The 72,089-nt window shown below is 34.7% G+C and overlaps 4 protein-coding genes and 1 pseudogene across 6 annotated transcripts; 1 reads left to right on the top strand and 4 right to left on the bottom strand.

The window, feature by feature from the left end:
• Positions 1 to 23,407: 23,407 nt before the first annotated feature.
• On the top strand, positions 23,408 to 29,048 carry LOC145637851 (signal peptidase complex subunit 3B-like). 2 transcript variants are annotated; one of them, XM_081688870.1, is made up of 7 exons: positions 23,408 to 23,542; positions 24,446 to 24,622; positions 24,714 to 24,761; positions 25,615 to 25,677; positions 26,002 to 26,055; positions 28,469 to 28,555; positions 28,783 to 29,048. In XM_081688870.1, exons 2-7 carry the CDS (start codon positions 24,497 to 24,499, stop codon positions 28,909 to 28,911), a joined length of 507 nt encoding a protein of 168 aa, XP_081544996.1. In that variant the 5' UTR covers positions 23,408 to 23,542; positions 24,446 to 24,496; the 3' UTR covers positions 28,912 to 29,048. The 2 variants fall into 2 exon arrangements, with proteins under 2 accessions (XP_081544996.1, XP_081544995.1); XM_081688869.1 differs by having other exon boundaries at positions 23,417 to 23,542; positions 24,461 to 24,622.
• A 410-nt stretch (positions 29,049 to 29,458) lies between these two features.
• LOC145637850 (pterocarpan synthase 1-like) lies at positions 29,459 to 30,313 on the bottom strand. The gene has a single exon (XM_081688868.1). The coding sequence runs from the start codon at positions 30,265 to 30,267 to the stop codon at positions 29,713 to 29,715; it is 555 nt and encodes a 184-aa protein (XP_081544994.1). The 5' UTR covers positions 30,268 to 30,313; the 3' UTR covers positions 29,459 to 29,712.
• Positions 30,314 to 31,774: 1,461 nt separating this feature from the next.
• Positions 31,775 to 38,991, bottom strand: LOC145639026 (putative hexosyltransferase MUCI70; annotated as a pseudogene). The gene is made up of 6 exons (XR_014114805.1): positions 38,426 to 38,991; positions 36,942 to 37,162; positions 36,120 to 36,296; positions 35,876 to 36,031; positions 32,888 to 33,164; positions 31,775 to 32,663 (listed from the first exon to the last, which is right to left on the bottom strand). The product of XR_014114805.1 is annotated as a putative hexosyltransferase MUCI70 (transcript).
• A 3,297-nt stretch (positions 38,992 to 42,288) lies between these two features.
• On the bottom strand, positions 42,289 to 44,836 carry LOC145640239 (uncharacterized). Its single transcript, XM_081691542.1, has 5 exons — positions 44,832 to 44,836; positions 44,555 to 44,671; positions 44,369 to 44,450; positions 44,186 to 44,287; positions 42,289 to 42,390 (listed from the first exon to the last, which is right to left on the bottom strand). The coding sequence occupies exons 1-5, from the start codon at positions 44,834 to 44,836 to the stop codon at positions 42,289 to 42,291; spliced, it is 408 nt and encodes a 135-aa protein (XP_081547668.1).
• Positions 44,837 to 49,371: 4,535 nt separating this feature from the next.
• Positions 49,372 to 52,140, bottom strand: LOC145640238 (uncharacterized). Its single transcript, XM_081691541.1, has one exon. It carries the CDS (start codon positions 52,138 to 52,140, stop codon positions 49,372 to 49,374), a length of 2,769 nt encoding a protein of 922 aa, XP_081547667.1.
• Between the last annotated feature and the right edge of the window lie 19,949 nt (positions 52,141 to 72,089).

Below are 72,089 nucleotides of genomic sequence, written 5' to 3'. Positions count from 1 at the left end.
TAATCGTATACTCCTTTTTCAATCTTGGACTTGAAGTTCCAATTTTTTTTTTTCTTTTAATATATACTTGCTCTGTTCTTTTTTACTTGACTTGTTTCTTTTATCACGCTTGCCAATACACAAGTTTAACTATCCATAATTTTATTACTCTATAAGTAAAAATTATAAAAGTTATATATTGTGATAGTACTTATTTAGACGATTCTAACAAGATCCTACATGAATATGTTTTTCTTTACCTATAATTCACAAAAGACGGTCAAAGGTGGGTTGGTGAATAGTATAAAAGTCAAAGCGGGTCAAGTAAAAAAGAACGGAGGAAGTACTTTGTACTTTATACTATCTCATGTACATACATTATATTATAATTGATATTAATTTTGTACCATGGACATATTGTTAATAACCTTATAAGAGGGTACTATTATGAAACATACTAACTCGATGATATATATAAGTATTGACTGATGTGTATATTAAATTTAATTTGGTGGTTATTATAGATATTACACTTTGGGTGAGTATTAAAGATTCATAAATTACTAGATTTTTTTTATTCCCAAAAATGAGTGAGAAATAATTATATGATCGAGATAATACACAAATGCATGTTTTCGTGATGAATTCAATTCATGCAAAAGTTATATGATTTGCAAGTTAAACTTGATTGCACAGTATCTATTTGAACAAGAGATAGATGACATTGTGGGAAACTTACTTGCAAAAATATATTTATTATGCCCATACTTATAAGAAATTAATATAATTGGGCAAGAATTATGAGTAAGAGTTTATAAGAATAATTTTATTATGCTTGATACATGCATTGCTAAAAGAATTTATGCCTTAAAAGGTGAAAGAGATTTAAAGGTTGTTGGATTCATTTCATACCCCATATGCAAGGATTAAGGGGAGATTTTATTAATTCCATTATTTTATGTAATCCTTAATAAAATATATTGATGGTCAATTTAGTACATACATTAACTTAAATATCAACGATTTATTTAATAGAAGTGGCCACAGGTTAATTAAATATTTTGAAATGATACCATCCTGCAGATGGATATGAAGAAATGTCATCGATCATATATTAGTTGTAAATGCTTTAAGAAAAATTGATATCCCAGAAGGACAACATCAATTACTGATAAACCTATAGCACGCCTGAAGCGTGATCTATTAATAAGTTTTAATGATAATTAAGTATCTTCGAAAAGGAAAGAAGACACTATTGAAAATGACAAATTTGAGGAAGTGATCGATCCCATTATATTTCTATAAGAAATCACTTTTAGTAAATTTCATATGTTTCATGATTATATAAATTACTTCAGAAGACTATTAAATGTCCAACAAGATTAGCATGTATCAAGACTATATTCAAAGTGTTTCAATAAAGCATGAGTTACTATTATTGGATCAAGTATTAGTTGATAGTCTTGCCAATTGTATAAAGAAACACATGGTTGTGTTTTAACATCACATCACTTTCATGGCCATGCATAAAATATGTTTAATAAAGCAATCACTAGTAAAACTGACCATAATTTGAATTCAGAAAAGTGATTAGATGTGATAATTAAATTAGGTCATCCGGGTTTAATAATTACCCATTTTGAAAACTCGAAGTTTCATTTGACATGAAATATAAAGTGTTGACGCTCTCTTATGTTAATGATATGAAATGAATTGAATGGCAAGACTAAACATTGAGATATAGGTATATTTGGATTGTGATTTTAGTAGTTTATTTTGAAGATATTTCAAGAGATTATACAGTAGTTTTAAACAATTTTGAATGTGAACAAGTGATAAGTGACCAGAAGCTCACTAAAATAACTTGTGTGTAGAGATCTTGACTAACTGGAAACTCATTATTAAAGTATTTGGAGAATTAGTGACTTTAAATACAAGTGATTAATCTCTTGATTGGGGCTAGTTTAGGTCAACACATAAGAAAATAAACAACTGCACAATTCATGACCCCCTATTAATATTGATTTCCAGAAGAGAATGAAAATTCATTACTCTCCGGAAGAGATAAATTTATTGAATATGATTGTCCTACGAGATGAAATTTTGCACATAAAATTATATTCTAAGTTGGTGAACAATTGCCCCAATATTCGAAATATTTTACCAACTTAGGGGGAGAAGAAGAGTAAGTTGGCAAAATTATATAATTATTATTAGTTGATCCCTATAATGATACTTTGTAAAGTTACATGCCAACTTTTGTATTGAGATCGATATGTTGCAAATCTATAATTTAATTTCTATAATGTTATGACCCATCTAGAGGCATAGAGAGATACATTTTTTTTTATTATAGTGATAATGATATTATGTGCATATATTAAGTTAAAACTTGCCAATTTTTCTTTAAATAACTACACCTGAAGTATAGATTGTATGATCGATTTCAATATAAATATGTGATATATAGCAAGATAGTGCAATTGATGCTTTTTAAATGTAATAATGATAGTATATTAATACCATAGTGTGAGAAATATCCTAGATAGAAGTGGTATAGATATCTGAACTAAAATAGATGGCTTATGATATGAGAAAGTCATAATGGTACCAATTGAAAATGTATTCAGATATCATTGCAAAATAGCATGCAAAATATACATTAAATAAATTTTATGATACCGGTACACAATGGAACCGACAAATAATATGCATATGCATGATAGAATGGACTAGTGAATAAGGGATTCAAAATATAGGTCCATTTTGATGTCGACACAATGATAATGATCAAAAGTTTATCATGGACCAGAAGTCCAATGAAATTTCGTTTAGTATCCTATCATGATTCTATCTCACATTGCATGCACTAGCTAGTTTCTATATAAAAATTGTGGTTTGTGTAAATGTAAGTCCAATGTATAGTAAGCGTATATACAACATTGATGAGAACTTACAAAGAAATATTTATATTCCAATGGGCTTACACTAGTGATGAAATAATTAATGATCGTTTTAATAATAGCTTGTTATGATTCATGTAAGAAGAGTTCTTGAAAAACTTATGTACTGACGTATTTAAATATCCAGCCCTACATATTTTATGTTTTGAATATTGCAATTATTATCAAACTCATGAAAAGTCAATATGACTACATCATTGATACCTCAAGCTAAAGTTTGATTTTGTGAGATTCAACAAGTCTATGTATTCATTGGCGAACTCTCATATAAAACATGAAATGTCTAATTAAAAAATAGGGTTGAGATACCATTGAGTGAGAATAATATTCTCATGGTTTAGAAGAGACATGAGCAAAATATGTAATTAGTTCAATTTCTTAATTCATATGATATTGGAAAATGGAATATATATATATATATATATATATATATATATATATATATATATATATATATATATATATATATATATATATATATATATATATATATATATAATGATATGAAGTTTTGCCATGAAATTATGTTTGGATGATGTGATCGATAATTGATCATCATTTTATAGTATATATGACCTCTAGAAGAAGGCATACTTGTTAAGAAAATTCGAAACAAATGAAATAGTGGTAAACACTTATATTATTTCCACAAGTAGGAAGAAATGAAGACGCCTCCATAAATCCATATGAAGATTTTAAAGATTCAAGTTCAATTTGAAAGGATCAATTATCAAGAAATGGTATTCTTCTACATGGGAGAAGTTATCCAACAAACCATATCACGTCGGATTTATTGTACTAGAAGATTTCACGTTATGTATTCATCAGGGGGAGAAAATACACGTTGCACTCTTTTTCCCTTGACCATGGTTTTGTCCCACATTGGGTTTTCCTAGTAAGGTTTTTAATGAGGCAGCATCCGGAGCGTATTACGAAGAATGTTGTACTCTTTTTCCTTAATTAGGTTTTTATCCCACAGGGTTTTTCCTGTTAAGGTTTTAACGAAGCATAATCTCCGATAATGGACATCCAAGGGGGAGTGTTATGAAATATAATGTGGATGTCCGTTATATTACTTGTATAATTCTAGAATATTCTAGATAGGTCTAGGGTTTATATTCTTATCTATGCAAACCCTATCTATATTGTATTTATATACCCACATCATATGGAATAGAAATACACCAATTGATTCTTTCTCAATTTCTCTCACCACTTCAAAGAACAACAACAACCAAAAAACTTCATCACCATCCTTGAAATCTACAAACACAACAAACAAGGACACAAAACACATGGAAGAATACTTCGATCAGGAGTTTTTGATATAAAACAACTACTAAATGAGGGACCAGTTTAGTACAACAGTGCTAATGAGAGCATGGAGGAGAATGCAGGGGGGATAGCAGTGAAGAGAAATAACAGGAAGAGGCACATATGACAAGTAGGAAGCAATTGACTGTGCAGCAAAAAAGACAAATGGTGGTTTATTTTCTTTTAAATATGCATGGTGGGGAACTACCTAGGGGGTTTTGTCACAAATGGCAAGGAAATATGGCATTCACAAAAGCACATCACTGAGGGTGTGTCAGCTTATTAAGAAAATTATAGCACAAAGGAATGTCATAGATGTTAGGAGAAAAAAAAACTAGGGAAAACTGGTCTTAAACCCAGAGAAATTTCTAATGAGTTCTTGCAGTCAGTGCCTTTGTACAAAAGAATAACAAAAAAAAAGTTATGCAGCTAAACTGAAAGTGTCACATGGTTTTACTTGAAGAAAAAGGGTAGATTAAGAACACATATAAGCACCAACCATCTAGCACTCACATCAAATCACAAAGTGGCTAGATTGATGTGGGCATTATGGCATATTCATTCTATTCCAACACTTGGGGATCCAACTTCCATGGATATGCAACAAGTTATACACATAGATGAAAAATGGTTCTACATGAACCTTGAAACAAGGAGGTTCTACCTCTTAATAAAGGAAGAAAACCCCTACAGATGCCAATAGTCCAAGAGATACAAAATTAAAGCCATGTTCATGGGGATGATTTGTAAGCCCCTTTATGACATCAATGGAAACATGATGCATCATGGGAAGTCTGAAACTTTTTCTATTACTTGCCAACAAAGGGCTAAGAAGAAAAGAAAGAATAGAGATGCTGGGGTTATATATGGAGACAAAGGCAGTGTAGTGTGTGAGTGTAGACACCTAAAAATGTCTCCCCAAAACCAAATCCGATGATGAACAACCTTTTACCGTCGTTATTGGTCGGGTTGAGTATTTATCTTGGAGTTCTTAAATCCATATTTTCATTTCATAAACCAACCCAAATAATATCCCATTTTCCCAAACCATAACTTATTTTCCTCTTTTCGTGCCTTTAAACCCAAAATAATTCATTTCGTGTCCTTTAAAATCATTCATTTCATGTCCTTTTTATAAAAACGTTTAATCCAGTTTATTTTGGTCCATAATATGGGTCAAATGATTAAATATTTGGATGAAGCTTTAAAAGAGCTTTTCAACGATATATTATAAGCCCAAATCCGAGTTATAACGAATAAGTTATGGCCAAAATATTAAGCCGAGCCCAAACTGAACCTAAGCCCACCTTACCTATGACCCAATGATCATGTGGAGGGTCCAAATTATTTAATCCCATTCCTAAACCAATTAGGATTAATTAGAAGCTTCTATAAGTTTCTACAAGATCTTAATTATCCGTTTTGAAAAGATAAGATTAAAGAGTTTGAAATTGAATAAAACTTCTTTTTTGAAAATCCTATTTCTATCCGAATTGAAAGACATGCAAAGATAGACATATATTATTTTTGTGCCTCATAGTTTTTATTTAAATTTTATATGGTTGGATAGCCCTTGAAATTTATCTTTCCAATGATATATTATAATATCAATTTCGAGCTATAACGAAAAAAATATGAATTAAATGTAAAACTCTATCCAAAACTCACACCGTCTCACTATTTCGGCCATATCTTTTTTTCTACAAAATATTTTAATCTGATTCTAATTGTCTTAGAAATTAGACTTCAAGATCTTTCCAACTATATATTATTTATCTTATTCCAATTTCTGGATCAAAAGATATGATAAAAAAAAAATCGCAAAAACTGTTGTCTATCGCAAGAATTTTATCCGATTCGAATTCTTATCTTTTCTTGATTCTTCGACCTTCTTTTTTCTCTATAAATAGAGGTCATATCTCCCCTTTTCTATTCATTAACAAGTTTGATCATCAAATCATTCTCTCTTCCTCTCTTTTACACCAAAAATTATTCTATTCTCTCTCCCATATTCTAAGCTTTAAACCTATATTCCTAATTACACCATTCTTCCCTTAAGCACTCCAAGGAGTCTATACTAAACCCGAGGTTCCGTCCTTAAACCAAGGCATGAATGGTATAAATAACTGAGGGTTTGGACCAAATCAAATCTACATTTATTTAATTTAATTTCTATTTGATTTATATTTTTATTGAAGTTACTAACAGTTTATTCATGATGTAGCAATTTAAAGGAACGCGTGGAATGTGAGTAATTAATTAATTTAATTACTCTTATTTTATTTTCTTATTGCTAGTATCATGATTAGGTTATTTTATATTTGATTTCACTTACACTATTATTGTTAAATTGCTTCCAATATTAATGTTTATTCTATTATTATTTATGATCACCATATTGCATGTTTAAAGGGAATATGTAATTGAAAATCACGCCTAATAAGATTATTTGGACAACCGGTTTAGGTCTTTTTTAATCTTGTTATTTAATCGAATGATCACAATATTTTAGAACTATGTGTTGCATTAATATTCAACCAACTTAGCTTAATAATAGTTTGGAGCAAATTGAATTTTTGTTTGTATGTCTTTGAGATCGCAGGAATCACTTTTCACTATAAGAATCGAATAGAGGCTAATACGGGCGAATGTGACTCCATGACTCACTTCGTACCATCATCCCCGATCCTCCTTTCGTGGTTCCAAACCATATGGAGTTAGTAATCTCATGGATTATGAATGGGGTGTAACCTTCACGGGTCAATCGTTGTTGCCTATCGTTGTCCCTTATCGTGGTTGCCTTTTATGATCCGTGAACGGTTTACAAGTTCCTTAAAAACTTGTTGGCGGCTCCCTACTTTCCTTGTCCCTAATCGTTTTATGTCAATTCCCACTTCCTATGATTTCCAAGAATATTCACAACATGCTTTTAACGTAGGCGCACTTAGAGCGACGCCTACAATTTGGCGACTCCACTGGGGAGGATTCTTGGTTATTTATCGATTTGAGTGATCGGTATTTAATTGAGATGAGTGGATGAGACTTGAAAGATTCTTGAATTGTATTCCTGCGATTTAATTGGCATTGTCACATATGCATATGCAATTTTAGGTCACCTATTTTGCCACAATAGTACGTGTTCTACGTATGTGGCTAGCCCGGGGGATTTATGCTCTATCAACCCGAAAACGCTCATGACAATAAGGGTTCATCCGAGTTTTTAAATCCACCCAAACCATGGAGTCGAGTTCGATTTCATCACAAACTCGCAGAGCCGCTCGTTGGCATACACCCTCAAGGGAGGCTGCCTTGCTAACGCGTCCAAACTCTTAACCATGGTACCCTTTGACACCCAAAAGCTTGACCATAGTGGAACATAGATCTTGACTTTAGGTTGCGAACTTCATTGCATCATTCGTGACAATGTGATTATATGTGCATTTTTTGACTTTTTATTTATTTATTTTTCATCAAACCCTTTTTTTATTATTAGAGTCGAGCCATAGATTTTTTTTTTTTAATTTTTGAGTCAACCCGGATTTTTATTCCCGTATACTGCACAAGAGTCAACTTGTTTTGGTCATATCTGGAGTTCTAGAAAGAGTTACGTGTTGTGCCACCTATGGATCTGTAGCCCCGAGTTTTATCTTTCATTTGGAATTGGTTTCGTCTCAATCAAAGTCACAGATCAAAAGTTATAATGGATATACTGCGGCCTGTCCAGTTTAGGTGTCTTTTTAGCGTCAACTTTTATTTATTTATTTATTTTTTATTTTTATTTATTTATCGTTTCGTGTCAAGCTAGTCTTAGCCAAGACCTTTAATCCGTGTCAAATTGTATAACATAGGATTATAGATTTTTTTTTATTTTTTTCATTTTTTTTATACCCATGAGTCATAACTCTTCTAGAATTCTAGTCCTCTTCCTAGTTTCTTGTGATCAATATTTATGTTAACCTTAACATGTGTCCTTCGTCTTTGATTGTGGTTGATCTTATTTATGAATAACGATTGCCAATGGACCGTTTTCACCTAGTAAATAGCATAAACATTAAAATTTGACAAAATTAATCAAGTTAGTTTGTCTTTTAGTCTTCCGTGCTATTTGGTCATTGGGTCCTTTGTTTTTCACATCTTTATGTCTAGCCATGCGATCATACCACGAGTCTTAATAAACTCATCTAATCACACATGCTGAGTCATTGCACACACTTTGTATTAAAGTAATGCACTATATTGTTTATGATCGTATATTAGGACCATGCATGCGTCGTTTTCCGTCGTAATAGGAATGAGTGTAGTTTTCCCATCAGATTTCAAAATTGTTTCTTACACTCTTCCTTTCCAATCTGAGTATTGAGTGAATGCATTAAGTGAGTTCATCCTTACAAAGTACTTAGAGGCAAAGGCGCCTTCTCGAGGCTGGAGTACTTCCCTGGTACCTCCGAGAGCTTCAAGAACAAGGACGATTGGAAGGAGCGATATCTGTCTCTTACACCAAAAGTAAGTGACTTATTTCAAAGTCCCGTAACAGCAATGAAGAAAACCGAATTCGCCCCAACCTCGAATTCAGATTTTCAATTGTCAGTTAGCTCTCATTAGCTCGAAAGGGCTTCCTCTTGACCCAAAAGTTTAAGTATGGACTACCCTTTGGGGGAATGCGAGGCCTCGTCTCGGTTATCCCAAACTGCGTTCTGGAAAAAGTGGCCTACTTGAGGGCACTCTTGTGTTTTAAATCACTAGGCAATAGTTGGAAGAATAAGGGGAACGTCACTCCTTCCTTCTTTCCTTCCAATCAAAGCATCAACAACAAGAAACTTTTTTTTTTTTCACCAGGCGGCAAGAAGTTACTCATAAACAACCATGAAGACAATGCACGATGCATGCTTCTCACCAAGATTTCATGTTTTCTTCTTCTTTTGTTTCAAACCCTTCCCCCTAAAAAGTCTAGCAAAGGTTCTCCTTATCCATGTGTCTATATGTCACCTTTCTTACCTTCTTCATAAATGAGCTTCTCTTTCTAAAATTTGATCATGTGATAAAAATAAAAAAAAATAAAAAAAATCATCAATTGTCGAACTAAACACAAGGTACACCTATGACTTGAGGCACCTTTGGAACCCTGTCATTCCCCATTAACCATTCAAGCACACATTCCATTTCTTCATTAACCACTTTGAGCCTCGTCTAACAGTTGACCTTTTTTATTTAACCCACATTCACTTAACCCTAGGATGGGAAGGTGTGTAATTGTATAACATTCAAAAAGCAAGTAAAAAGAAAAGTAGCAAAGCAACAATAAAACAATGTCTAAGGGCAAGTGTTCCAATGTCTATGATATGAACACGTCTCAAATTGCGTCTCTCATCGAGTGCTTGGTACCGTGCCTGAGAAACATGAATGCTAAGTGAGTGATGGACCGCATGATCTGATATTGCCCACATTGATTCAAAAAAAAAATTCAAAAAATAAAATAATAAAATAAACTTGCAAAATTCAAAATTTTCAAATTCACAATTACACATCTTGGGGATTCTCTCGGGTCTTTAGCCTCATACCCTTTTCTTCTTTAAACCATCAACTTAACCACATTATAACACTTGAAAGACCTCTTTGAGGTGTACATACGCTTGTGCAAAGTTCGGTTAGAGATACGTTCGGCCTGATTCCTAACGGATACGTAGGCAACCTCACATTGAGGTGCGGCCACATTCATATTCATATCCATGCATGATCGAGTCAAAGAATATCCAATGCTTACCCCTACCCATCTAGAGCTAGACTTGGGGGCTTGAACCCACATCATTTAGCCTACCTAGCCTAAAGAGTCATCATCTTTGACTCTACTCACATCTCTTTCCATCGCCATAACCCTTGCAGCCAGCCTTAGTATCACATTCACACACTTTACTCACACATCCATATCCATATCAATCATCCTTCTCTTTAAGAGCCCTTTATCATGAAATCTTGTTTCAACACTGTGCATGTTTCATCATATTTAAAGACAACATTCATTAGAAGAAACATTGTATACTTGCTTAGCTTCCTGACCTGAGCAATATTCATTGTTTCATACATCGCATAATATGCTGAGAAACATTTATATATCAATGATTTTTAATCATACAAAGCATATCGTGATTAGCTCCTTGACCTAAGCAACGTTCATTATGCAATAATCACTTCATTTGTATACGTGCTTAGCTTCCAGTGACGTTCAAGATCGTTTCTTTACACCATAAATGATGCTTAGCTCCAAGACCTAAGTTAATTCATCTATCGTGTCACATGATGTAATTTTCCTTAGCCTCCTGGCCTAAGGACATGCATCATGCATACATTACTTTCAAGAAAAGCAATTCAATCCATGCGATTCATTTTGTCTTGCTCAACGAGGAAGTTCAAAACTTCTTTCTTATTTTTCGCGTCTTTTCTTTTGGGGAAGTTTAAAAAAACTTTTTCAAAATTTTCTCATCGAGGGAAGTTCGAAAATAAAAGTTCAGTTTTCACATCTTTCTTTTTCGGGAGAAAGTCGGTACCCTCCACTCATGACAAAAATTGACGGAAAATTTTTGCTTTTGCATTTTTAATTGCTTGTGTCAGTGCACACACTCACTCAAGACACACACAATCACAAGTCATACACATGTCATGTCATGTCAAGTCAAACTTGCTCAAGTCAGTTGGTCAAGTCAATCACAGTATATACGAGTCCCTTGGCAAATTTTATTTTGCTGGTCTTATCTACAGCCCACGTCCGGGGACAAGCGGACCATCTACAGCCCACGTCCGGGGACAAGCGGACCATCTACAGCCCACGTCCGGGGACAAACGGACCATCTACAGCCCACGTCCGGGGATAAACGGACCATCTACAGCCCACGTTCGGGGACAAGCGAACCAACCACAGCCCACGTCCGGGGACAAGCGGACCATCTACAACCCACGTTCGGGGACAATAGAACCACCATCATTTCATGACGCAAGGTTCTCGATACACAGAGACTTACAATCTCATCATCTGTCGACTTTCCTCAAGCATGGAAAGTATTATCCGGTGGATTTCTTCAAGCATAGAAAACCGCCAAATTCCTTTGTCGGCTTTCTTCAAGCATGGAAAGCATTATCGGTGGATTTCTTCAAGCATAGAAAAACGCCCAAAATCATATGTCGACTTTCCTCAAGCATGGAAAGTGTCATCCGATAGGTTTCTTCAGGCTTAGAAAGCTACCAAACTCATCTGTCGGCTTTCCTCAAGCATGGAAAGCATTTCAACAAACGTCATTCAATGGATTCCTTCAAGCATAGGAAAATACCAAACTCATTTGTCACCGATAAACTGGTGTTAGATATGCATTCTATCCCTTTACTCTTTTATCTGTGGATAACATTTTTTTTGCAGGTATCGGCGTATACAGAGTGATTTAGGATTGCAGAACGTCTTAAATCATTCTCCGTCCCTATCGACTACTTTGACTATCGTTTTCAAAACTGACGTTTCTACAAACTCAGTCAAAGTGGGGGCTTCTGTAGACACCTAAAAATGTCTCCCCAAAACCAAACCCGATGATGAACAACCTTTCACCGCCGTTATTGGTCGGGTTGAGTATTTATCTTGGAGTGCTTAAATCCATATTTCCATTTCATAAACCAACCCAACTCCTATCCCATTTTCCCAAACCATAACTTATTTTCCTCTTTTCGTGCCTTTAAACCCAAAATAATTCATTTCGTGTCCTTTAAAATCATTCATTTCATGTCCTTTTTATAAAAACGTTTAATCCTGTTTATTTTGGTCCATAATATGGGTCCAATGATTGAATATTTGGATGGGGATTTAAAAGAGCTTTTCAACGATATATTATAAGCCCAAATCCGAGTTATAACGAATAAGTTATGACCAAAATATTAAGCCGAACCCAAACCGAACCTAAGCCCACCTTACCTACGACCCAATGATCATGTGGAGGGTCCAAATTATTTAATCCCATTCCTAAACCAATTAGGATTAATTAGAAGCTTCTATAAGTTTCTAAAAGATCCTAATTATCCTTTTTGAAAAGATAAGATTAAAGAGTTTGAAATTGAATAAAACTCCTTTTTTGAAAATCCTATTTCTATCCGAATTGAAAGACATGCAAAGATAGACATATATTATTTTCGTGCCTCATATTTTTTATCCAAATTTTAAATGGCTGGATAGCCCTTGAAATTATCTTTCCAATTATATATTATAATATCAATTTCGAGCTATAACAAAAAAGATATGAATTAAATGTCAAACTCTATCCAAAACTGACACCGTCTCACTATTTCGGCCATATCTTTTTTTCTACAAAATATTTTAATCTTATTCTAACTGTGTTAGAAAGTAGACTTCAAGATCTTTCCAACTATATCTTATTTATCTTATTCCGATTTCTGGATCAAAAGATATGATAAAAACAAAAACCGCAAAAACTGTTGTCTATCGCAAGAGTTTTATCCGATTCGAATTCTTATCTTTTCTTGATTCTTTGACCTTTTTTCTCTATAAATAGAGGTCATATCTCCATCAACAAGTTTGATCATCAAATCATTCTCTCTTCCTCTCTTTTACACCAAAAATTATTCTATTCTCTCTCCCATATTCTAAGCTTTAAACCTATATTCCTAATTACACCATTTTTCCCTTAAGCACTCCAAGGAGTCTGTACTAAACCCGAGGTTCCGTCCTTAAACCAAGTGAGTAATTAATTAATTTAATTACTCTTATTTTATTTTCTTATTTCTAGTATCATGATTAGGTTATTTTATATTTGATTTGATTTACACTATTATTGTTAAATTGCTTCCAATATTAATGTTTATTCTATTATTATTTATGATCACCATATTGCATGTTTAAAGGGAATATGTAATTGAAAATCACGCCTAATAAGATAATTTGGGCAACCGGTTTAGGTCCTTTTTAATCTTGTTATTTAATCGAGTGATCACAATATTTTAAAATTATATGTTGCATTAATATTCAACCAACTTAGCTTAATAATAGTTTGGAGCAAATTGAACTTTTGTTTGTATGCCTTTGAGATCGCAGGAATCACTTTTCACTATTAGAATCGAATAGAGGCCAATACGGGCGAATGTGACTCCATGACTCACTTCGTACCATCATCCCCGATCCTCCTTTCGTGGTTCCGAACCATATGGAGTTAGTAATCTCATGGATTATGAATGGGGTGTAACCTTCACGGGTCAATCGTTGTTGCCTATCGTTGTCCCTTATCGTGGTTGCCTTTTATGATCCGTGAACGGTTTACAAGTTCCTTAAAAACTTGTTGGCGGCTCCCTACTTTCCTTGTCCCTAATCGTATTATGTCAATTCCCACTTCCTATGATTGCCAAGCATATTCACAACATGCTTTTAACGTAGGTGCACTTTGAGCGAGGCCTACAGTGAGCAAAGAAGAAATAAAAAAAAAGGTCATAAACAACATCATTCTAGCAATACACAGGCAATGGCATCCAAGTCTGTCTAAAGACATATTTATTCAATGAGACAATGCAAAGCCATAACAAATTCCAAGGGATGAGGAATTCATTATAGCATGTACAAATAATGGTTTCAACATACAAATGGTGTTTCAATCAGCTCAATCTCCAGATCTATATGTTCTAAATCTAGGTCTGTTCAAGGTCATTCAGTCTTTGCAGTACCATTCCTTTCCCACAACAATTGATGAACCCATAGAGAAAGTGTATGTGGCATATGAGTGGTTTGATCCTATACTGAATAAGTACTCATGGATCACTTTGCAAGGAGTAATGAAAAAGATTTAGAAAAAGAAGGGGGCAACAACTTCAATCCACCTCATATGGGAAAGAAAAGGTTGGACCACCTAGGTCTACAACCTGAGTTGTTAGAGGTTGAAAGGGGACTCATTTAACAAGAAGTTGACCACCTCAAGACTTTTTTATTCCAACAAATCAAGAGAATGCAAAGTACATGCAGATGGAGGTGGATGCAGACTAGGTGCAATAGATTACCATCATTCAATGACTACATAACTTCCACACATAACCAAAGAAGCACTCACAACTGGTTTTTATCTATAGTAAGCAATTGTTTTTTGTTCATACTTATAATGCTTTGGTTATGTGTATTTTGGTAGATAAACTTCCTTATTTTTAGGCATTCATGTAATTAATGATTAGACTAGGGGATTCTTAACATGTAAGTTTTTGATTCGGAATGAATGAATATGAATTTGCCATTTCAAAATTATTCCCGTCAAAGAGGTTACTTTTTTTTCAGTGAGATGTTGTAGGGTGTTACCTCAACAACAAGTTTAAAATGCACTTGTTAGAGCAAAGCTAACATACACATCCAACTCAAAGTGAGTCCCTTCATCATTTGGGAAAAGTACAAACACATAACACGTTAAAGGGGACTCAAACACAAAGCTACAAGCACTGACTTGCAAGAACTACTAGGTAACATTCAAATGGGTCTAAAGGGTCCTTGGTATTTCTCATCATTCACCAATCATGCATTCCCTTGGCCATTCCAACACTACAAGATTACACACAAGTCAACATACACAATCTAACAAATTCCAACCAACATAATCCAGCAAGATATACACAAGCATACATGAACAAAATACAACGTTGTACTCCAACAACTTTCCAACACAATCTAGTAATATATACAAAAGCATAAAAAGATACATCCAGCAGGGAACTCCAAATATCACCAAAGATAATCCAACAAGGTACTTTGGTAGGGGACTCACATACACATTAAAACAGCATAATCAAGCAACATATAGCATCGTAGGGACTCACATACACAAAGTGTGCATGCTTTTGAACAATGAATAACACCACAAATCACGTACAAAGAAACCAAGTGAAACCTAAATCAAAACAAGTCAAAACAAATTAGGGTTTAGTAATATTTACGCTGCAAGATTAATTAGTGGGAGGGAAGACACCAGGGTATTTATCCCTTAGGTAGGCCATGTAAGAAAGGTCCCAGTCACTGTAGTCATCTGTGAAAATATATCTTACCCTTTTCCTCCCACTAGAGGAGCCAAAAGTGGCCAGAGCCTTTAAGGACTCTAGGAAGACCACATCCAACACCTCCAGGGAGTCCGGAACCTTAACCACTACTGTAGATCCCTCTTGGACAGCAACCTCCACCACATATGACACCCCATAAGTGTCCTCCACCACAGCAACAACATCAGATGGCCCCTATTTGACAATAAGATCAGTAACCTCCTTCTGACCATCGTCAACCACTAGATTGGGACCCACCGTAGCCTGCAAACCCTCCTTCTTCGATAGATTGGCGCTCGAAGAATTCTCCTCTTCTTCCTCACTGGAATGCACTCAGACAGCTTAGCACCAATTTTTCCATAGTTGAATCTGGAAAAGGAAGTAGAGCACCGACGAACTGGTTTCATTATGTTAGTTCCTCGATGTGCCCTGTACCGAGTAAATGCCTCCTCAGTCTTCTTCTCAGTGTTCCTGCGTTAAAAGGACTCACATTGATCTGGGTTGGTACTCATTTTTTGTTGGTGAGATGCAGAAATTAAAGTTAGGGTTTCACACAAAAAAAGGAAAGGAGAAGAAACTGCGAACAGGAGAGAGATGAGGGAAATTAAATAAAACCTAGGTTTTGTTTTTGAAGTTCTGGAGATTTCTCCGGATTTTATTTAATATGGGCTGCATCTTCGAGGGACATTCAATGTAGTGCATTGAATGAGTTAGTTGGGAAATGAGTGAATGTTGACGAGAGAGGGATGGAGGGGGTTAAATTTTGGTGGCCTGGGAATCGTTAGAGTGAGATAGATTATTAGGATTTAAGTGAGTGTAATTAAAAGAAGTTAATCAAACTTTAAAAAAAAGTAAGGGTAAAGTGGTCTTTTTACTCATTGAAATTTACTAAAAGAGGAAAGAAAAAAAAATCGTTGCACATAATAGAAAGCACCCATTTATGGCAAATGTTGCAGATAATTGTGGGCGGAGAGAGTACAACTTTCACTTCTACTATTTTCTTCTTTCTATTTATACATACTCCGTGTCTACGTATATTCCGTGTGTTAGCACACGAATACACTCTAGTGTTTACATAATTTGAAAGCAAATTGATGAATTTCCAAATACACCCCTATTTTTTACTGCCAAATGACGGATGTATCCCTGTGATAAACTTCTAAAGTTTCTCATCGAGAGAAACTTGGATTTACCCGTTTATAGTCCCAGGGATATATTATATGGAAAAAGATAAGGGATGCATATAAGAAGCTAAAAATGGAAATAATTGACAATAAATAAACATTTATTACACTGATTTAGGCCCTGTTCACGTCACCTTAAAAAATAATATCCAGTAAAAATGATTTAAGTTCAGTAAAATTAATTTCAGTCCAGCAAAAATAAGTTCAGTCCAGTAAAAATAATTTTAGTTCAGTAAAAATCAGTAAACTTAAAGAAGAAATATAACTTTTGTGAAAAGTTAACATTATTAACTTTTGTGAAAAGCTAGGTAGATGTTGAATTTTCTTCTGTTTTTTTAGAATTTTGCAGCTAAAAGCTAGTTTACCAAATACTCATAGTGAATTATTTATTTTCACAGCTAGTTGACAGCTAACAGCTACACATACAGCTAACAACCACCATCACAGCTAACAGCTACCTCTACAGCTACATTTTGCCGAACACGCCCTATATACTTCCTCCATTTCTATTTAGTTGACACATTCAATTTAGGCACACATATTAAGGATAAGAGATAGAATGTGAGAGAATGACAAAGCAAGTGGGGGACACTTAAAAACCAAAGTATAAAACTTACTCAAAAATGAAACGTGTCAACTAAAAAAAACTTCCTCAAAAGGAATACTCCGCAAGTGTCAACTAAAAAAATAAAGGCAAGTATATACTAATATACTGATAAAATAGAGGCAAATATCTATTAACTATTATTAAAACAGAAGTTGCTAACGTCACTATTGCCCACGTGTCGCTTTCTCAATAAAAATTTCCCGCCTAAATGCAATGATGATGTCATTTTTTTATTTTTATTTTTATTTTTTTGGTAGAGCTATCATATTTAACATTTTTGAAATTTAAATATTGGAAGCTTCTACATTACAACTAAAACCTATCAATTTATCGTAGAAAATTGAAACAATTTTAAATAGCACACTAATAAATGACCTCCTACATTGAACTATGAATTAGACAACGTTGAACAGATACTATATCATAATTTTGATTAAAATAAAAATTTTAAAATTACAAAAATATACGTAATTTTGTATTTATATTCATGTATAATAGCGATTTATTTTAAAATGTACAAATTAAAAATAGGTTTTATATAAATTGTGCATCGCACGGGTTCTAACCTAGTATACTAATATACTGAATTAGTTTTGTGCCCCGTGCGATGCCCGGGTTGTTTATGGACTTTTAAGATAAAATTATTTTATAATTCAATTTGATTGAAAATAGAATTCTAAATTAACTTATTTTGCTACAAAGTTTATCTATATTTATCTAACATGGTACGATACTTGGCGAAAAGTTAAAACCCTAAATGATGTTGTCTTGTGGCCTAATTATAAGTTTATTATTTGGTATTTTATCGAAAATAAAACTCTAAATAACAATCTTATTCTAAAATTCTATCCTAATTTGATTAAAAATGGCATTTTTAACTAACGTTTTTATCTTATAAAGTCTATCAAGCTGGCACGACACTTTGATGATTTTTATCTTATGAATTTTATTTAAATCTATCCAACATGGCGCGAAACTTGGCGAAAAGTTAGTACGCCAAGTGTCGCTGCCTCATGACCTGGGTAAAAGTTTATATATTAGTTACTAGTTTTGTGCCCGTGCGATGTCCGGGTTGTTTATTGAATTTTAAGATATATTTTTAATCTATATGTCAAATTTTAAAACATATCATTGATACAAAATTAGTTAGGAATCGATGTGTATTTGTGACGATTTAAACTTGTAGACATATAATGACTAATAATAATAATATTGGTGAAAAATATTTCTTAACCCGTAACCTGAAATAATGACCCTGTCTAAAATGACTTGTGGTCCGACCTGATTGACAGGTCTACACACAGTACTAAAATTATATTAGATTGTGACGTATATATTATTTTAATTGATTATAATGTATTATAAACAATGGATGTGGTACGTTTTGAACTAATTCCTTCGCTCCAAAAATATATTATGAAAAATAAATTTATATGATAATTTATGAGAGTTATAATCTAATAACTTTTTGAATAAAATTATAATTCAATTTCTAAATATGAAATATTGATACTTTATCAAAAATAAAACTCTAAATTAACAATTTTATCTTAAAATTCTATCCAAATTTGATTAAAAATAAAATTCTAAACTAACTTTTTTATCGTACAAATTGAATTTTATATAACTCTATCATACGTGGCACGACACTTGGCGAAAAGTTGGAACGCCAATTGTCGTTGCGTCGTCGCATGGCTAAAAGTTTAGTTTTATATACTAGTACTAGTTTTGTGCCCGTGCGATGTCCGGGTTGTTTATTAAATTTAAAGATATATTTTAATCTATATGTCAAATTTTAAAACATATCATTGATACAAAATTAGTTAGGAATTGACGTGTTTTTGTGACGATTTAAACTTGTAAACATGTAATGACTAATAACAATAATATTGGTGAAAAACATTTTTTGACCCTGTCTGAAATGACTCGTAACCCGACCTGATTGACAGGTCTACACCCAGCAATTAAATTATATTATATTGTGAAGTATATTATTTTTATTGATTAGAATATAATATAAACCATGGATGTGATACATTTTGAACTAATTCCTTCGATCCAAAAAAATATTATGATACAAAATATAAATTATATGATAATTTATGAGAGTTATAATCTAATTATTTTGGAAAAATGGAATCTAAAAATCCAACCTTTGGCCGGTCTGACAATAAAAATCCAACCTTCGTTTAATCTCACAAAAATCCAACTTTTGCCCCCCACCTTCTTTGACAGATCCATTTGACCTTGAACCTGTTAAACAGGTTAAAAATATTTTTTTCCTTTTTTTTCTTTCTCCTTCCTCCTTCCTTTCTCTTTCCTTCCCCTCCATCATTTCCGGTCACCGACCCAAAACCACCCAACCACGACCACCCAACTCCCTCCCCTTCAAAAACCGACCACCCAACCCCCTCCCCTTCAAAATCCGACCACCCTAACCCCCTCCCCTTCAAAAACCGACCACCTAACCCCCTCCCCTTCAAAAACCGACCACCCTAACCCCCTCCCCTTCAAAATCCGACCACCCTAACCCCCTCCCCTTCAAAAACCGACCACCCTAACCCCCTCCCCTTCAAAATCCGACCACCGTACCCCTCCCCCTTCAAAAACCGACCACCCTAACCCCCTTCAAAAATCGACCACCCTAACCCCCTCCCCTACAAAAACCGACCACCCTAACCCCCTCCCCTTCAAAATCCGACCACCTAACCCCCTCCCCTTCAAAATCCGACCACCCAATCCCCTCCCCTTCAAAATCCGACCACCCTAACCCCCTCCCCTTCAAAATCCGACCACCCTACCCCCTCCCCTTCAAAAACCGACCACTCTAAGGTGGTAGTGGTGGCAGGGTACGGTGGGGATGGGGGTTCTCTGTTTTTTTTTTTTTCTTTTAAATTTTTTTTAAATAATTAAAAAAATAATTAACCAATTAATAGTTGACACGTGGCATGTAACTTACAAAAACCGGTCATCAACAGGTAATGGATCTGTCAAAGAAGGTAGGGGGCAAAGGTTGGATTTTTGTGAGATTAAACGAAGGTTGGATTTTTATTGTCAGACCGACCAAAGGTTGGATTTTTAGATTCCATTTTTCCAATTATTTTTTGAATAAAATTATAATTCAATTTGTACATATGAAATACTGATACTTTATCAAAAATAAAACTCTAAATTAACAATTTTATCCTAAAATTCTATCCAAATTTGATTGAAAATAAAATTCTAAACTACCTTTTTTATCCTACAAATTGAATTCTATATAACTCTATCCTACGTGGCACGGCACTTGGCGAAAAGTTGGAACGCCAAGTATCACTATCTCGTCGCATGACTAAAAGTTTAGCTTTATATATTAGTTACTAGTTTTGTGCCCCGTGCGATGCCCGAGTTGTTTATGGACTTTTATAATAAAATTATATTATGATTCAATTTAATTGAAAATAGAATTCTAATTTAACTTTTTTTTTCTAATAAGTCTATCTATATTTATCTTACGTGGTACGACACTTGGTGCGTGAAAAATAAAAACGCTAAATGATGTTGTCTTGTGGCCTAATTATAAGTTTATTATTATTTGTTATTTTATCGAAAATAAAACTCTAAATTAACAATCTCATTCTAAACTAACTTTTTATCTTATAAAGTCTATTCAAATATATCCAAGGTGGTGCGACACTTGACGATTTTTATGTATGAAGTCTATTAAAATCTATCCAAGGTGCGGTGACACTTGGCGAAAAGTTGGAATGCCAAGTGTCGCTATTTCGTGACCTGACTAAAAGTTTAGCTTTATATATTAGTTACTAGTTTTATGCTCGTGCGATGCCTGGGTTGTTTATTGAATTTAAACATAAATTTTTAATCTACATGTCAAATTTTAAAATATACCATTGATACAAAATTAATTTATTGAATTTAAAGATAAATTAGCTTTTGATACAAAATTAGCACTTAACAATTATTCATGTTCTATGTAATGACTAATACAAATATTGGTGGAATGTTCGATTTAATACATTAAAATAAATAAATAAATAATAATTTAAATAAAATAAATGTTCAAAGCTCGTTGGGTTGACCCTAACCCAAAACTTTGGGCAAGGGTTGAACATTTCTTGACTCGTAACCTAAAGTGATAACCCAATCCGAGATGACTCATGAGTCATGACTCAACCCTAATTGATAGGTCTATATAGTAATAAAATTCTATTAGTTATGAAGTATATTATTTTAACCGATTAGTATATATTATAAATAGATGTTTTACACTTTAAACTAATTCCTTCACTCCAAAAAAAATATGACATAAAAAATTAAATTTGAACGATAATGTTTTAGAATTATAATCTAATAATATTTTTGAATAAAATTATAATTCAACTAGTTTTGTGCCCGTGCGATGCCCGGGTTGTTTATTGAATTTAAAGATAAAATAATTAGTTTATTGATGTGTTTTTTGTGACAATTTACTATCTAGTAGGAATATAATGACTAATACTAATATTGGTGAAATGTTCGATTTAATAGTTTAAAAAAATAAACAAATAATAAATTAAATAAGATAAATGTTCAAAGCCCGTTGGGTTGACCCGAACCCAAAATTTTGGGCAAGGGTTGAACATTTATTGACTCGTAACCTAAAGTGACCCAATCCGAAATGATTCATAACTCAACCCTAATTGACAGGTCTATGTAGTTATAAAATTCTATTAGTTGTGAAGTATATTATTTTAACCTTAGTATATATTATAAATATATGTTTTACACTTTAAACTAATTCCTTCGCTCCAAAAAAAATATTATGACATAAAAAAATTTAATTTTTATGATAATTTTTAAGAATTATAATCTAATAATTTTTTTTTTTTTTTTGAGAAATTATAATCTAATAATTTCTTTTGAATAAAATTATATTCAATTTGTATCTCTGAAATATTGGTCTTTTATCAAAAATAAAATTCTAAACTTTAAATTTTATCCTAAATTTTTTTTTTTTTATCTTTTATTTAAATCGCTCCAACGTTGCGCGACATTTGGCGAAAAGTTGGAACGCCAAGTGTCACAACAAGAGGCTAAAAGTTTAGCTTTATATATTAGTTATATGATATGATTTGTATCTCTGAAATATTGGTCTTTTATCGAAAATAAAATTCTAAACTTAAAATTTAATCCTAAAATTCTTTTTTTTTTTTTTATTTATTTTTAATATCTTATGAAGTCTATTTAAATCGTTCCAACTTGGCGAAAAGTTGGAACGCCAAGTGTCGCAACGTTGTGACCTGGCTAAAAGTTTAGCTTTATATATTAGTTACTAGTTTTGTGCCCCGGCGATGCCCGGGTAGTTTATGGACTTTTAAGATAAAATTATAATATTACTCCCTCCGTTTTTAAATACTTGCTCCATTTCTATTTTTTGCATTATTCATTTATCCTACTTTGACTAATGTTTGTGATTTATACATAAGAAAAAATATAATCGTGTGGGTATTTGTTGGAATCATCTCAATGAATAGTTTATTAATTTTCAGTTGTTAGAAGTTATACCTATTGATAATTAAAGATATTAGTGATCAAAGATTAGCATAGGCATGCGTGTCCAAGAGAAATGGAGCAAGTTTTTAAAAACAGAGGGAATATAATTCAATTTGATTGAAAATAGAATTCTAAATTAACTATTTTTGCTACAAAGTCAATCTATATTTATCCAACGTGGTACGATATTTGGCGAAAAATTAAAACACTAAATGATGTTGTCTTGTGGCCTAATTATATATTTATTATTTGGTATTTTATCGAAGAAATAACTCTAAACTAATAATCTTATTCTAAAATTCTATCTTAATTTGATTGAAAATAGAATTCTTACCTAATTTTTTTATCTTATGAAATTTATCCAAGGCGACGCGACACTTGACGGTTTTTTATCATAGGAAGTCTATTTAAATCTATCCAAGGTGGCGCGACACTTGGCGAAAAGTTGGAATGACAAGTGTCGCTATTTCGTGACCTGACTAAAAGTTTAGCTTTATATATTAGTTATATGATATGATATGATATCATATTAGATTAGTCATATGATTCTTTGCCAAAACAAAATAAAAAATAAATAAATTACTACGGGCTTGTTTGACATCGTTTTTGGTTTTCAGTTTTCTGTTTTTTTGAAAACTAAAAACCAAAAACAGGAAACAAGAAAAGGTGTTTCCACTTTTTTGTTGTCAGTTTTCAAAATTATCACGATTTTAATAATTCTAAATAATTTTTGATTCATTATGTTACATATATTGTATACTTTTAAAAAACCAAAAACAAAAAAACAGAAAACCACAACGATGCCAAACGAACCCTACATATAGTGAATTACTGAGAACGTTCCTCTCTCCCGCTCTCTCATCGAAGCCCACTCGGCCACTCCACAATCTCCATTGAAGCAGCTTCCGGGGGAGGTAACATGATGTTTCTTTTTGTAATCACCATATATCATTAATATCAATTTCGCAATCTAGGGTTTATCGTCAATTTAATTCTCAAAATAGTTAATCGATTGTTGAACTATTAGTTATAATTACTAAGGTTATGAAAGATCATAACCAGCGATTCTCTTGCAAAAGAAGAAAATTACTTGATTTTTCCTAGCCTAATTTGATAATTGAAACAAGTATGCCTTTTTGTTAGGATGGAATTATGGACGCTCAAAATTGGACTTTTCTTCTTTTAATTATATGATTTTTCGAGCCTAATATGATTATTGAAACATAATTGCCTCTAATGTTAGGTTGAAACTATGAATTGGGACCTTTTATAACTTAAATTATGTGATTTTTGGAGCCTATTTTGATTATTGAATCAAATTTGCCTGTAATGTTAGGATGGAACTATGAATGTGACCTTCTTTTCCTAAAATTATGTGATTTTGGGAGCCTAATTTGATAATTTTATCAAATTTGGTGGAGAACTTTTTAATGTTAGGATGGAGCTATGAAATTGGACCTTTTTCTTCCTGGGCCTAGGCGGCCGCCCCTCCTTCCTTGGCCAGGGAGATGTGCCTGGGCGTCAGTGCTCCATAATAATACCAAACTTGCTACTATTTAGTCTCCCCTAACAGTTTCCCACTTAAACTAATCCCCTTTAACAATCTCCCTTCTAAATTAATCATTACCCCCTTGATAGATATTATATTTATGATGATATTTGTTGCAGATTAGGATAGATTTGGCGTATATTTTGTATACTTACCGTACTGGGTTTCCTAATGTAATTAGGACTATTATTGTAATCTTTATATATTTTGATCAATGGTATACACTCCAACTTAGGAGTTTTTACCGAAATCTAACACCCTCTAACAGCTTTTCTAACTCCAGGGATTCAGGAGAGAGAATTCACATCAAAGTTCAAAGATGCATTCTTTTGTAAACAGAGCTAATGCGCTGCTAACTCTAGCAGTCACCATTCTTGCAATTATGTGCGCCGCCGCTTCTATTTCCGACACTTTCAATTCTCCTTCTCCTACTGCCAACATTGAGGTTGAAATCTTCATCTTCGGGTTGTTTTTAATTTTACTTTTTATAATCTTCACTGTTTGGTTGATCTGGGTGTTTTTTGGTTTCAATTTAGGTGGCCAACATTCATAAATTTCAGAAAGTCTCCAGTGGCAATGACGAGGTAAATTTTTCAATCTAATTTTCTGGGTCTTTTGGGGTTACTGCTACTGATCAATTGCAGTGCAATTGCCCTTACATGTTTGAGGACTCGAGGTATTGTAACGGAGTAAATTTACCCTCTAGTTATGTATTAGGAAGGATATGCTTGCATAATCAAAGATTGATTATGTTCTTATGATATTTGTAACAACCCTCTCGTACTTTGTTGATCCATGTTAAGGATCATTGATGGAATTTCGGGGTGGTCTTCAACAATCATCAAGGCTAGGTGTGGACTAAGTAAATTGAAAGTTGTGTTGGGTGTTTTTCTTGGTAACCTGAAGGCCGATGAGTATGAAATGACTCTCTTGGGGATATTGAGGTTTAGGATTTTCCAGCCAACATAAATGATTCAAGATATGTGTTCTTAGTTTTAAGGCAAAAGAATTGGAAAAGAGAAGTACTCCCTCCGCTCCTTTTTGTTTGACCCAGTTAGAATCTACAATTCGAGGAGAAAAGTTTTTTATTTTGACTACGGAAAATCTTTGTTGAATATAAGAAAAAACCTATTAATCTTTCTGTCATCTTGACTCATCTTTTGTTAATGCATGCCACTTTAGAAACTATGTATACGCTAGCAATCAACTTGAAAACTTAGGAAAGGATGAATGTAATAATTTCCAGCTGAAGACATATAATAGTTTATAAGAATGTGATATATAAGACTCCGCCATTTCATATTATGTTTTTTCTTAAATCCATTGGTATCTTAGTGTCATTATAAGCTTTTTAATTAGGATCTAGATTTATGTTCTTTATCTTTTTTATGCTCCTTTCAAATAGGAATTGTTCTTATATGTTTTATATTTTCCCAGATTGCCATGGTGCTGAATATTTCAGCCGATCTCCAGTCATTGTTTACTTGGAATACAAAGCAGGTTCGTCATGGTACTCCAGAAGATCCTTGTTTTGTTATTTCTCTTGTCATGCCTTTGTTGAACTTTTCAGTTGTTCATACCCATCTCCAATCTTTATCATAAGAGATTAACAGTAAAAAACTGTGACATCTAATTTTATGATTTACTTATTCTATGTGATTTCTGCTTTTCTTTGGCATTAAGTTTATAATGAACTAGGTGTTTGGTTTTTGTTTATTGCGTATGATCCTGCTTGGATAATTATCCCAGCATAACCTCTTGTTTAGTGCTGCACAACTATAGTTATTGACTAAGCTCTTCTGTAAATTTCTTTTTTTTTTGCAGGTGTTTGTGTTTGTTGCTGCTGAATATGAAACCAAAAAACATGTACTGAATCAGGTAATTGGGTGATTGGACACTGTTATCTCTTGTATGTGTGTTTGTGCTCGCGTGTGTGTTTGTATCATATATATCCCTTATCTGGTGCTCATTAAATGCAAAAATACTGAACTGTTGCCCTAAAAAAAAAAAAAAAAATTGTTGATGAATTATTTTATAATAACTACAGCATATGCTATTTATATAATTTGAAACTGCTTATTTATCATATTCGTTAACTAATACTCTACCGGGAGTGCATGTATAGCCTGCTTGCCTTAGGAGAGCTATTATAGGACAACTGTTTTGGTAACTGATGTGAACTTCTTCATAATGGGGTTGGAGGTTGGGTTATGGTGAATATATCTTCCAGTTTCTTTTATTGTGGATAGAGACTTCAAAGGCAACTTATTCTCCTTCCCATGTCCAAAGAATAACGACAGAATGATTTCAGTAATTCAGTATTCACTTGTGCTGTATGGAAGAAGAATTGAAATGGGATTAATCTCAAAAGAAAGGATCTTATTGTTCATATAGAAGAATTCTAAATTAAGTCAATTTACAAGATTTAAATAGAACAGATTTCTTGTAAATGTTTTTTCTGGGGAAATACCCAACCAAACTTTCAGATCATTACTTATATTCTATCTACCACTACCTACATTCCACAAAGCTGCTCTCTGCAAATATGACCTAATGAAGAGGCCGGTTATCCAGTTTTCAAAAAAAAAAAAAGGAACAGGCCTGTTATTCATAGTGAGTCTTCTTCCACATAGTTCCACCAGCAGTTCTTTCTATTCTGGTTTGGATGGTAGAGGCTTATATCTCGTAGTTTTAATAGGTTTCCTTATGAGGATTCTTTGATGTTTTAGAATTTGTCTAAGGTCTGAATTCAAGTACTAGATCAATCTATTCTGGTGTGATATGCTAATTTTCCTTACCATTGCCATTTGTTAGTAACTTTTTCCATATACGAGCCTAATCCTAGTAATATGTTCAAGGCTTTTTCTCAAGCTTATTCCCATTAATGTGGTTGTTGGACTTAGATGGTCTTTAAAGAGTTTAAAAGTTTTTGAGTTTGCTTATTGGTAGAAGCATAGCCAATAATCAGATGATAGAGTAACTGGGATTTTACCTGTGCTCCCATCAATTAAATGCTTTCTTAAATTTACTATTTGAACAGCTGATGATGGTGCTAACTAGTAAGATACCTTGCTTTGTGGCATATAGAAATTGCTGCAACTGAATCCGATGATTAACCTATGAAATCACATATCCTACCTTACGCATGTTATTTTTAAAAATGTATACTGAGTCCTTGATGCCTTAATTTAATGTATAGAGTGTAGATATTTTGTTGAAAAAAAAGGAATTTCAGCAATATACAAACCACAACGTCCAAATCTTGAGTTGAGAATGTTTTTGTTCTAACCCAACAACTTTTGGCTATCTATCTGTCTTTTGCATAATGGCTATTGTGAAGGGTGCATATATAATAAGATATATTCCGATCTGGGGAGCCTGATGGTAATTTTTTCGACAATTACAACATTTAAATTAAAAACCAACAAAATGACTTAAATAAGATGGGGCTTCTGATGCGACATAGGCATTTCTATCTGATGTGTAAAACCCCTTATAACCCTCTGACTCTTTTATGCTAGTCAGATTTGATATAATGATGATGGGCGGAAAACAATTGTGATAGTTTTGAATAGGGATTTTTATTATAACAGATTCGATGATCTTGGTAAGCATATCATTTTGTTTGGGCAAGTTCAAGTTTCTTTTCAAGAATAGCAACACAAGCTTATCACATTGTTACAGGTGCAGTTGAAAGTGGTGTGCAGAATTAAAAGTCAATTGTGCTTAAGTAGAAATATTTTATCCTCTCAATTGTCCCATCGTTGATTGTGAAACCCTGAATTCAGCATATAGTCCGTGTATATTTATTCTAAACTTGTTAATTTATACTTCCTCTGTACTTGTTTTATTGCTATATGGGAGAGGGGTACACATATTAGGAAAGATCATGTGAATTGGAGAGCAATGGAGAGATAAGAAGAGGGACTATGTGATGAAGAGAGACATTGGAAGAACACATTACTAAAAATAGATATTTAGTAATTGATGAAAACTTTCAAATTCAGGGAAAGGTAGCAATTAGTGTAGAAAAGAGGAAACCAATCAAAAAAGTGTTGATATGGAAATGAAGTTTATTATGTTGATGATTTAGCTCTCTTGATTGGTCTCCTTTCTTGAAAAGGGCTTCATCAGCAATGGGATTTGCTAGAACTTGAAAGACCCTTGTTCTTGAAAAGAGACAAAATATTTGGCCAGTACTGATGTTATGTACTGCAAACCTGCTAGATCATGCTCTCAGGTTTATACCTTTTGCTATAGCTAATTTGTTCTACAAATTTCTTTTGTGCAGCTTTCACTCTGGGATACGATCATAGAATCAAAAGAAAAGGCAAAATTTTCAGTTAGTATCTCAAACAAGTATCGATTTACTGATCAGGTAAGAATTAGCTAATTTGTTCTACAAATTTCTTTTGCCTGTTTCCCTCCTTTTCTTGCTGCTGTTAGCAGTAGGCTGTAACATCTTGTTAGTCGGGTTTCCTTGCAACTTAATGCAGTTGCTTCCATTGTTATGTTAAAAGCATTATAGTAGCTTTGTGGCCATCGGGTTTCACTTGTAGCAACTAATCAATTGAAAATTTTTGTAACTATAAATGTCTACTCCAGGGTAGCAATTTGCGAGGCAAGGAGTTCAACTTGACATTGCACTGGCATGTCATGCCCAAGACTGGAAAGATGTTTGCTGACAAAATTGTGCTGTCAGGATACCGCTTGCCGGAGCAATACAAAAGATGATACACCTATAGATCTCTTGGAGTTAAGACTTAAGGTTGAAGTTTAAGGATGTTAACAACTTAACATCACATGTTTAGTCGAAACATTAGTTGAAAAGTGAAAAAGTAAAGCTTTGGCTACTTGCTGTCCCAAAAAAACCCTTCAAAATTTCCATTTTTAAATATATACTCAGATTTTTTGATTTTTTAAAGCAGACCTGTTTTGCTGATGGACTACGACCCATGAAAATCTAACACTCTGAGATCCAATCTGAGCTCCGTTCAATGCTGCCAATGCATGCTTAGCAGCAGCTATTACTGTCACAATGAATGATATAAGAAATATAACTTTGGGTATGACCATGACTAAGAAGCATGGCTACAAATTTTAATTAGCTCCGTGGTCTTGGCTTAAATACAGCTTTGGACGTTTTTGTAATGACCAATTTTGTGTTTTCCTATCAGAAGTATTAGGTTGTTGACGATTCTGCAGTCTGCTCCCATCTTCCATCGAGTATCAATAACTGTCACATATTAATGCAAGTTTTTTTCAGCGCATTTTGTCCTTACTCGTACGCACTTGAGCAACCTTTTAGGGGGTCACTCATCCTAAAATTATTCCCAACTAAACATGTTTAACTGCGGAGTCTCTTAGCATATTAGCTTTTTGAAAAGGAAAGAAAGCAAAATTTAAAGCCTTTTATCGGATAGTGACAAAATTACAAGGCAAACATTATACAATTTCTGCTAAGATAGGCGTGACATAAATATAATAATCCCAGAATTATAGTGAAAAATCTGTCCTATCTAATCAATAGACCCTTCATACCCGTATAGACTGCGATTGACTTGGAAAGGTTAGCTGTAAGTCTACTTGATAAATGGGAGCATCAACACCAGAAGTATCCTGATCGGCCTCTGTGAAAACAGCAATGCCACGAGCAAAGGCAAAAGAGCCTGTACCACCAACCACCTTAAGCTCTTCTCTCTTCTTATGTTCCAATTGTTTAGCTTGAATACTCAAGCTCCCTGAATATTCAGGTGTGCTGAATGTCAGATATATTACATTGAAGGCTGAATGAGCGAAATGCTCCACAGGTATGATAAAACCTTGTGCTTTTCCTACAATTGGCGACGTGCTTTCAGGTCCCTCCGTGAGCATCCGATGGAAGGTCAACACCCCTGTAGAAGGCTCGACATCACGGTGTATGTTACGATTCAAAGTTGCTGGTTGCTGGATGTACAAAGACAACGCAACCAATGGCTTCTGTAAATCACTCTCATGGTCTTTGTAAGGAACTGGTGAAAGCAGCGCTAATAGCAGAACTGCCATTGTGGCCAGAGAAACAGCAGAGCAGAATATGATCTTAGCTAACATTATGCCATCAAATAAACTTCTTCAGGAATTTAATTCTGCATACTTCTTAAGGGCCATCAATGATTGAATTTTCTTTCAAGTATACTTGCTCCTCAAGTACAAATTTGGCCACCTAATCCACAGTTAATATCACAAAGCATTTCTTTTGCATAATATTTTATCAGTAGTATGTTCGAGGGTACCTAATCCATTATTGGTCCTTCAGAATTCTCAACTTTTTTTGTCTTAAACAAGAACGATAAGGTAGATTTGTAGACAACACATGCGGTACAAGTAACCAAGTTAAGCAAGCAGGTATGATCAAGCAAATACCCGTGATTTGTTTATATATAAGAAAAATCGTCTTAAAATCCCTATCTTGGCCAGTTTTCTGAAATAAATCCTTACTTTGAGATTATGAGTTATCCAACCCAAATAAGTTCAGCTATGAAGATGTCTTTTACAAAATGATCCCAACTATAGAACGGCTTTAAGGTGATATATCAAGAGTAACAAGATTTTTGCACGCAATGAAAAGTAAACACTAAGATTGCCTGAAGTCCATTCTCCAAAACTTTGCTGCATGATGACCAAATGAAACCATCTATCAACCAAGCATTTCTCATAAGACCCACACAAGCGGGCTATAGATTGCCAGAGCATCGAGTAGCAAACTATAGCTTACATATATATGGATTGCAAGAGCATTGAGTAGCAGACTAAGCAAACTTTAATTAGATCTTAGATTGCAAGAGCATCGAGTAACATTCTACTACATATATTTAACATCGTACAGAAGCTTTACAGCCTAAATATTAAGCAATTCAATATCTCGAATGGATCTGGAAACATTTCCAGCATTACTAAAGTTTAAATAAGTACGATATTTACACGGCATTCTTCCATCTAAAGAAGGATGCAGAGACTGCAGACAACAGAAAAGGAAAATAATTGATAATAGTCCGTTGAAAATAGCTAAGATCTTCCCCTGGCAATGGTTCATAAAAATATTACAGTGTTTTTTTTTTTTTTTTTTTAAAAAAAAAAAAAATTCAGAAACATAAGTAAGCCTGCCTGAATGGAGTATATAAGGATCAGATACAAGAATTCAAGTCATAGAAACTCATCACTTGCCTACGCCCGACAGATGATCAGCCCTTACGCCAACCTCACTCATCACAATAGAGAACAAATGTTGAGCAAGGTATTGTGCTCAACCATCTAACAAACTTCTATCTTACACAAGTATCAGGAAAGAGTACAACTGTACAAGCAGTAACAGAAAATAAAGATCACTTAACCAAAGGTGAAAAACGCATCCGTATAAAGAGATAATTCACCGTGACCACACAGCAAAAATACGCACATTCACATACCAGAACTAGTCATTTGAAAGAACGGGAACGTGATAACAAAGAGCTACTTCAATATGTAGGAGATACATACACATCTGTTATTTTATAAAATAAAAAGGAACGGGATATTCTTACATGTATCGAACCCAACTTTATGAAAAGATAAAGTGATTTTTTTTTTTTTTTTTTTTTTTTTTTTTGACATCATGTATAAAGTGAATTTATTAACCTAGATAATAGATAGAATTCTAGTGTACAATGACAAGCGCGCGCACAAACACTAGATTACATTTAAAATCAAAGGCAAGGAAACAATGCAAAAGAAAAGGAACAGAGAAAATACAATTTTTTTTTTTTTTTCTTTCCTGATTTTACAAGTGTTCGTCAAAACAATAATGGACCATAAGCTAGTTAGATCTCAAACTCTCAAATCAACTAATCTAAGGCAATTGTATAGTTAAACAAATGAATAGCCTACATCACATACAAAAAAATAATGCCTTGTGAAAAAACATTCAAATAAAATAAAATTTACAACATAAAATGTACAGTTCTCTAGGTTCTCTCCTTTCTCTTTGACTTTCATGGATGCTAAACCAGTTATATTTGAAAGAATGAGGCTCGCTGCATCATCACATTCTGCAGCTCAGAGCTCTAGCAGTGGTATGGAGGCTAGGAACTGTACGGCAAGGTAGAATAGCATTTCCATTATCGGGCTCCAGTTAATCATGTTTGACGTAGCATATCAGCAGTCAATGTCTACAACCTGCTTTCTATCAAGCTCCAAAACGAGCTTAAAAAAGAAATGTTAAAGAATTGTAAGTGCAGTTCAAGTGACTAATGGTTTTGCCTTGCGTATGTGTCCCATACTATTAACAAGATCTTTGCGGGTGCATACAGGGAACATGTTAATATCAATCAGGACTTTCAGCCGCCAGAGAACATAAGGAAAGCTGAGCTGATCCCGGGATGTAAAGCGAACCACTTCATTGAACCAAAGGCACATGAACAGGTTGGTTAAGGGTGAGTGTTCCCTAACAATGATGGAAGCTTCAGCTAGAGCTACACAAAGAATATATTTCATGAATTAGAAACCAATTTAAAACTCAACTTTATTAGCAGAATTGGCATATTGAAAGAGCCAAAGATTGGGAAATTCCACTAACTAAGCACAAATTAACAAATTATCTGACTTGGATAAGATTATCAGAGGCCTCAGACATCAATAATTCATAGCACCAAGCAAAACACTGTGACAAGTTCTATGGGGTAAGGCAGCATCATACCTTTCCTTCCATTAAATCTTTTGTCTTCGGGAAGCCCATCAAGGCGGTATTGAGTAAGTTGCACCTCTACTTCCTCTGGGGTTGCCTTATTTTTCTTGACAACAGCCTTAGCCTCATCATACACACTACTGCGAGCGCCATGCTGTGAAATTGCAAGAACAGACTTCGATCGCCAAAGCAGTGCTTCCAGAACGCCCAAGGGATCCCTCCTAAACTGAGACTTTGAGTCAACCCAAATGGAATATAATGCATTTGGAAACAACCGATGGCCCAACATCTAACAAAAGGAATTAAAAAATAAGTAATATTCTCTGAAGAAACATGATCTTAAACACAAACAAACGCAAGGAAAGGCATCAGACTATTTGGTGTCAGTAAAGTTAGAGACCAGGAACAAAACCATAATGACATGCCACTAGATTCAAAACCTCAGAGTAAAACAAAGATCAAGGACGAGAGATAACAGAGTACCAACAGCCAATTTAGAGCTTATCCAATGGCAAGAAACCTATTAATCTTCCTATTGAAGGAAGATTAAAAATCATCAAAGCAGCACAAAGGAGTATTAAAATACTCAGAAACTTGAAGAAGCTAAACTCTGAAATCCCTCTCAAACCCTGAATTCCCTTAAAAGACTTGAGTAGCCATTAGATATACTAGGTCAGTGTGTCAAGTCTGATTATTTTGTTATGAACAGGCTCCAGTCAAGTTCAGCATGTGCTTTTCCAAATACAACTCCAATTACACCCCTATTAATCAGAAAATGAAGCTGATTTTTTTTTTACTTGGCACCAGAGTAGAGGTATTGTTTACTCTTCCAATTCCTAGTTCTTGTTCTTGGGCTTTGAAGAAGATTCTGCAGAGTACATATCATTTAGAGTAATGCTAATTGCTAATTGGGACTCTGTCATGACAGGTAGATTCCCAAATGGCAAGTTGTATAAGCAGCGGCAGGGAACTTTTGAGAAAGTGCCTTGGAGAAGGGTGATCTGTAACTCCAAAGCTAGCCCAAAGAGCGGCTTTGTTCTTTGGTTAGCTGCTCAAAACAGGCTTGCTACAGCAGATAGGATTAGTAGCAAGTCTTAGCCTTAGAATCGAATTGGACAAAGGTTGGGGTATCCAATGCTCCATTCATTGAGTTCTTTATCAATCTGGTATACTAGAATCTGTTGACCAGCTGTTCTTTAGTTGTGACTATGCAGCTTATATCTGGCAGAAGGTCCTGCACTGCATCAGGGTTCAGAGAAGTAGTTTGTGTTTTAGGTAGGAGCTTCTTCATGCTATTAATATGAGCAGGAAAACTACTACTCAAGCTGTTGCCTACTCTATGTGCTTTGCTGAAACAGTTCACCATGTATGGAGGATATCATTGTTAAGCATATTCTGTTCAATGTTGCTAGTAGGTGTGATGGAGAGATGAAAAAGTGGTTGTTATAGTTTCTTTGTTTAGAGTTTATGCTGTAATGTCTTGCTGTTAACAGCAAGTTTCTTGGTTTTTAATAAAATCTTTATTAATTGCCAAAAAAAAAAAAAAAAAACAAAAAAAAACATGCCACACTATGACATCCATGAACATTCATGAGTTTGAATGTACAAAAGGATTAAACCAACCACATTAGACTATTTGAGTTGTTTTAATGTATGACACCAGCATGGAACACCAAGGTCACTCCGCGACTGTTTATCAGATATGGGTGACTTTCATGAGAGTACTCTTATAGTAAAAGGTGTATATTTATGAGAGATGAAACGGTTTAATTGTTTATCCTAAGATTTGTATTGAAATAATATTGACATGGAAAACCAAAAGATAACACTAGAAAAATAAAATTTAGGAAATAAAATATCATATGATGTGATCATACACACAGAAATAGAAATGGAAATCAGAAACTCAAATGCAAGAAAAAGGAGCAATTTAAAATCTCAACCCAAAAAAAATTCTTATGATATAATTCATCATATTTTATGAAAGTCTTAACAAATAATGAAATACTTTCCGTAGATCTCTAGCATAAACACAATTTGAAGGAGATACAAAGAAAATACTTCCACCATTGCACATTGATATTAATATTTTGAATTTTATCACAATTCATAAAACACACTTAGACCATAGTTTATGATCTATATGTACTGAAAATATAGTTATGTGTGGTCTTGTTATATTCATCTCAATACATATTTTCGAAATATCAACTTGTAATAATTTTTACGAATGCACATTTACAATATTACTGCTCTAAGTTTTACATTGGCAAGCATGAAAAGGTAAAATATTAACACCATTATGAACTGCTCAATGTGTTTCATGTTTTTTTAAAAAGTATCAACTGCTCAATGTGTTTCAGTAGCAGATTAAATACTAAAATCTGCTCAGTCCAATACTTTTTATTGGTTTCCCTGCCCCATCCTTCTGTTTGTCTCACTTTTCCCTACCTCTTGATCAAACCACCAAAAATAACATGGAGGAAAAAAGTATATGGGAGGGGAAACTAAATACTGGTGATGCGAACTACATGCCATAGATAGTTGTTGCATCAGAGATCAGTAGCGTAAATTACTAATAATGGAAGGAAAACAAAAGTAGGTTGGGAAGTTTGTCGCATATATAATTTTGTACTGGGGTGGGTTTATTTGTGGAAGGGAGCTTTTTGTTGAACAGGAAATGAAATTCCTCCCTCTCCACAGAATAAGTAACCCCGGCCAATAATTATATATTTCTGGACATTTCAAAGGGAAACGTTCCTTTTATGAAAATATGGCCAAAAAATAAAATTCTGTGCAACATAGGAGGTCATTAAGAATTTCTTTCCTACATTTATCATTTAATAGTTTTTTTTTTTTTTTTTTCTTCCAAAAAAAAAAAAAAAAAGCCTCACGTGTTGTGACAAACAGTTACATGCTAAGCATCCATGGGAACCTGGCAAGGACATTGTCCACATATTTGCAGAGTTGTAACATAGCATAGAAAAATAGTTACACTACCTTAGGAATTTTACCATTCAACCGCTGGTCAGGGAAAGGGAGATTCTTGACAATCACAATCCGCCACTTGCCAATATAATGGTCATCACCAATTTTCCTCCCCTGTGCTTCCTGTGTAGCAAGGGTGATCTCATCCCAAAAGGCAACATAACAGACCTGAAAGCAGTGCAAGCTAATAAGCACAAGGTAAAAATATAAAAAGAATTCATGTGTCCCTCAATCTATGAAAAGAACTGATTCAAACCTTTTGAAGGGATGCCTCCGACATCCCTATAGGTTGATAAAGATTATCTCCACCGCCAAATGCACAAGTAGAGACAACAACCTTGCAAGTTCGCAAATATTTTTCATCCTCAAGTGACATCTTAAATCCTCCATTTTCACTATAAAAACCACAATGCACCACAGGAGTTTCCGTCACCTGAACATGAAACAACAGTGAAACATCGGGTTATAAAATTAGCTGAAACTCACCTGTAGAGCTATTCAACATTCAGGCACAAGGAAAATATACATGTAAACTGCAATTAGTGTAAGGACCTTGGCAAACACGCTAATTCGAGATCAAGATTTTTTTTTTTTTATAATAATACACAATAGTGGAAGAGAAATTACTCGGGTGATTTGCTTCAGAGAGAATTTTAATATGTTATAAGGCAGCTATATAGGAGGAACTGTTTTTATAAGTTCTGCCATCACTATCTCTTATCGGCATTCTGATTTCCAATACTCTCTCTCTCTCTCTCTCTCTCTCTTTCAAATTTTCATCATCACCCTTACCAAACAAACCCGAGATTCTAATGCAATGCTGACACAAAAGATTCAAATTTATATTTGTCAAATGCCAATTGTTTATTTTATTTTCATGTGAATTGTGGTCACTGGTTCTCTTGTCTTTCATTATTACTCTTAACCGAAACAGCTCCCATATGCTTACACAATGCTGACAGAAAAAGTTTAGATTTATTATTATCATAAGCCTAATGATCTATTTTATATTCATGTGAATAGAGTAACATCCAACTCATCACGTCAAGAGCAAAAACTTTTAGTTGTAACAACCAACCTTGAAACTCTACTCCCTTTGAACTAGTGATTGGTACCCTGTAAATGAGCTAGATCTTACAGGTTTTCTTTTCTGAAAAGAGTATGTTGAATTTTCTCCGGCATAAGGGTCATTATCTTCTGAAATATATATCACATTCTTAACAGGACCTTTTGAACTTTTCAATTCTGCAGGGATATCCAGAATCTCAAGATCTTCAGCTGACAGGATTGGCAAGCAACCTGATACAACCAAAAAATTTACACTAAAAACCGATATACTAGCCGTCCATATAAAAGGTGTATGGAAAAGACAGAAACTTTTATAGCAACATCTTTATCTCCAAGGTTAACTATCTAATTTCCTTTTCATTCGTGATGTCCAGACCCAAGAGCCTGACTCATAAGATGTCCAACCGTATCAATGCAGCTTGAGGGATTAATTCATAATACTAAGAAGTAATACAGCATAATGATTGCAAATGTCTGATACTAAACAACACGTGATATAAGAGCACATAGTTAACTTATCTCTTTACAAACAAAAAAGGGGACAATTCACTCAGAAGAGAGTAACTCCACGCTTGTTAAGTTAACTGTGAATTAAACTCCTTTAAAGACAGAAAGCGAATGCAATTACATAATTGAGCAGCACTTCCCACAGCAAAGCCACACTTCACAAACACTAGAATAAGCTACCATCTACCAATCCTCACTTCAAAATATCACATTTATATTATACTCCACAGAGAACGCAGATTTGCTCAAAAATAGCAAAAAAATTGCACATAGTGCTAAACAACAAAAGCCCCACATGTTAATCAGAGCCTGATCACTATTAGCTAATTTTACCTATGTTGGAAAGAAAATTAGTTATATTCTTGTACAGGTAGAACAAACATACTATCCACTAAATTACATAAACGACCTAACATAACAAAAAATAAAAATCTTAATATTACCAATTTACCTCAATGAACAAGTTCTGCTCTGAATTTCACAATTGATCCTGCATTTATCAAGGCTATAAAGATCTAAATAAACAAAACCTTACCCCTAACTAGTAAAACCCATTAATCGAGTTTTGAAAGGAACGGCATTACTTTAATTTCGTAACAAAATAACTCCAGAAATTTTACCTGAAACATGAATTGGGTTCTGTAGCCAACCAGGCCAAATTGGAGCAACAAAGAATGCAGATAGGTTGAAAACAAAAAATTCAAAGGATCAAATTTCAGTAATAGATTGCTCTAGAAACTTAATTATAACTTATAAGACTAATTTCACAGCTGCTTACTTTTTATCAGAAGTTCTTGCTTTCTCATTGTGATCTTAAAATCAACCTAATCAGTTTGTTTTCCTTCATGCAAAATCATTAACATAAAACGATAACCCGAATTTAATTAGCAAGCAATAACACAAAAGCAACAAACTAATAAAACATTGATTCAAAGTCACAAATAAAATCCTACAATATCATTTAATAAGCAATCAAAATCAACTTACGCTCTTTGACACCACCGACATTATGATAAATAGGGTCAAGACGATTCAATTTCCCATCCACATGTGAATCCAGCATCGTCCGAGTAAAATTGAATTTACTTTCATGACTTAATTCATCATGACTGTGTCTCCGGCCGAGTCGAGAAGCTTCGAAAAGAAGCAACGCCATAGCAGGAAGGAAAACCAAGAGAGGCCACCATTTAGCGAGCTTCCTAACGATTCGACGAGTTAATTCGGCGTTGGATCGGAAGTTTGCCGATTTCTTCCGTTTCCGGCGGACTCGGGCTCTCATTCTTGCGGTGTATTCATCGGAATCTTCGTCGGAAACTGGGATTGAGATGCTGTTGTTGTTGATGATGTTATTGGTGTTGAACATGTTTTGCGTCGAATTTTAGCGTTGAATCTGAAGAAGAGTTTATGGAAATTGGATTTTTTGAACAAGGGATGTGAATTCGTGATGAGCGCCTAGTTTAGCATTCCGTAGTTACTCTAGTTCAGCGCCGTTTAGTTTGTTAATCAAATCAACCGAACAATTGAACAAGCAAGGTTTATATTTTGTCAATCACATAAGGATTTTCCTAAAAATTTCATAAATTTAAGGAAAAATACACTTTAATAATCCCAATTATTGACGATTTACCTAGAATAATCCCAACTAAGGTTTATTTTCTAACAATCCCAACTTTGTCTCTTATTTTATTTCAGCGGTCCCATTGACCAGTAACCTGTTGAAAAGGTAATTTTTTTTTATTTTTTTTATAAATACCACGTGTCAACATGTGATTAGTTTAGAATTTAAAAAATTAGAAAAAAATTTAGAAAATTCATTAAGAATCTAAAAATAAAAAAAATAAAAAAACAAAAATTTAATAAAAATCAAAAAAATTAAAAAAATTAAGAAAAATTAAAAAATTTAAAAAAAATCAAAAAATAAAAATACAATCAGAAAATTCATTAAAAAAAATCAAAAAAATATTAAAAAAATCAAAAAATTAAAAAAAAAATCAGAAAAGATTAAAAAGTAAAGAAAAAAGATAAATCCCAAAACCCACCCAGCAACCACCCCGTAACCCTAGTCAGCCACCCTCATTCCCTTTCCCTGCTGGCGGCCAACCCCCATAACCCCCTACAATGGCCGGCCAACACCCACTCATCCAGGAAACCACTCGGCTGGCCTAAAACCACCCCCCGTAACTACCCCCTCACTATTCCCCGACCAACAAAACCACCCCCTTTCTGTTCCCCGACCCCTAAAACAGCCCCTCCTCTTTTCCCCTATCGCCGAAATGGGCGGTTTTGATGGTGGGGGAAAGGAGGGGGGTTGTTTTGAGGGTCGGGGAAGAGGAGGTGGTGGTTATAGGGGTGATTTTGGGTCGACCGGATGGTTTCCGATCTGGAAGGATGTCGGCCGACCATTTTAGGAGTTTATGGGAGTTGACCGTGGCGTGGAATGGGGAGGGGGTGGCTGGCTAGGGTTACGGGGTGGTGGGAGGGGTGGCTGGGTGGGTTTTGGGTGTTTTTTTTTTTTTTTTTTTTTTTTTTTTTTTTTTGTTTCTTTAAATTTTTTTTATAAATATTTTTAATCTTTATTAATTTTTTGAAATTTTTCTAATTGTCTGAATTTTTTTAAAATAATTTTCGGATTTTTTTAATTTTTTTTTTGAATTTCTGTTTTTTTTTTTTTTTGAATTTTCTATTTTTTTTTCTATTTTTTAAAATATTTTATTTTTTTTTCTATTTTTTGATTTTTTTGTATTTTCTTATTTTTTGATTTTTTTTGATTTTTTTTTTATTTTGGACCAATCGTGTGTTGACATGTGGCATGTGACCTGTTGTAACAGGTTGTTGACCCGTAGTTGACCGGTTGGGACCGTTGGAAGAAAATAAGAGGCAAAGTTGGGATTGTTAGAAAATAATCCTTAGTTGGGATTATTTTAAGTAAATCGTCAATAGTTGGGATTATTAAAGTGTATTTTTCCTAAATTTAAATTATTTTTAGGAAAATTTGTAAATTACCACCCAAAAAGGGGTGCTGTTTTGAAATTACCACCCAATAAAAATTTAATTTTAAATTACCACCCATTAAAAACAAAATTCTTTCAGATTACCACCTTTTTTTGTTTTCCGGTGGAAAATCTGTTTGAGGGCCCCACATAACGGCTATAAACGGCTACTTTGACTCTCTCTCCCCGATTTCTGTTGTTTATAAATTGTCAAACTTCAATTTAAAAAATTTTGCCCCAAATTTCATTCTAAATCCCTCAAATTTCAACTTGTACTACTAGAAAAAGATATAAACTGAATTTCATACTCTAATTTTGCAGCTAAGGTATGATTCCAGTACTTCGTAAATTAGGGTTTTTTTTCCCTAATTTAGTAATTAGGGTTCCCGAGGCAATAAAATTTGGGGCTTTTTGCAATTAGGGTATTTGTTTGCAATTAATTGTGCGATTTAGTTAGAATTCTGCTAATTGAAGTTGATGTTGTCCAAATTTGTTCTTCAATTGTTTATTATGCTGAATAATTGTATCTTATGTGCTGTGTTTTGCGATTGAATGATTCATTGATGCATGAAGTTTTAAGCTAGTTCTTTTTGTTTGTTTTTGGGATTATGTCTTGCAGAAATGGAGGAGAATAAGTACATTTCCAGAAAAAGTAGACTTAGGGTTTTGATTAAATCCTATATGGGTAGTTGAGAACTTGACAGAGAATTAAAGGAAGAAAGAGGGAAAAAATTGATGATTTTTTGTTAGATTAACATAAGAAATTGAGGAGAGATGAAGAGTATGGAGTTTAATGCAACAGTTAAAACATTAGGTCGAAGAAAAGAAAAAAAAAAGGAGGGAAGTTAAAAAGGTGGGACCCACAGTCGGATTTTCAACCGGAAAACATAAAAAGGTGGTAATCTGAAAGAATTTTATTTTTAATGGGTGGTAATTTAAAATAAAATTTTTATTGGGTGGTAATTTCAAATTAGGACCCCTTTTTGGGTGGTAATTTACAAATTTTCCTTATTTTTAATAAATTTTCCAAATTAATTTCCTATTTGCATCCGTTAAAAAACATATTTCCACCCTATTGTACACTTGGGATGTGAAAGTTTCATTATTTATTTTTTGGCTATTTCACCGAATGTCACTGACACTAGTGGAAAAAACCTCATCCGTAACGGGCAAAAAGGGGCCATCCGTAACGGGCAGCGTCCGTTACGTATGCGGCCGTTACGGATGGCCACTGTTATTCGTAACGGGCAATGTCCGTTACGAATAACCCATTATTCGTAACTGACATTTCAGTTGTCCGTTACGAATAATGAGTTATTCGTAACGGACATTTTAAATGTTGGTTACGAATAAGGGGTTATTCGTAACGGACATCTGAAATGTCAGTTACGAATAAATTTTTTTGTATTAAAATAAGTCCTTATTCGTAACGGGCACATAAAACGCCCGTTACGAATAAGTGATTATTCGTAACTAACATATTAAATGTCTGTTACGAATAGAGGTTTATGCTATATAATTTAACACTTATTTGTAACGGGCAACAAAAATGCCCGTTACGAATAACTGGTTATTTGTAACTGACAATTTTGCTGCCCGTTACAAATAATTATTAAATTAAATTTTCATTTTATTTAATTTCGACAGCATGTATTTATATATAATTAATATATATTAATTAAAACCTGTAATAATATACCTGTTCTTGTAAAAAGCAATTATACCGAACAATCTTTCGTAAAAATTAATACGACGTAATATAAAAACTGAAGTAGTAACACATTACAAATAAAAACCTGTATAAATTTATCCAACATATACAACACTAAAAATATTACGTTGTTCTACCTAAGCTAATAGTTAAGCATTCAAAAAATATTTACTTCTAAAGTATTGCGCCCATTGTTCCCGTACCACCTTCAACTCGTCAACATCATACGGGGCGGTCCTTGGACAAAAATCCTATTGAAAAAAAAAACATATGAAAGAGGTTACAAAATAAAAACAATCCATAATAAAAACAATCATTAGAATAAATGTGATGAACCAAATTATAGAAATAAAACTCATAATATAGAAACAAAACACATAACATCCTTAATTGACTTATACTTTGATTTCTACGAGTTGAAATCAATAAAAAGTTAACATTTACTCACTTTTGGGAGCGTATAGAGCCAAAAAGGCTTCAAAATTGTGCTAAAGGACTTCTATCTTTCCCATCTTTCAAGTATTGGTTCAAATTAACACAATGTAACACATAACATCCTTAATTATATTATTTTTTGGTATCTATGAATTGAAATCAATGAAAATTGACCACTATCTCACTCTTGGGAGCGTATAGAGCCAAAAACGCTTCAAAATTACCTAAGGGCTTTCTACCTTTCCCATCTTTCAAGTATTTGTTCAAATTAACAAAATATAATACTAAACATCCTTAATTACCTTATATTTTGGTTTTTATGAATTGAAATCAATGAAAAGTAACCATTTACTCACTTCTAGGAGCGTATAGAGCCAAAAAGGCTTCAAAATTGCCTAAGGGACTTCTACCTTTCCCATCTTTCATGTATTGGTTCAAATTAACACAATATAATACTAAACATCCTTAATTACCTTATATTTTGGTTTTTATGAATTGAGATCAATGAAAAGTAACCATTTACTCACTTCTAGGAGCGTATAGAGCCAAAAAGGCTCCAAAATTGCCTAAGGGACTTCTACCTTTCCCATCTTTCATGTATTGGTTCAAATTAACACAATATAATACTAAACATCCTTAATTACCTTATATTTTGGTTTTTATGAATTGAGATCAATGAAAAGTAACAATTTACTCACTTCTAGGAGCGTATAGAGCCAAAAAGGCTCCAAAATTGCCTAAGGGACTTCTACCTTTCCCATCTTTCATGTATTGGTTCAAATTAATACAATATAATACTAAACATCCTTAATTACCTTATATTTTGGTTTTTTTGAATTGAAATCAATGAAAAGTAACCATTTACTCACTTCTAGGAGCGTATAGAGCCTAAAAGGCTCCAAAATTGCCTAAGGGACTTCTACCTTTCCCATCTTTCATGTATTGGTTCAAATTAACACAATATAATACTAAACATCCTTAATTACCTTATATTTTGGTTTTTATGAATTGAGATCAATGAAAAGTAACAATTTACTCACTTCTAGGAGCGTATAGAGCCAAAAAGGCTCCAAAATTGCCTAAGGGACTTCTACCTTTCCCATCTTTCATGTATTAGTTCAAATTAACACAATATAATACTAAACATCCTTAATTACCTTATATTTTGGTTTTTTTGAATTGAAATCAATGAAAAGTAACCATTTACTCACTTCTAGGAGCGTATAGAGCCTAAAAGGCTCCAAAATTGCCTAAGGGACTTCTACCTTTCCCATCTTTCATGTATTGGTTCAAATTAACACAATATAATACTAAACATCCTTAATTACCTTATATTTTGGTTTTTATGAATTGATATCAATGAAAAGTAACCATTTACTCACTTCTAGGAGCGTATAGAGCCAAAAAGGCTTCAAAATTGCCTAAGGGACTTCTACCTTTCCCATCTTTCATGTATTGGTTCAAATTAACACAATATAATACTAAACATCCTTAATTACCTTATATTTTGGTTTTTATAAATTGAAATCAATAACAATTGACCATTATCTTACTCTTGGGAGTGTATAGAGCTAAAAAGGTTTCAAAATTTGCAAAAAAAAAACTACTAACCTCTTCTAAGACACCTTTGCACTCCAAGTGAGAAGTAACAATCTCATACATGTATCTCATAATGTAGTAGCCACATTCAACGCCTCCTTGTTGTTGAGCACACTAGTATATATAACAAATAGTTAAAAATTTTGTTTTCAAAGTGAACAATGTATAACAATATGGGGTGAGTAATGTATTTACCTCCATTTGTATGAATTGCAATTTTTGCCTTTGTGATTTCAATTCACTCCCTGTGAGATTCGCCCGATATACTTTATTAGCCCTACAAAAATAATATATATTCTAACACTTAGAACAAAATAATCTACAACACCACATACAAAAATGATATAGAAACTAGGGCATAATTTCAAGGTTGAGGCTCACGTCATCATAATCTCGGCAATTTTCAATTTTCGGGGATTTTCTTTAGGTAGCTTTATAGAGTCAAACTCATAAGCTAAACCTAATTGTAGATCGACCACCACAAGAACCCAATGACCACTACATCATTTAAGAGAAAAACGCAAGTTAGAGTATTGGAAAATTGGTGAAAAACATGTCATTTATATGATTAAGTTTAGTGACAATATAAAAAACATATTTCGAACCTTGCGACATATGGAGCCACGATGAATTTGCAACGTTTACCCGTCTTTCTTACTTCATGCAAAAATGTATTCTTCACATATGTATAAGTTTCTAGGTAATCATTCTCAATTGAAGATTCATAAATGAGTTGAGGACAAAAGAATGTGATCTCAGTCCTGTTGAAAAGGTCGATGAAGTTGTCTACTAAATACCTACATGATAAAGACATAGAAAACAAAAAAATCAGCATTATAGCATTAAAAATATTACTATAGTGAATATAAGAACCAAAGTAAAGGAAGATTAAGTAACCTACATGATATAAACATGAATCAATGAAACATTAGCCCACGATCCTCTTAGAAATTCACGTACATCGGTAGCGGTTACCCAAATCTGTTTGTCGCTATCAAAATTAAACATTGAGGCCTTTAAAAGTACCGATGTTGTATCATACTTTGCATCATCAGAATTCATTAACCAATACAACAACTCACACCCCTCGCCAAAAGTATCGACAATTTTATCTTCAAGTGGTAGGAATTTTGTGGGTTTGATGGTAGATTGCCTTGATTTCACACCACAACTATCGTCCCCTTCTTTGCTTTGGCGCTTCTTTTTGGGCGATGGTGAAACCTTTACAAATAGGTGAATATTAGTCTAGATAAAGTATACAAAAATGATGGAATTTAATGTTAATAGTGGAGAATATACCTCTTCTTCAAAAAAAACCATGTCTATGGGCCATAGTACAAAGGAAGACTTGGCTTTTCCCAACTTAGTCACACCATCGGGAGACGGTACCGGTATATCGAGGAGGGCACAGTCGGGATAAGGGTTGTCCACACTAACCCTGTAATGATCAGGTAACATCTTCAGGTTGTGCGTAACATCACCGGTAACAGGATATACCGTTCCATCTGCCACAACCACTAAATTTTGATTGTACTCATCTTTCAATGCTAGGCGACATTTAGTGGCTACCTACATATTACAAAAAACTCGATCAATATTATACATGTTAACCATGTAAAGTCATATCTTTAGTATTAGTTAAAGACATATACCTCTATTACACGAGGGCTTTGTGTTGCCTCCATGTTCGTCATCACTTGCATTCCTTGAAATGCCTCCACGTCACCGGTCATCTGTGGTAGTAAATTGGCGAGACAAGCTTTCACCTCCATTGCCACCCGTTGTTCCAACCTCTCTTTGATCCTCTCTTCGATCCTCTCTTGAAGCTTCTCTTCAACCTTTTCTTCTAGCCTCGCCTCAAATTCTTGAGTTAGGGTAGCTTTCATTGATTCTAACTCTTCTAATGAGCATCCACCTTGGCCGGATGATTTACCCTTTTTGTATCCCTTCCCAAATACTTGTGTGTGACTAACTCCAACCCCACACCTTCCTAGTGCTTTTACATGCCCGCGGTGATCCCTTTTTCCTAAAGCCTTGTCGAGGGCATCCATACCAATAACATCACTTGAATTGTTTCCTTCATCATTCTTTTGCAAGTTTTCCAACTATTAAAAATAAAAACATATATAAGATATGGCAGAACAAGAACCTGAATTGAAAAAAAATGATATCCATAAATAGACCAAAATCAAAACACACCTAATATAGGATGAAACTGAAATTTCAGAACTGATCGGAACTGAAATTTCAGAACTGATCGGAACTGAAATTTCAGAATTGATCAGAAATGAAATTTCAGAACTGATCGGAACTGAAATTTCAGTGATCGGAACTGAAATTTCAGTGATCGGAACTGATCGGAACTGAAATTTCAGAACTGATCGGAACCTCAATTTCAGAACTGATCGGAATTGATCAGAACTGAAATTTCAGAACTGATCGGAACTGAAATTTCAGTGATCGGAACTGGACCAGAACTGAAATTTCAGAACTGATCGGAACTGAAATTTCAGAACTGATTGAAAGTCATCGGAACTGAATTTTCAGAACTGATCGGAAGTGATCAGAACTGAAATTTCAGAACTGATCGGAACTGAAATTTCAGAACTGATCGGAAGTGATCAGAACTGAAATTTCAGAACTGATCGGAACTGAAATTTCAGTGATCGGAACTGGATCAGAACTGAAATTTCAGAACTGATCGGAACTGAAATTTCAGAACTGATTGAAAGTCATCGGAACTGAAATTTCAGAACTGATCGGAAGTGATCAGAACTGAAATTTCAGAACTGATCGGAACTGAAATTTGAGTGATCGGAACTGGATCAGAACTGAAATTTCAGAACTGATCGGAACTGAAATTTCAGAACTGATCGGAACCTCAATTTCAGAACTGATCGGAATCGATCAGAACTGAAATTTCAGAACTGATCGGAACTAAAATTTCAGTGATCGGAACTGGATCAGAACTGAAATTTCAGAACTGATCGGAACTGAAATTTCAGAACTGATTGGAACCTCAATTTCAGAACTGATCGGAATTGATCAGAACTGAAATTTCAAAACTGATCGGAACTGAAATTTCAGTGATCGGAACTGGATCAGAACTGAAATTTCAGAACTGATCGGAACTGAAATTTCAGAACTGATTGAAAGTCATCGGAACTGAAATTTCAGAACTGATCGGAAGTGATCAGAACTGAAATTTCAGAACTGATCGGAACTGAAATTTCAGTGATCGGAACTGATCAGAACTGAAATTTCAGAACTGATCGGAACTGAAATTTCAGTGATCGGAACTGATCAGAACTGAAATTTCAGAACTGATCGGAACTGAAATTTCAGAACTGATCGAAAGTCATCGGAACACATTCTTATGATTTCAATCACTATTATAAGGCAACTAATTGAGATGGTGAAGGGGTCACAACGGTATATCAAAACTGTTATTTCAGCTCAAAAGTATAAACAAGTAACTGAAAAAAAAACTATACTTGGTTACTTAGAACAACACTTACAATAGCATTGGCTATTTGCTGGGTTTCGGCATTCTTTGGGTCTATAGCCCACGATCCATCTGCATTACGAGTTTGACGGGCCAAAATCCAATAAAGAGACCGATTTTTAAGCTTTTCACTCATTACACAGCTTGCTGTGGACTCTGTGGTGCTTGAAGATTCTGCTGGAATTCTATTGGTCTTACTCCAATCAACTCGAGCCCTCTCATAACTCTTGGAGCCTAGATGGTGGCGATGCTTATTATTCTTTGCATTTTCCTTGCCTTTTTCACTCAGAGCCTATTACAAAATGGAAAGCTATTGTAAGTAGTATTGTAGTTGAAATAAAGTATATATGTGAAAAATACTTTCATAATATCTTACACACCTTAAATTCATCTGTATTGCAATATGTCTCAAACTCTTTCCATTGCTCTTCTGTGATGTAACCTTCATAAAGCTCCTAGGGTTTAATGTTTGCACTTGGTGAGTCAGGCGAAGGTGCAGTTTCCTTAGTAATGAATCGTGAAACTAACCAAGACTTGTGCTTCCTAAATCTAGCACCAACAGCTTCGTGGAACTTCTTCTCTTTACTACCCTTGGGATCATCAATGTGGAACTTCCGCTACAAAATTAGAGAATGTTAATATTCATAATTATTTATAAGTATCGTTAAATTTAGAGCAATAAACCATATTTATATTGTAATTACCTTACTCTCCTCCCACAAGTTTTGCTTTTGAACTTTATCATACTTCGGATATCCCTTCACATTAATGTTAACTCTTTGAGCACAATTACCAATTTGCCTCCCATAAGCAGATTCCCACTTTCCAATAGGCATGTCAAACTCATCAAATTCGAGGAACATGGGTGTAATTGTTTGGACTGATTTGGACGGGCCTCGTCCCTTTTTTGTAGAAGATTTTACTTGGGAAGTGGAGGCATCCATGTCACCAGATTGTTCCTGTCCATCATGATCGTCTCTGTTTTCTTCCATTGTAGTATGCCTACACCTACATAAAGAATGAAATTAATAAGAATAGAATCAAAATCATACCAAAAAAATCATATTAATGTAAATACTATACAATAAAGAAATTAATGATTTAGATATATACCAATTTAATAAATTCAATATTAATTGCAAAAAAATACTATTGTTAAAGGAATACAATAACACAAACCTTGGTTGTAGGTATAGGAACCACTAACCCTTCCTCACGATCATACTCTACATCACCAACAATATCTTCCCCTTCTTGTAGAGGTTGCACTCCCATTGTTATTGGCGGGATGTCATCAAATTGGTCATACTCTTCTTCATCCACAACATCTTCCACACCCACAATTTTTCTCTTGCCTTCAACTACAACACGCCATTGCGGATCTATATTATCCTTGATGTAGAATACTTGTTTCGATTGTGAGGCTAATACAAAAGGCTCTTCACCATCAGTATAACGACTAGAGTCAACCAAGGTGAATCCAAATAACTCATCGGTTTTCATACCACGACGGTTATCAGCCCATGTGCAACGAAATAAAGGAATTGTGAAATCAACATAATCCAACTCCCAGATTTCTTGAATGACACCGTAATATGCCTGTGTAGCTTCAACTGGCCTTGTATCCCTAGAACTTGAGTATTCAGTAGAAGATGCAACCACGACAACACCACTATTTTGTTGCACACTTTTTTCATCTTGACGACAAGTGGCAAAAGTAAATCCATTGATATCGTACCTCATAAGTATACAGAAGTGGTTGTGGACCTTGTGAAAGCCACTTGATCGTTTCAGAAACATTCTCATCTCTACTCAATTCAAGCTTCACTTGGCCTTCAAACCACTCAACAAAGTGGCGATTATGCTCCTGCATCAACGCATAGGAGCTGATCCTGGGATTGTGAATTTTCAACTCACGAAGATGTTTTTCAATATATGGATGAACTGCGGATAGGTTTTGTAGCGCAAATCGGTGGGCTTTCTTATATCGATCAAGTGGAGGTTTAACCAATTTTCGACCTACTGTACTCTTTCCTTGAAGTCTTCCCTCGTGACGAGAAGTCGGAATCCCAATTTCTTTAGCCTTAGATAAAAACACTGAACAATAGTTCCCTGCTTCCTCTGCTATGAACCCTTTCACGATGCTCCCTTCAGGATTTGCTCTGTTCTTTGCCTTATCTGCCAAAGTACCCATTTGCCTCTCATAAGGGTACATCCAACGCATAAATACAGGACCACACTCATTTATCTCACGAGGCAAGTGCATAACAAGGTGAGTCATTATGTCAAAAAAGGAAGGAGGAAAATACATCTCGAATTTGCATAATGTTTCAACAATATCATATTCCATATCGTCGAGTGTTTTTGGATCTATCACCTTACTGCAAATTGCATTGAAAAACAAGCAAAGCTTCACAATAGCATGCCTAACATGTTTTGGCAAAAGGCCTCGGAGTGCAATTGGCATGAACACTTGCATCATCACATGACAATCATGGGACTTCATACCAACAACTTTCTTATCAGTAGTAGAAACAAAACGCCTTATGTTCGAAGAATACCCTGTCGGCACCTTGATTCCTTTCAAACACTCACAAAAGATCCTTTTTTCTTCTCTAGACAATGTATAACACGCATGGGGCAAAAATGCTTTTTTCGTTGCTTCATTTTCCTCATCCCATAACTTAGGTCGAATTTTGGCTTCCTTCATGTCTCTACCCACATTAACACCATCCTTTGTCTTTCCTTTGATATTCAACAAAGTCCCAATTAGTGCCTCACAAACATTTTTTTCAATGTGCATAACATCAAGACAATGTCGAACCGACAAGTGCTTCCAATAAGGCAGATCCCACAACTTAGACACTTTTTTCCACAACACACCCTTCTTCGGTATCTCTCTATGCATCTTACCGAAGATTGTCTTAACATTTTTAATTTTCTCATACACTTCAATTCCTGTCAATGGCTCACGACTCACTCCCTTCTCAACATGCCCGTCGAATTGTTGTCTCATCTTCCTGTATGGGTGATTTCGACGAAGTGATCGTCTGGTATGCATGTACACATTCTTCCCCCAATGCTTCAAGCGTGTAATTTGCATGTCATCCTCACAAATAGGGCATGGTTTTTGTCCTCTGACTTTGTACCCTGACAAATTTCCATATGCAGGAAAGTCATTAATAGTACAAAACACCATGGCTCTTAATCTGAAATTTGTACCCGAAAGAGCATCAAATGTCACAACACCTTCATCCCACAACAGTTTCAAATCGTCAATTAGAGGCTCCAAATAAACATCTATCTCATGGCCAGGTTGTTTAGGACCTGGGATTAGAAGTGATAACATGATGTACTTGCGCTTCATGCACAACCAAGGAGGTAGATTGTATATTGACAGAAGAACAGGCCATGTACTATGTTGACTACTAAGAGTGCTAAATGAATTCATCCCATCCGTACTTAATGCCAGTCTTATGTTCCTCGGCTCCTTCCCGAATTCCGAAAATGTCTTGTCAATGTGTTTCCATTGCAACGAATCAGCTGGGTGTCTGATCATCCCATCCTTCTTCCTCTCATTTTCATGCCAAACCAACTTCTTTGCTTCATCCTTAATTGAGAATAGGCGCTTCAACCTTGGTATTATAGGAAGATACCATACTACCTTAGCTGGTGGCCACTTCAAGGGATCCTTATTTAAGCCCTCTCGCTTGTATCGTGACACACCACACTTTGGGCAAGCATCCAATTTTGCATTCTCCTTTCGATATAGCACACAATCATTAGGACATGCATGGATCTTGGTGTACTCTAAACCCAATGGACACATCAACTTCTTCGCATAGTAAGTCGACTTAGGAATGTCATTTCCTTCTGAAAACATATCAGAGAGGGTTTCCAACAACAAAGTGAAACTAGTGTTGGTCCACCCGCTCTTTGCTTTCAATTTATATAAAGTTAAAATCCCAGAAAGCTTGGAATACTTAGAACAACCAGGATACAACGGTGTCTCAGCTGCTTTCGGCACATTCTCATATATACGAGAATCTTCATTAACATGATCGCCTAACCCGTCTATCATCTCTTCTATCCTGTCTTCCTCAATATCATCATTAAAACCCACTTCATTATCATCAAAACCATTCGGCTCTCTCTCATCAGCTTCATTGTCGTTAATAGAAGAATTATCCGCGGGAGGAAATTTTTCACCATGCCAATACCAAATACTGTAGTCTAGCATAAACCCACAAATAATCAAATGGTCCTCTATTTTCTTAATGTCTTCCCACCTCTTCACATTGTTAAAATCACGACAAGGGCAGAAAATAGGTCTTGCTTTGGTTAGCCTTTGTTCAACGAGTGTACTCCATTGGTGTTGCACTGCGATTCTACAGAACTCTTTGACCCCGGCTAAGTATTCAGGTGTGGTTCGAGAACCACTATACATCCAACGACGGTCCATTTCTAAAAATGTATGATTAAAACCCAAGAAACAAATTATATTCAACATCACATATCAACACATTCCAAATGCATGATTCCAAAGGTCCTTATCGCTCCAACCTAACCCATCCTTGGAAGTGTATTCTCACTAGCAAATGGTTGACCATTTTTCGGCCCTAAGGAAATTTCGGCAGCATTTCCCTATGGTTCTCAAAGTACACGATGTAATTAATTTCTTAATTACATATGTACCCCGAGAACACATTAGGGAATGCTAACACAAAATTACCTTTACTTCCGAAAAACAAGCAACCATTTACATCCTAAGTGAGAATACAATTCCAAGAACAGTCCCAAACGGGGACTATTCAAGATTTACTCCTACTGAGTAAATCTTGAACGGGTATCTAGGCATATGAAAATATAATGCATAATAAATATTAACACATTTGAATTGGCAGAAAATTGGAAGAAAATTAAACAAAAATCATAAGACAGAAACTCTCAATGCAATGTACTAATTAAACAAAAAAAACAAGCTACAAAACAATTAATTACTCATACCAAATTGTCAGATTTAAGCCGAATCAAAACACCATCTTGAAATGAGGACGGAGCTGCTTTAATGGAGTTGAGGGAGCTAAGGACCGAGCTGCTCCGCCTGAAACATCAGATTCAAGTCACTCCCATTTCCCACCAAAATCAAAATATCAAATTAAATAGAAGTAAGTTTCCATTTCCAAACAAATGGCCAGGAATATCACTGTAGTAAGACTTTTAAACTTAGGGTCAGATAACAATTTTGTAAAGGTTTTTATTTTGATAACATTCAAAAGTTATTTGAAATATGTGTAGCGAGAATCTTTTTGTGCCCAGTGGTAATCACATCCAAAGCTTATCATGCTTAGTTCAAAATTCAAAATTAATTCATACTTAGCTCAAAATCCAAAGAAGCTAAGTATCACATCCAAAGCTTATCATGCGATTCTACAGACTTTAAAAGAAGGACAGTTGAGATATGGGTCAGAAGAAATTGGAAGATTATAGGCCTAATATGTGCAGAATAAAAAGCCATCTTTTCACAGGAATCATAGCAGATTAGCAGAAAAGGTGCTTGCAATATAAGAAGCTACTTAGCCTTGGCCTCCTACCAACCAAGCAAGGATTGTGGTGACATAAAAGCAGAAACTTCAAAAGACTCTACATACCCAACCACAAGACAGAACCTCAACACACTGTCCAATCAACAAAGAATCTTCGCACTTTGATCAACCATACAACAATATAAGCAAGTGCTTCAATCTAAAGATGACGAGAATAAATCTACAAACCCCTAAAACAAGCTTATTTCAAAACATTAACTTACCCTACCAACAAAAGATACACCCAACTTTCTCTTTATTTCTTCTGCTTCATGCCATCCATGTGCTCCTTTAACTATACCATTATACAGTTATACCTACTGACGTTACTACTTGCTTCCCACCTTTCTCATCACAGAAATCCTTGTTCTTAAGCTCTATACAGTGCGATTTACATCCAAAAGAACAATCCTTTGGACTTTGGTGAGTTAATTCAGCTCATTCTACTAAATATTAAAGCACACAATAATTACCACCACCCTATCTCAAACAAGAACTTATACTACTTCAAAAATCTACTTAAAGCAGGAGGATCAAGAAAACAAGAAAACAAACAGTACAAGAAAGTTAATACTTGTATACATAGATCATACATATAACAATGTATATGGTTTCCAAACACAAAGATGCCAATGCTTCTTTTTGTGCCCAGTGGTAATCACATCCAAAGTGTCCTTCTTTTAAAGTATCAATTAATTCATACTTAGCTCAAAATTCAAAGGCTTTTAAACTAAAACATAATAAAACCCAAAACAAATGGAAAATAGTAAAATCAATCAATTAATTTGGGGGAAAAAAAAAACCTATAATTCAGTAATTGCAATTAAGCAAACTGAAACAAGGGTTACAAAATTGGGGGAGGACAGAGAAAGAGTACGCTTTAATGGAGAACTATGAGCGCTTCAATGGAGAACTCAGACAACGCTTCAATGGAGAACTCGGAGTGCGCTTCAATGGAGAACTCGGAGTGCGCTTCACTAATGGAGAACTCGGAGTGCGCTTCAATGGAGAACTCGGAGTGCGCTTCACTAATGGAGAACTCGGAGTGCGCTTCAATGGAGAACTCGGAGTGCGCTTCAATGGAGAACTCGGAGTGCGCTTCAATGGAGAACTCGGAGTGCGCTTCAATGGAGAACTCGGAGTGCGCTTCAATGGAGAACTCGGAGTGCGCTTCAAAGGAGAACTCGGAGTGCGCTTCAATAATGGAGAACTCGGAGTGCGCTTCAATAATGGAGAACTCAAAGTGCGCTTCAATGGAGGAGAAGAGTGAGAATGAGAGGAGAAAAACGCGCGGGAGCTGCTTCAATAATGGAGAGAGAAAGAGGAATTTTTTTGACAGAGGGAGTGAGAAAGGGGAAAGTGAAAATCTAGGGCTTACTTTAAAACTTTATTCGTAACGGACACCCTATGTTAGTTACAAATAACAAGGTCAAAATTCTGTTGACTTTTCTATTTGTAACGGGCAGTCTTTGTTGGTTACGATTAGTTACTTAATCGTAACGGGCAGAATAATGCCTGTTACAAATAAGTCCTTATTCGTAACGGGCATAAATATGTCCGTTACGAATAACAACTTTTTCGTAACGGGCACCAATTTGTCCGTTACGAATAACCCTTTTCCTGCCCATTTCACAACTTTTTTGTAACGGACATTGAGTTTGCCCGTTACGAATGACTTAATTGTAACGGAAAATCATATGTCCGTTACGAATAGCTTGTTACAAATAAGATTTTTTCCACTAGTGTGAGCACTTTGAAAATTCACCAAATACCATCTGTAGGAAATATTTCAAGCATTATCCCTAGCTAAAACCCCACTGTGATTATACACTAAAGTACGATGGCGTCAAAAGGGAAAGAAGATAGAGCAAAAGAGTCGCCAACAAGTTTTAGGAACTTGTAAACCGTTCACGAGGTGAAGGTTATACCCCTTAACGATCTCAATAGGTCTGGAACCATGAGTGGTAGTTCGGGGAAGAAGGTACAAATCCAACATAAAAGAAATTTGAACCTGTAGACACCCATTTGTGTCTCCCCAAAACCAAACTCAGTGATGAGTACCTTTCACGTTGAATCATAATCGAATGAAGTGAAAGTGTGGAAAGTTTAGTGTTGCGGATAGTTTTAATTTCTTTTCTCTTCTCTCTGTTTTTGAAAACTTATTTTAAGAAAACAACCAATCCAGTTTGGTTGGTCCATGATATGGGTCCAATAGTAGTGTAGTTGGATGGGGCTTGACAAGAGCCTTCCAACGATATATTATAAGCCCAATTCCGATGAATATTGAGGAAGTTATGACCAATTTACTAAACTGGGCCCGATTTGAACCTTATATGCGGCCCAATGATCTAGAGAAGGACCTAATATGATTTGTCATTCCTAATGCAATTAGGAATGGTTTTAGTCTTCTAGATTCTTCTAGAAGGTTCTTTTCATTCCTAATTCAATTAGCATTAATAAATTGACTTTTGTTGACTTTTCAGAGTTTTAATTAAAATCAAATAGCATTTTTGAGGAAAATATACAATTTTATCCTCCAGTACGGCAAACTTATCTGATTTACGAAAACGCGTTAAAAATAGGCCTGGCGCCTGACTCCAGGCTTGGCGCCTGGCGCCAGCCATTGACGCCCGGTGCTAGCCATTGGCGCCTGGCGCCAATTTGCCAGGGTTTGCGCTAGCTCTGTTTTGCGTGCGCCAAGTGCTCAGTTTTGATATTTTATCTTTTTGGCTGATTTCTCTATAAATAACGTATTAAAAACTCCGTTTTGATTCACCAATTCTCACGAATTTTCACCTACAATTAGTTTCATTCGCAATCATTAATTCTCTAATTCTTTCTTAATTATTCACCAATTCTCATCAAGTTTTCTTGATTAATTCATCTCTCTCTCTTTCTCTTTTCTAAAATTGCTTTTTTACATACAAAATTCCGCATTCGCAAGATCTAGAAACACCTAGCCATATTCGAAGTTGCCTTCGCCCTAGACGTGAAAGGTTTAATTTCTGAGGGTTTGGTCCCAAATCTCTCTTTCAATTATTTAATTTAATTGTTTTGATTATTATTTTCCTTGAAGTTACTAACGTGTGTATTTTGTTATTAGAAAGAGGTACGAAGCATCAAAGTAAGTGCTTTAATGGTTTTAATTGATATTATGATGTAGAAATAAATCATGTTTAGGTTGTTATTATGATATTCCTAGTATCATGTCTAGGGTAAATTTAATATTAAATATGATTCCTACGATGCTTCCTATGTTCTTCCTAATATTTATGATTGTTAGTATCATGTTAGGGTTAAAGATTTGATTTTTATTGCTTAGTGACATTCTAGGGTTTGTTATTAATCTTGTTAGTATCATGCCTAGGATCTTGCTATTATTATGCTTTAATATTAACATGAACATGATTATGATTATAATTGTTATAATTTATGATGATTATGAATATTATTATTATTATTATTATTATTATTATTATTATTATTATTATTATTATTATTATTATTATTATTATTATTATTATAATGATGATTATTATTATTCATGTTTATTCTAATGATTGATTATTTATTATGATGCTTATTATTTTTATTGCTTGATCACACCTTTTATGCATGTTTAAAGGGAATTGGTACTTGTAATCACGCTTAATAATATATTTAATAATCTTGTTTAGGGTTAATATGATTATAATTCAAATGATCGCCAATAATAGTTTTATGTGTGCATTATATTCAACCAACATAGATAAACAGGTTTAGGGTTAATCCTATTGATTGCATGTTAGTCAAGAAGCGCACATGAATACGATCAGAATAAAGTAGAGGCCTATTATTAGGGCAGGTTCAATTTCTTTTAGGTTGGATTTGTACCTTCATCCCCGAACCCTTATTTGGTTCTAGACCTTATGGAGTTGACGATCTCTTGGATCGTTAAGGGGTGTAACCATCATCTTATGAACGGTTTACAAGTTCCTAAAACTTGTTGGCGACTCTTTTGCTCCATCTTCTTCCCTTTTGGACGCCACCGTACTATAGTGTATGATCACAGTGGGGTTCAAGCTAGGGGTTAACGCTTGAAATTTATTCCCCACAGAACCTGCCTTAATAACAGGCCTCTACTTTATTCTGATCGTATTCATGTGCGCTTTCTAACTAACATGCAATCAATAGGATTAACCCTAAACCTGTTTAATCTATGGTGGTTTAACATTAATGCACAAATAAATCTATTATTGGCGATCACTTGAATTAAAATCTCATTAACCCTAAACAAGATTATTAATTATCTTATTAAGCGTGATTACAAGTACCAATTCCCTTTAAACATGCATAAAAGGCGTGATCAAGCAATAACAATAAATAAACATCAAGCAACATAATAATCATCATAATAAGTTATAATTAAAATAATAATTAAAATAATCATGTTAAAGCATAATAGCAAGATCCTAGGTATGAAACTAACAAGATTAATAACAAACCCTAGCATGTCACTAAACATATAAAAATCAAAGCTTTAGCCCTAACATGATACTAACATGCATATATATTAGGAAAAGAAAATAGAAAGCATCACAATTGTCATATTTGATATTAAAGTTACCCTAAACATGATACTAGGAAGATCAAAACGCCCTAACATGATACTAGGTATCATAATAACAACCTAGACATGATTTCTATATCATAATATCAATAAAAATCATTAAAGCACTTACTTGGATGCCTCGTATCTCTTTCTAATAACAAAATACACACGTTAGTAACTTCAAGGAAAATAATAAAATAAAAGATTTAAATTAAATAATTGAAAGAGAGATTTGGGACCAAACCCTCAGAAATATCAAACCTTTCACATCTAGGTGTGTCTCGTGCTAATGTATGAGGAATTGTCTTTGTAAAAAGCTAAGCTTAGAAAGAGAGAAAATCAAGAATTTCTTGATGAGAGTAGGTGATTGAAAAAGGGGAGATATGACCTCTATTTATAGAGAAAAAAGAAATTCGAAAAATAAAGAAAAGAATCCGAATTCGAATCGAAATAGAACTCGATGGACAACAGTTTTTTTGCAGATTTTGTTTTTATCATAACTTTTGATCAAGAAGTTCAAATAAGGCATATAATATGTCGTTGGAAATCTCTTGAAATCTAATTTTGAAACCAATTAAAATCAGATTAAAATCTTTTGTAGGTAAAAAGATATGGCCGAAATAGTAGGACGGTGTCAGTTTTGGATAGAGTTTCATATCTCATTCATATCTTTTTCGTTATAGCTCGGATTTAATATTATAATATATCGTTGGAAGGATAATTTCAAAATCTATCCAACCATATAAAATTTGGATAAAGATTATGAGGCAAGAAAATAAAATATGACTGTCTTTGAACATCTTTAAATTCGAATAAAATTAGGATTTAAGAAAAAGGAAAGTTTTAAAAAATGAAAGTTTTTATTTAATTCAAATTGTTTAATCTTATCTTTTCAAAAAGGATAATTAAGATCTTTTAGAAACTTATAGAAGCTAATAATTAATCCTAATTATTTTAGGAATAGGATTAAACCTTTGGACCCTCCACATGATTATTGGGTCGTAGGTAAAATCCGGTTTGGGCCTAGTTTAGTATTTTGGCCATAACTTCCTCATTATTCATCGGAATTGGGCTTATAATATATCGTTGGAAAGGTCTTTTCAAGCCCCATCCAACTACACCATTATTAGACCCATATCATGGACCAAAATAAACTGGAATGCACGTTTTTCATAAATAAGGTAAGAAAAGAAATATTTTCAAAAACAGAAAGAAGAGATATTTTAATAAAAACATCCTCATCACTAGACTTTTCACACTTTCTCTTTGTTCGATAATCAAATGACATGAAATGTATTCATCACTGGATTTGGTTTTGGGGAGACACAAATGGGTATCTACATAAGCCCCCACTTTGATTGAGTTTGGTGAAACGCAAGTTTCAAAAACAAAAGTCAAAGTATCGATAGGGATGGAGAATGATTCAGAACGTTCTGCGATCCTAAATCATTCTTGTAACGCCGATACCTGCAAACTAGTGTTAGTTAAAACAGATAAGAGAGTTAAGAAACGCGTATCTTGCACCGTCGAGCACACGTCTCTAGAGGTAACCGATTTGTTGTGACGATCTTCCGCAAGCTAGAGAATACCGCCTGAAGACTGCTACGCCTGTAACTACCTCCAATTTCCGCTTTGATAGTCTTCGAATAGATCACTGCTTGTTGATCCTTAATGCTGCTATGCCAGTATGTCGTCGCTTTGCTGCTTGTGAACCAGTATGTCGATGCTTTTGCTGTGATGACAATCCTCTTTTCTTTGGGAATAGTTGCCAGCAAAACTCTTGTATGATGTATGACAATCCGATTTAGGGAAAGTTGTCAATGCTTCATAACAATCCATCCTTGGAAATGTTGCCACGATGAAGCGACAATTCGTATCTTGGAAAATTTGCCAAAATCCATTTTTGGGAAAAGTTGCCAATGTTTCGTAACAATCCGTCATAAGAATTTTGCTACGATCGACAATCCACATCTTGGAATATAGCTCTTGAAAGCAATCCACCTTGGAAATTTGCCAACGCTATGCGACAATCCTTTTAGGAAAATATTGCCACAATTGACAATCCAGGTCTTGGAAATTTGCAAAAAAGAGTCGACCGACAATCCACTTTGGGAAAAATTGCCACTTACTGAAATGAATGACAATCCACGTTGAGGAACCTTTGCCGAAACTTATGATGAATAGAGACCTACGACAATCCTTTGGGAAATTTTGCTATAGGGAATTGGGTATATGACAATCCAATCTCGGAAAACTTGCCAGAGATGACAATCCGAAATTGCCAAACGGAGAAGGAGCACGACAATCCATGCTTAGAAACTTTGCCAGAGATGACAATCCAATCTTGGAAAAATTGTCGTTGAAGAAGATGCACGACAATCCATATTTGGAAATATTGTCAGTTGGGGATGACAATCCAATTTTCGGAAAAAATTTCATTTAAGAAGAATGCGCGACAATCCATATTTGGAAATATTGTCGTTTAAGAAGAATGAGTGACAATCCGTACTTGGAAATATTGTCGTTTAAGAAGAATGCGCGACAATCCGTATTTGGAAATATTGTCGTTTAAGAAGAATGCGCGACAATCCATATTTGGAAATATTGTCGTTTAAGTGCTTGCTTTTAAACCGATACGTTGGTGCTTGTAATGAGTCAATGCTTAGGCGCTTAAGCTCAGTGAGATGATTTTTTGTCAGGTCAATCACTTACTACGATTGTAATCGAACCGACTACTAGTCATGTCAAATTGCTTATAGGGTCTAACTGGCGTACCAAGGAACCCGAAATTGCTGTATGACGTCGAAATAACAATTCTGAGAGGCTTCGAGCTCTGTCGCTGCTGAAATATCTCTAGCGTCAAGAATTGGCTCTATCGCCAGACGCTGGGATCTAGAGTCAGGCGCTGAACTCTGTTGCCAGACGCCAGATGTTGTTGCCAGACGACAACCTTGTCGTCTGGTGCTGGAGTCGGGTCTTCCCGATTCTGCTCTTGCTGCCGCTGGGATGCACCTGTATTTATCTTTGACTATAGGACTTTGCTAATCTCTTTATTTATTTTAGGGTTTTCCTAAGGTTTAATGTCGCTTGACTCATTGACTTGACACGACTCAGGGTATAAACTTGACTCGCTGTGATTGATTCGAGGTCGACTCGACTCGATGTGACTTACGACATGACACATGTGTACATGAATCGTGTGTGCATTGTATTGTGATCGTGGGACTTGAAAATGCAAAAAAGCAAAAATTTTCCGTCATTTTTGTGGAGGGTACCGACTTTTTCCCGAAAAAGAAAGACACGAAAAAGAATCGAAGCGAAGTTTTTGAAGGTGCATGCTGAATGAGCTTAGTTAAATGTTGTTTGATACTATCTCTCAAGGTGCAAGGATTAATTCATCCTAGGCTATCTCAATTGTTGACTCAATGATGAAAGTATTTGGGTAACTTAGGCACGGAGGCTAAGCACTTCATACTTTGTGATGCAATGATGAGTGATGAGTGATATGACAAGGCATGCTTCAGCGTTGTGTTAAGATTTCATGACAAAGGGTTCCTAAGGGAAGTATATTTAGTCATGTATCTGTACGGTGTGTGAAAGTGACACTAAGGTTAGGCCGCAAGAGCTAAGTGTGTGGAAAGATATTATTTTTAGAAGAGTCAAATAATGGTGACTCCTAGGGTGGGTAAGCTAATGATGTAAGGATCAAGCCCCCAAGTCTAGCTCTAAGTAGATAGGGATGAGCATAGGAGATCCCTTGATATGATCATGGTGTGAGTGTGTGAATGTGAATACGAATGCATTTTTATTACGGTCGCACCTTGATGTGAGGTTGCCTACGTATCCGTTAGGAATCAGGCCGAACGTAGCTCTAGCCGAACCTCGCACAAGTGTGTGTATACCTCAAAAAGGTCTTTTTAAGGGTTCTAACGTGATTAGGCTAAAGGTTATAGAAGAAAGGGATAAAGGCTCAAGACCCTAGATAAGCCCCCAAGGTGTGCAACTATGCTATTGAATATTTGTATTTTTATACTTGAGGCTTTCTACTCTTTTTCAGCTCTTTTTTTTTACTTTTGCATTTTTTTTATTTTGAACCTTTTTGATAAGTGTGGGCAATCCCAATCATGCGATCTATCACTCACTTGGCATTCATGTTTCTCAGACACGGTACCGAGCACTCGATAAGAGACGCAATCTGAGACGTATTCATATCAAAGACATGTTCATGTCAAAGACATTGGAACACTTGCCCTTTTATACACTTTTATTTATTTTTATTTTTTGCTATTTTAATCTTTTGAATCACTCAAGCTTTTGTTATTTGAAAATTGCATAAGTTACACACCATCCCATCCTAAGGTTAGGTAGATGTAGGTTGAAAACTGAAAGATCTATCGTTAGACGAGGCTCAAAGTGGTTTATGAATAAAGGATTGTATATTTGAAGGGTAAAAATGATATGATGTGGCTACAAGGGGTGCCTCAAATCATTGGTATACCTTGTTCTTAGTTTGATATCGATATTTTTTTTTTTTTTTTTTTTTTTTTTTTTTTTTTTTTTTTTTGCAATACAATGATCATATGTAAGGAAATAAATGCTCATTTTATTTAATAAGTGAAGGGTAAAAATCAAACTCTAAGAAATAAATTCAAGAAAGATGATGGGTGCCTATGCTAGACTTATTGGGGAAAGGGTTTGAAAAAAAAGAAGAAGAAAGCATGAAATTTTGGTGAGAAGCTTGCCTTGTGCATTTGTTTCATCATTACCCTTTTTTTTTTTTAATTTTTTTTTATTTTTTTTGTGTCAATCACATGACTCAAACTCGATTCAACATGCAATGAATGGAAGAAGGTAGGAAGAATGAAGGTTGTGATATGGAGAAAGCATGTAGAGAATGGAAAGATGATGTAGATGGAGAGATATGAAAAAAATTAGGAATAGAATGTACCCCCAACTCAAATGACGGAAAAAAAAACGACTCATGCATGAACCTAAGACATGGTCATGGTGACATATACAAAGTGTGTGCTAAGACTAGTGAGTTTAGGTGACATGTTAAGACTCTTGTCATGACCATGTGGCTAGACTATGTAACTAGACTCAAGCAAAGACTAAGTTAAGACTTCATGTATATGTATTAAACTGGACAGACTGTGGTATTTTAGTCATAACTTTTGATCTGTGACTCTGATTGGGATGAAACCAACGCCAAATTAAAGATAAAACTCGGGGCTACAGATCCACAGATTGTACGACTCGTAGTTCTTCCTATAACTCCATCTATGACCAAAACAAGTTGACGCTTGTGCAGTATACGGGAATAAAAATCCGCATTGACTTAAAGGAACTATGACTCAACTTAAGGCATATTTATTAGCTCAAATTAATTAATCAATTAATTAAACAAAGTCCTTTAATCTTTGGTTAGTTTATTTAATCATATTCATAATTACAAGTCAAATCAAACGATTAGTTTAATCACATGTAAATATGCACAAGCAAATAATGCACAAGTAGTCAAATAGTCACGACATGATGCAATGAGTTTACAACCTAACCATGGATCTAGTTCTCTAAAGTCCGGGATATGGTTTAGTCAAAGAGGGTCCATGGTTAATTGTCCGGATGCACCGCGCGGAAGCCTAACCGTGAAGGGTTGGCGCGAGTGGATGGGACACCGCGAGTTAAGAAAACTCGCTTCAATGGTTTGGTGAATTCAACATTCTCGGATGTACCCTTTGTTGCACAGAGCGTTCAATCAGGTAGATGGAACATGAATTCCCAGAGGGTTATTTCCATATGTAGAACACATATGGATTTCAGAAAAATGAGAAAAACTCAATCAGGAAGTAGGATCGAGCAAACAATGCTAAAAACTGGTCAAAATTAGAACGCATATTTCTGGCTCGGTATTGGAAGAACTTGGCGCCAGCAAACATAGACCAGCGCCACAATTTGGCTTTAGCGCCTTGCGAAAAAAGCTGTCGCCTGGCGCTAACATCAAATAATTGGCGCTAGACTTTGTTCCCTGACGCTAGTTCCTACATGCCTCAGCAGCTTTCTGTGCTCGATAAATTTTCCAGTTTCGCGCAGCATTATTTTGATCCTAGTTGTGAAAGATATTCCTCAAATTTCCTACGTGTAAAAATCCTATGTTTTTAACTCATTACGGATGGTCTTTTCAATGAGATCTTTTTTATGCATATGACAATAATGTTAATCAAAATTACGCACATGAAATACTTAAAACTTTTCGAGTCTCATCCACTCATTCTAAATCATTGTCGAAATAAATTTCTGTAATTAAAATAGAAATCCTCCCCAGCAGAGTCGCCAAAAACTGTAGGGAATATTTCAAGCATTATCCTTAGCTTGAACCCCACTGTGATCATACACTAAAGTACGGTGGTGTCCAAAGAGAAAGAAGATAGAGCAAAAGAGTCGCCAACAAGTTTTAGGAACTTGTAAACTGTTCACGAGGTGAAGGTTACACCCCTTAACGATCAGGAGATCGTCAACTCCAATAGGTCTGGAACCATGAGTGGTAGTTCGGGGATGAAGGTACAAATCCAACCTAAAAGAGATTGAACCTGCCCTAATAATAGGCCTCTACTTACTTCTGATCGTATTCATGTGCGCTTTCTGACTAACATGCAATCAATAGGATTAACCCTAAACCTGTTTAATCTATCTTGGTTTAACATTAATGCACAAATAAATCTATTATTAGCGATCACTTGAATTATAATCTCATTAACCCTAAACAAGATTATTAATTATCTTATTAAGCGTGACTACAAGTACCATTTCTCTTTAAACATGCATAAAAGGCGTGATCAAGCAATAACAATAAATAAACATCAAGCAACATAATAATCATCATAATAAGTTATACTTAAAATAATAATTAAAATAATCATGTTATAGCATAATAGCAAAATCCTAGGCATGATACTAACAAGATTAATAACAAACCCTAGCATGTCACTAAACATATAAAAATCAAAGCTTTAGCCCTAACATGATACTAACATGAATATATATTAGGAAAAAAAAATAGGAAACATCACAATTGTCATATTTGATATTAAAGTTACCCTAAACATGATACTAGGAAGATCAAAATGCCCTAATATAATACTAGGAATCATAATAACAACCTAGACATGATTTCTGTATCATAATATCAATAAAAATCATTAAAGCACTTACTTGGATGCTTCGTATCTCTTTCTAATAACAAAATACACACGTTAGTAACTTCAAGGAAAATAATAAAATCAAAGAATTAAATTAAATCATTGAAAGAGAGATTTGGGACCAAACCCTCAGAAATATCAAACCTTTCACGTCTAGGGCGAAGACAACTTCGAACTTGGCTAGGTGTGTCTCGTGCTAATGTATGAGGAATTGTCTTTGTAAAAAGCTAGGCTTAGAAAGAGAGAGAGAATCAAGAATTTCTTGATGAGAGTTGGTGATTGAAAAAGGAGAGATATGAACTCTATTTATAGAGAAAAAAGAAAGTCGAAAAATAAAGAAAAGAATCTGAATTCGAATCGAAATAGAACTCGATGGACAACAGTTTTTTTGCAGATTTTGTTTTTATCATAACTTTTGATCCAGAAGTTCAAATAAGGCATATAATATGTCGTTGGAAAGCTCTTGAAATCTAATTTTGAAACCAATTAAAATCAGAATAAAATATATTGTAGGTAAAAAGATATGGCCGAAATAGTAGGACGGTGTCAGTTTTGGATAGAGTTTCATATCTCATTCATATCTTTTTCGTTATAGCTCGGATTTAATATTATAATATATCATTGGAAAGATAATTTCAAGATCTATCCAACCATATAAAATTTGGATAAAGATTATGAGGCACAAAAATAAAATATGACTGTCTTTGAACATCTTTAAATTCGAATAAAATTAGGATTTAAGAAAAAGGAAAGTTTTAAAAAATGAAAGTTTTTATTTAATTCAAATTGTTTAATCTTATCTTTTCAAAAAGGATAATTAAGATCTTTTAGAAACTTATAAAAGCTTATAATTAATCCTAATTAGTTTAGGAATAGGATTAAACCTTTAGACTCTCCACATGATCATTGGGTTGTTGGTAAAATCCGGTTTGGGCCTAGTTTAGTATTTTGGCCATAACTTCCTCATTATTCATCGGAATTGGGCTTATAATATATCGTTGGAAAGGTATTTTCAAGCCCCATCCAACTAAACCATTATTATACCCATATCATGGACCAAAATAATCTGGAATGCACGTTTTTCATAAATAAGGTAAGAAAAGAAATATTTTCAAAAACAGAAAGAAGAGATATTTTAATAAAAACATCCTCATCACTAGACTTTTCACACTTATTCTTTGTTCGATAATCAAATGACATGAAAGGTATTCATCACTGGATTTGGTTTTGGGGAGACACAAATGTGTGTCTACACCATCAGACTTTTCAGAATTCACCAAATGACACTCACAAACAGTACAATAACATGACGTGCCATTAATGAGGTATGGCCTTTAGTTGTCAGTTACTGTGAAACTTATTTCTTGAATTGCCACTTAGAAGCTTACATATTTCACCAAATGCCATTACTTTTAAAATTTTTTACACAAAACACCTCCGATTTAATGAGTTGCAACGGCTAGGTTTTTTTTTACCATTTTTGAATTTTTTTTTTGGGGGGAAACTAGCCATTATACCCATTGTTTTCTATTAATTCGACACTAAGAACACACATAGCACCCTTTGTTATGTAATCATGAGTTTGATATCAAACACTTTATCCTCAATACATGGGTATGAATATGTTAGAGTTCCAAACAAATTTTGCAAGTGTGGTAGGAAATACGCAATTAGAAGCTCGGAGTCAACAAATAATCCACAAAGGTTGTATTATAAGTGTGATTCATGTAATAGCTTCAAATGGTGCAAAGCTCAGATGCAAGAAGAAGGTCAAAACAGAGGAATCTCATTTGTAAGGGATGACTCGGGACAAAGCAATTTGTACGAAGAAGTGAAACAATTGAAGAAGAACATCAAGCAACAGCAATAAGTTCTCAATTGTATAATGAAATTAGGGGCACTGATGTGTTTTGTAATTGTTATTGTAATGATGAAATGAATTATTGTATTTGCAATGAAATTTAATAAAGAGGGAAATTTGAAATCATATCCATATTATATAAGCTTTCTGTTAAAAAAAAAAAGCTTCATGTTCATACTCATGAGCTTACTGTTCAAAACATGAGCTTACTATTTGCATCAGTTTCCCAAAAATATTACATGCACATGTCAAAATAAACTAGACAACACAGCACACTCTACACTGATTATGTTCAAAAAATTACAGGGACTTTTCAGGTTATGAATTAAAAAGGGGAGTTGTTGTCCATTCATGCTGCTGCTCTATTTGATGAGCTTGCTTCAGTTGTAGGGTTTTTTTTTTCTAGATGCACAATTCAACATGTTGTGCCCCAACTCACCACATAAGTTACACTTAACTGTAGAATGTCTCTTCCCTCTCCAAGCTTCATTTGGCCCTCTTCTTCTATGCTTTTTTGGTCTTCTTATAGATCTTTTAACCAATGGTGGTAATATGTCAGGCTGGTTGACTGATGGCCATTGACTTGGGTCAAGCATTGGGTGCATATGCTCTGCATAAATAAGCTTTTATGTCTTCCCTTTGAAACAAGGAGATACAAAGTCTGTAGGTTGTAGCCTCAAGTGATAAATAACCCTTAGCACATGTTTGCAAGGGAATCCTAAATGCTGCCACTTCCCACATCCACAAGTGCCTCTGCTAAGCTTTATGGGAAAATGCACATGTTGGTGTCTCACCTCAAATTCATCACCACCACATGGGGTTGCATAGCATAGCCCAGACTCATCTGATCTTGCTTGTAGAATCTTTGTTGCATAGTCAGTCAGGTCCATATCCCCCATGCCTATAGCTTTGTCAAACCTTGAGCCAATCCTCTTCATTGCCCACTGCCTTATAGCTACAATACAACATTCACACAAAAATTTAAAATCAGAGAATGCATGTGTTAATGCAAGTACTTCTGTGTGTGATGTGGTTACCTTCAAGTAGTTTTAGAAGACAGGTAGATCTCTGTAGGGTTGTGTGCATGAGTTGAAAGACTCTACAAAATTTGTTGTGTTATGATCACAACACAGTGTAGTATAAAACTTATGCCTAGACCAGACCTCAGTGCAGCTCTCTAATTATTCAACAGCCTTAAGATTGTACTCAAAGTACTTTCTTCATTGCTTTGTTTAATACATACTCATTGTATGCATCAGCTGCAATTTAGAAAAGCTTATGGAAGGTTGAACCACTAAGTCCTTTGGCCTTGCAGTTTGTGTACAAGTGCTGGAAACACACTCTTCTAGTAGCTCTAGGGAATGTGTCATGAATTGCTGTGTCAACAGCCTGCAAGCAAAGCCATGAGTTAATACATGAACAAGTAAATCAGATTTTATAAAGTGTTTTCAAAGGTGGCTTACCTTTATTCTGTCAGAGATGAAAGTCCAATCATCTCTATTGCAACCTTCCTTCTCAAATAGGATTTTCAAATTCCTTAGGAAATAACCCTAGCTGTCAATGCTCTCAGTGCCAACCACTCCATAAGCAATGAGAAAAATCTCATTGTAACCATCTATCCTAACTACAGTGAGCAAGATTCCCTTGAAATGCCCACTTAAGTGAGCTCCATCAATACCAATTATGGGTCTAAAACCCCTCAAGAATCCCCTACATTAGGAAGCAAAAGAAAAAAAAAAAAGCCTTGAATCTTGGTGGCTCATTTGCATTTGATTCACCCCAAGTGACCAAAGCATAACTACATAGGTTTGTCTCCTTCACCATTTCAGCATACTTAGGCAATAGTGAATTAGTGAGTATGCCTCTCCAAAACCCCCATGAATCCTCTCCTTGCACATTACCTTCACCTTTTAAAAGAGCCTTTTTTAACTTCAATCTCAAACCTTTCCTTACAGAGTCTTTGTAAAGACTTAACTGGGATGTCAAGATTTGCTAGAATGTCTGACTGCAGATGTCTACACAGCCACTCAGATGTTATAACTGGGTTAATCTCCAGCCTTCCACAACTTCTATGCTCCTCTGTCAAAGTCTTGATTTCCCAGCTGACCTTGTCTGTCATGGTGGAGGCATGAATTCTCCAGTTGCAACCATCTACAGCATACCTTGCAATGTATCTTATTTTGTCATTCTTTTTCACATAAACACCAAGTCCTTCTTGTATGCAGTATTCTTTGAAAACTTCCATAAATGATTCCCTGTCTCCAAATATCAACCATGGCTCAAGTTTGATGGGCCCAAACTCTTGATATGTCCATATTTTACCATTCCTGTAGGTCTTACCCATGGTTAAACTGCCATTAAGATAATCCTCAAATTGCTTCTCAGGAATGTCATCATGGAGACAATCTATCTCTGTCTCGTCCTCTATGAAGTCACTAATGTTTGCTTCATAATCATCTTCAGCTTCCTCACTGTCAGATTGTATGTAATCATCATCTTCACTATCACTGCCAGACTCATCAGATCTCTCCTCTATTTCAGGTGCTCTGTTCCTTGCTCTATTTCTCTCTGATCTCCTTAAAGTAACACCTTGCCCCTCAGAAGTAACCTTTTTGGCAACACTCTTCTTGGACCTAAATCCCTCAGGTCTAAATATGCCTCCCTTTTTAGGTTTAGAACTGCTAGCTACTGTAGAAGATTCAGGTAGACAGGTTGTTTGTGGTTGATTTGAAACTGGTGGTTGAGGTGGTGGGGCTGTTTGTGGTTGAGGGGAGGGTGGTTGAGGTGGTAAGGCTGTTTCTGGTTGAGGGAAGGGTTGGGTTTTTTTGGGTATTTTTTTTTCCTTTTCTATGGAGTCATTTTCCTCTTTGGACATGAGGTTTTGGGCTGGTTCAGAGGAGAAGTTGGTTGAGAGTGTTTAGGTGGAGTTGAGTAGTTTGTTCAGGCTGAGGCTGAGATGCCCCTGGAAAAAACCTCATCAACTTCTTGGGTGCCAAACACTCTAACATACTCAAGATCACCCCCATCAACATTAGCAACAGGAACCTCAACTACAACTTTAAAATGTTGTTGTTCCTGCAACTCTCTCTTAGCCTGGGCCTTTTCCTCTTCCAACCTAGCCTTCTCAGCGATGGCCTTAACCCTTCTTTAATTTGCCGATTACCCAAAGCATCCATAAACACTTGCTTAGGAGTTTTGTTCTTCCTCTAAGTAAATTACTATTGTTTCCTTACCTTGAAACCACTCCCACATTTTCAGCATTTCCCTATCCCCACTTAACTCCAACTTCCTATTAGTTCTAGGTGGCATAACATACAAAATAAAGTATTTGGGAAGGATCACATTTTGCTTAATAGAGTCCTCAAACATAAACTCATACAAGTCCATTAGACTTGTTTTGTCATTATCATCAACCAGTACATCAAACCCCTGATCTATGTAACGGACATCAAGCCACACTCAACTCATCCTATCAACAACAAATTATAGACATATTACTTTACTGAACATCAACACACATGATTCATATCAACAACCACATACCAAAGCCTAATATACGAATACAAAAATTGCAAAAAAAAGAAAGTCAAACACTTCACAATCACAAACCATAACAATGCCAAATCAATACCAACAAATAACAATTTTTAACATGAAATTTAAGATTAAAAACACAAGTCAAGTCAAGTAGTCACATTTAAATATAAATTTCAGAAAACCCTAACCCTAACCCTAACTTAATTTTCGCTAAAAATGCCAAATTCAAAACGCGAAATGAAGATTGAAAGTGCGATTATTACCTTGCTTGCTATCTCCAACACCCCAAAGCCAAATTCAAGTGCGTTTTTCTTCTACTTCCTCCCCTACTTTGTCACCGCTATTCTGGTCCGCCCAACTTCAACACCAAAAAAAGATTCAATTTAGAAGTGTTTTGTTCAAGTGTTCAACAAAGCTTCTTGTTTGATTATGGATTACTGGGTTTGAATGATGGTGAAAGGTCAAAGAACAAAGAAGAAAAATTAGGGAGGGAAATTTTTTATCTAACTTGAAGAAGTTAGAGAGTCAATTAGCTTTAACGCGCCATTAATCCTAATAAAAGGGCATACTGGTCATTTCACAGTAACGACCAACTAACGTTCAGACCTCATTAATGGCACATCATGTCATTGTACTATTTGTGAGTGGCATTTGGTGAATTATGAAAAGTCCGATGACATTTGGTGAGTTTTTAAAGTTCTCAAAGGCATTTGGTGAAATAGCTGTTTATTTTTTTTTATTTATTTTTTCATTTTAGTTCAGCGAAGAACCACTAACGGTTATAGCAGCTCTATACATTAATGCCGCAAACACGTTAGTGATTCTTTTAAAGAAAATTATGGAACCACTAACGATGTTAGCAGTTTTAATTTATAGAACTGTTAACTCCGTTGTGCTTCTTTGCTGAACCAGATTTAAAAAATTATAATAAATAAATAAATGGGTTTTTCTACATGATAACCCTCTTAATTTCACTTTTCTACGTTATGCCCATTCGTATATTGTACCACTTTCCACACAAATACATTTAGTTTCCATACGGTAGCCTTGTCGTTATCCCGTCGTTAAATTAACAAATTCTGTTAGTGGGCTCCACTCACCTCTTACTAATAGTTAATTTATCGATTTGTGTATTGGAAAATGTTACATAAAAGGTTTTATAGGCTATTTTGGTTCTTAAGGTATAAATTGAGCTCAGATTTGGTAAAAAATAACGTACATACCTCGTTTTACGTATTTAAAAATGTCTCGATTGGTTACGTGTTTCATACGCAAAACGAGATATTTTTGTTATTTTGTTGTCAATATCTAAGCTCAATTTGGACCCATGTGGATCAAAATAGCCCCAAAACCTTTAATGGAACATTTTTCAACATGCAAATCGATAAAAAATATATTAATAAGTGGAGAGTGGACCCCATTAACGAAATTTGTTAACAGCGAGATAACGACAAGGTTACAGTATGGAACTAAATGTGTTTGGGGGTTACAGTATAAAAAGCGCTATATGGAGGGACACAAGTGCACAACGTCGATGGGAGGAAAACCTAGGTCGTTGAATTCTAAGTATCCTCGATCAAAACCAAATTTATAACTAAACCCCCAACCCTAAGTATAGGGATAAGTCCGGGTCAAACC

Source organism: Chenopodium album, chromosome 7 (genome assembly GCF_948465745.1).
Source record: "Chenopodium album chromosome 7, dcCheAlbu1.1, whole genome shotgun sequence".
NCBI classification, from domain to species: Eukaryota; Viridiplantae; Streptophyta; class Magnoliopsida; order Caryophyllales; family Amaranthaceae; genus Chenopodium; species Chenopodium album.
The sequence above is the reverse complement of the archived record's forward strand: the minus strand, read 5'-3'. Positions and strand labels throughout refer to the sequence as shown.

What these genes read in the sequence shown, in the direction of transcription:
- LOC145640239 (XM_081691542.1), bottom strand. An exon ending in ATTGCCGAGATTATGATGAC is followed by an intron (nt 44,451 to 44,554) that starts GTGAGCCTCAAC and finishes TTATTTTTGTAG; the next exon opens with GGCTAATAAAGTATATCGGG. An exon ending in GCAAAGGTGTCTTAGAAGAG is followed by an intron (nt 42,391 to 44,185) that starts GTTAGTAGTTTT and finishes TTTTTTCAATAG; the next exon opens with GATTTTTGTCCAAGGACCGC.
- LOC145640238 (XM_081691541.1), bottom strand. Translation starts at nt 52,140, where the DNA reads ATGGACCGTCGTTGGATGTATAGTGGTTCTCGAACCACACCTGAATAC.
- LOC145637850 (XM_081688868.1), bottom strand. Translation starts at nt 30,267, where the DNA reads ATGTTAGCTAAGATCATATTCTGCTCTGCTGTTTCTCTGGCCACAATG.
- LOC145637851 (XM_081688870.1), top strand. Translation starts at nt 24,497, where the DNA reads ATGCATTCTTTTGTAAACAGAGCTAATGCGCTGCTAACTCTAGCAGTC. An exon ending in TCTCCAGTGGCAATGACGAG is followed by an intron (nt 24,762 to 25,614) that starts GTAAATTTTTCA and finishes ATATTTTCCCAG; the next exon opens with ATTGCCATGGTGCTGAATAT. An exon ending in AAAAACATGTACTGAATCAG is followed by an intron (nt 26,056 to 28,468) that starts GTAATTGGGTGA and finishes TCTTTTGTGCAG; the next exon opens with CTTTCACTCTGGGATACGAT.